The sequence below is a fragment of the Canis lupus genome, chromosome 24 (genome assembly GCF_011100685.1).
Source record: "Canis lupus familiaris isolate Mischka breed German Shepherd chromosome 24, alternate assembly UU_Cfam_GSD_1.0, whole genome shotgun sequence".
Classification (NCBI taxonomy): Eukaryota; Metazoa; Chordata; class Mammalia; order Carnivora; family Canidae; genus Canis; species Canis lupus.
In genome coordinates, this window is record NC_049245.1 from 2124091 (window position 1) to 2196179 (window position 72089).

The following is a 72089-nucleotide window of genomic DNA, read 5'->3' on the forward strand; positions in this document are numbered from 1 at the left end:
AGCCTGGGATAATTTTCTTTTGCTTTCAGAACATTAGAAATGTTCCGGAAAGGTCCTCATTGTTGCTCACTGTCTTTCGTTCTTGTAAGAATCAGCTTTCTGTTAGCATGATTTCTGCACAGTGCTTCTCTGCCCTGGTTCTTCCAGGCTGCCCTTGGAGTTTCCTGGGGCAGAGCCCTGAAAGTGTTCCTCCTTCATCTTCTCCTCCACCTCCTGCCCAGCCCCAGGGCAGTGAGTGCTAGTGAATAAACTGATGCAGGAATGTCATCTGAACAGTGTTTGTGCTGGCAAGTCAGGGACTAGAGTAGGTGAGGCGGACCTACACAGCCCTGCAGGCTGGACACAGACTTGCTCACCCTTACAACGCGTTCTCCAGATGCTTTCCTTTATTCAAAGGTAGCCACATTTAACAGGTGAGACACTCTCACCGGTGATATTTTTATGACTACAAAAATCACAAGTTTTATGTCCAGGGTCCCTGCCACTAGTGCACCTGAACCTGGAAGCAGTGAACAGCTCTTGTGTCCAGCTCTAGAAGACACTCTCTGGGTTTTTTTGACCCTCATCCCCTTGCAAACCAGAAGCCAGATTGCACCTTTGTACCCAGAAGCAATGTGTGGTTTAACTGAACAAATGTGCTGACCCCTGAAAACTGAAAACAGTGCTGATGCATTTCCATTGTGTCAGGTTCCCTCCTGTTAAGTGTGGAGGGGTGAGAAGGGGCACCTCCAGGACATGCAGTTTTCTAAGTAGAGAAATACCAATGACCCCAATGCCCTCTACTCCTACCCTAATCTTCTTTGGGGTGACATCATCTCAAAGGAAGCAAAGAGAACCTCAGCCACTAGGTGCTGAGAACATACAGATTATCAGACAATGTGATGGGGGGGGGGGGAGGACAGTTCATCCAGCTTTGCTTGGGTTCATTAACATGAAAATATAAAATAAAGGCTGTGGTCTCTTTGTCCATGCCCTAGGTCCCAGATCCCTCCCTTAGGGCTCGGGGGCTTCGAGAGGCCGACACCAGAGTCTCAGCTGCCATGGACTAAGGGTGGAGGAACCCAGTCTGGAGCTCTCCTGGAAGACCTACTGTAGGTCAGGGAAGCAGTAGGAATGAAGAGAAACCGATTTCCTGGCTGTAAAAGACACTCAAGAGAGAAGGGAGGTTAGGACCACAGGAAAAGGAGCACGGTGGCGCAGAAGGGAGAGGAGAAAGGGAAGCAACGAAGACGGGAGAAAAATTCAGAGGACAAAAGGAAGGCAGGGGAACATGAAGAAGGAAAGGAAAGCAGGTTAGGAAGGAAGGAGGACGTGAAGACAGGAAGGACGCTGGGGAGAGAGAGCAAGGGGAGAAGAAGGGAAGGTGCCGAACAACCCTGGGAGAGGTAGGAAAAACACTTGCGGCTGGCGGGGCGAGGGAGGCCACGTCGGAGCAAGGATCGGGACGAGGGTGAAACGGTCTAAAGCCAAAGGTCAGGAAAGCCTAAAAACCCTGGCCCGTAAGGGAAGTGTGGCCGCCGGGCCGGTGGGCGGGTGGCCTGGGGGCCGACGCGCTGGCCGAGCGGGCTGGCTCCGGGCACCTCCTCGGCTGTCCTGGGTCCCGCGCGCCGCTCCCTCGGCTCCCTCGGCCCCGTCGGCCGGTCCGCCGCTCGCTCCGGGCCCGGGCTGGCGCTCGCGCTCGCGCTCGGGGAAGCGCTGCCCCTAGGAGGTGGAGGCCGGGATGGGCAGTCCGTGTAAGCTGCTGAGGCCATCCGGGGCCTTGCCGCCGGGGCTGGACGGCTTCCGATCGGCCGCTGCGGGAGGAAGCACAGGGGTGTCGGGTCACTGGCTGGCGCGGCGCAGGGCGAGAGACCCGGAGGCCCCGACGTCCGCAAACGGGGTGACAGCGCGAGGACCTGGGCTGGACGCTCCGGGGGCTAAAGAAAGAAGCCGGGGCCGCTCGCCAAGGGCCCCACGCGCCCGCTAGCGCCCGCGCGTCCGGATCCCCGCAAGGGAGCCACCCGTGAGCACGGCCCTGGCGCTCTGGCCAAGGCCCCCTGACCGCAGCGCAGTGCGCTCGTCTTCGCCCCGCACCGTCTCAGCCAAGGAGTGCCGGGCGCCGGCCTGCCCTACCGACCCGTGCGCCCCCGGCGGGGAGGAGGGGGCAGGGAAGGAGGCAGGGAGCGGAGACCCCCGCGCCCCTCCCCGGACCGCCACCCAGTCTCCAGCCGCGCGCGGGCCCAGGGAGCTGCCGGCCCGTCAGGTCCACCGTCCCCCGCGGCTCGGGACGCTCGCGGTGGGCAGGGTTAACCGAGCGGGAGGCGGTCACCAAGCCGCCCCTGGTGGACGGCCCGCGGCGGCCCGGTTCCCTAAGGCACCGGAGGCGGCCCCGCTGTAAGTGGGTGGCCAACTTCGTTGTGCCCCGCGGCCCGGCAGTCCAGCTGCGTCCGCCCTGCGGGCACAGCACGCCCCGGGGCCTATCGCCTCCAGATTAAGTGACAGATCAGACGGCATCCTGCGCGTTGCGCTATTAGTTAGGGTTTTGGGAAGGGGCCCAAGATTTGCCTCCGGAAACCAGCAAAGTGACGCCACGAAGGCGCAACCTGTTTCTCCTCTCCCAGCCCCTGGCCGCTCAGCTCCTCCTGCAGGAAGTTCAAGTTGTTTATACCTAAAGGTGCCCATTTCAGCTTTCTTCTTTTCCCCTGCAACTCCTTCTTCAAAGGGGGTGCTCGAAGCGCTTCACTTTGGGATCAGGAGTAACTCTGGATTTTCTTGCCTTGCAGCTGCCCAGGCCAGGTGCAACTTGCGGTGGCTGCGGGGAGCCACGGGGGATACCCCTGGTTCAAAACCTCACACACACACACACACACACACACAACACACACACGGTTTCACAGGGGTTTTCAGGGCCAAGTGACCACTCTGCTCTACCCCACCTCTCAGCTCTCTTTCCTAAACACAGTCGTGGCGGCTCAACCAACAAAGTCTTCTGACCCTTGCTTTCCACCCTGTACTCACTTCAAGGTGAGGACCTGTTTAGAAAACATCACAGGAGAAGGTTTCTCAGCTATGGGCTGCTTGCCTTAGATGCCACGGAGAAAATGAACGAGTATAAAATAAACACCGCAGGGGGCAAGAGACAGATTCCACCCCACTCGACAGGGGAGACTCCTGCTGCTATGTTCTTAGCTCTGTCCATGGCAGACTCTCGCCATAGAACCTCTCCTCCCCTCCTTTCCCACCCGCAGGGCCCCGGGGAAGCATGAGTGGCTATGTCATGGGGGCTTCAGAGGCTTGAGCCCACATTAAGCCCCCTGCTAGCTCATTTCATCTTAGGGGGTGGGAGGGGAGACAAGGGAGGGTTTTCAAAATATTGAGACTGCGGTTGCAGGGTCACTGGGACCAAGGTTGGGGCGGATGGAGGTGGGGTCTAGGTAGGGGACTCCAGGCCAGGTCAAATGAAACCAAGAGGTGGTTGGATCTCTCAGGCCAACACACCTGCACCCTAATGCTCTCTGGCAAAGTCTGCTTTCAGGATCAATCCTTCAAGAACTAATCGCAAGCAGAGATGAGTGGACTGAAGCTTCAAGTTCAGTTTAGCTTCAAGTTCTAGATTTGATATTCGAATGATACTCGAATCCATAGTTTTTCCAAAGCCCCTCTGGGAAGGATTTTAGAACCATGAGGTTTTGATGGTTTCTGAAAACACAGTGTAATTGTAAATACCAGTTGTCTTGCGGGAACCTCTAGTGAGGCCTGTCACCTGTCCAGAGGTGGGAAAGAGGTGTGTGGAGACAGTCCTGTGCTGGCTACAAGAAATCAGAAATCCCATGGATACTGAGATTCCAAGAATATCAGGTACCTTCCAAAAGTAGATGAGGTGGAGCTTTCCTTTTCTCTCAGGCCCCAAGAATCAAAGTTTCCTTTCACAGATGGAAAACATAAATCATATTTTCTCATCTACAAGTTAGGTAGGGAGCCCAGCCTTGCTCCTCTTTACCAAGATAAAAATAATAAGCAGCAATGCAAAATTTGACATTTGATTCGGCTTCCCTCAGGGTAAGTTAATGTTCATTTGCACCTAGTTTGGAGGATGCACTGAAATAGATGGATGTGCAGATAGACAGGTAGATATAATAGCATATGTGTGTTGTGCATGTATGCACCAGATGATCAAAAGTATTTGCTTTTTTACTGAGCATTCATAATATTAAATTGCCTTCATTAGAAAATTTTTGTTACTGAAAAAAATTCAGTAAATGTTATTCCTACTATTCTAAAAAACTGAACAGCAATTAATGATAGTAAATGGGATTAGTTAGGGTGAGACAATTTAAGAAAAGATTAGAAAAAAATTAAAGGCAGTGATTCTTATTACTTTGTAATTTTTCAAAGACCAGTGGGTGGGGAGGGCTGGGGGAGGGGCAGGGGAGAGTCTTTAAAGTCCACTTTTCTGCCAGTGAGAAGGGTAAAACTCCATGACCCAAATAGGCATGTAATTCTCATGATTTTTATGTTCCTGTCCAAACACTAACACTTGTATGCCAGCTTGAGAAATCATTTATAGTGATGGACCTGATTTATTCGATGATCTTTTATCTAGATATTTCAAGAACTGTGAGAGTCAGGAAACGAGCATTAATTTTTTATAACTAAGGTAGCTAATTATTGCTGTGGATCTTGAAAATGGGTGGGACGTTTCATAACAGGAAGCAAGTATACAGGTAAAACCTGAATGTCAGAGCCATTAAATGGCCCTGTATTTCAGAAAGAAAGTATCTTCTAAAGAAAATCAACCATGAACAGATTCTCACCCCCTCAATTCGCTAGAGTTAGTTTAGAATTCTGAACTGTGTGTTTTCCCTTCGGATTGTTACCTACACGTCATATTTTGTTTCTAATGTAGAGTCTGAAATGTCTCCAGATGAAGTGGTGGGGTTAGCAAACAACCGCACTATTCTGGAGATAAAGAGCTTTCTGCAACCCCACACACACACACACCAGAGGGGGGTGGAAATCATTGCAATTTGTGGATATACTTTTCTAATTCAAATGACCTGCTTAGTTAAATGACTTGTGTAATGGAGAAAATTCCATTTCTAGTCCTAATTCAGCACATAACTTCTTTTAAGGAAGCAGGTAGATTCAAGGCCAAGAACAAGACCCTGAGCAAAAGCACTCACCATGAGACACCCCCTCCCACCACAGTCTGTCCTGAAATGTAAAGTTTTAAGGAGTTCTAATTCTGTTTTTTAAATTTATGCCCCAAGATGTTTATGCTCTAGAAAAAGTGAAGAGAAAAAAAAAATTCCCTCCACTTGACTGTTATTTACTGATGGCATCTTAATGGTTTCTCTCTCCCTGATCATGCTATTGCAGCTCACTGAAACTACATGGAAATAAAGTTTTTTGCCTGAATGTCACAAAGATGGAAGCCCCCGCCTGTCGCCTGACTAACCTCCATCTTGGCAGGTGTAAGGAAGATCAAGTGGTAAAAATCCTTTTGTAATCTAAAACATCCTTCTTCCCCATACTGCCCTCCAGGTTTGTGCTGTCTCCTTCACTGCTGGGGCTGGGACCCCACCCCTGCCCCAAGGTGACTTTTCCTCTTCTATAGAGTTGTGGAAGTTGCACATTTCTGGTGAGAAGAACCTACATGCGGGAAGGCTTGAAATTAGTGAATCCAGCCCTTGTTCGCCAATGAGGAAAATGAGATTCAAAAGCAGGTGAGCCTTTCCCAAGTTATAGGGGAAAAATAGAACCCTGAGGGCAATGTAGGAAGAGGCCCCTCACACTGTTGACCATCAATGAAATAAATACCTGAAGTCTGTTACTGGACTTATCAGGGAAGGAGAAGAGGAAGGAGAACTTCCTGCTCCATTTCCCACAGAAAGAAGGACCCCCAATCACACAGAGTTCAAAGGTCTAGATTGGGGATACATGGTTGAAATGCTCTCTCCATTCCCAAAGCATATGGTTAAGCAAATGAATCGAAGACCAGGGACAGGAAGGAAGGAAGGAAGGAAGGAAGGAAGGAAGGAAGGAAGGAAGGAAGGAAGGAAGGAAAGAGAGAAGGAGAGGAACAAAGGAGAAGAGAGAAAGGTACCCAGAAGAATCAGGTGTAGTCCACCACAGAAGGCAAAGCTCTGCAAGCTGAAGAAAGGTGGGCCTGGATGATGCTTCTGAGCCCTTCTGCAGATGGAGAAACTGAGACCCAGAAAGGAGCAATGACACGGTCAACGACACAAAACCAGGTTCAAAGCTGGAGCTCTGTTTGCCAAACTGACCCTCTTCCTTCTCTCTCAGTACAAGTCAGGAGGGACAGTCCTACCGCCTCTCTCAAGCTCTGCCTGCCTTTCTAAGAACAGGGCATACACCTGTTATAAATCAATCTGCTTCAAGAAGCTAAAGGCTTCGGAAGGATTTATGCCTGGGACCCACTCCAGCCCTCCAGCTCTCCCCTCTTTGTCCGTCTCTCTCTCTGCCACCTCGTCCCGCGCTTACCCTCCTTCCGCGCACCCTTCCTTACCCCGGGGCCATCCACCGACGCCCTCCGCACCCAGGCCCCTCACCTTCCCGGCTGGGATGCTTGAAGGTCATGGCTGCGGCCAGCTCCCCGCCGTGCACGGCGACGCCGGCCCCAGGGGGCGCGAGCGGGGGCGGCTGCGCGGGCGGCCACGGCGGGCCCGGGGCGAGGTAGCCGGCGGCCGGGGCGCTGTAGACGCCGTGCTGGTTGGAGGCCGGGTAGGCGCAGGCCGGCAGGAAGCCGCCCACCGCAGAGAGGCCCGAGGCGGCCTGGAGGGACGACAGGGACAGACCGTCAGCAGCAGGCAGTCCCGCCCTCCGCTCGGGCGCGCAATCTCTGAGCTAGGGAATCCCCGTGTCCCCCTGCGTCCGCTCAGCCGTCCCCCACTCGCGGCCTGGCCTCGGACTCTCGCAGTCAGGCCTCAGGCAAAGTGATTTCCAAGCAAACTGGTAGACACAATAGTAGAAGGCCAGGGGGGTCGCGGTGTTCCCAACCCGGATTCAGAAGAGGGGAGCCCTCTCCCTTCTGGGTTCTGGGTCCCAGCGTCTTCTTTTCTCTTACAAAATATCTTGGCAAAAAGCAAGGCAATTCCCTGGTCAGCCACAGCGTCCCCCAACTAGTGTGCTTGAGAAAAAGAGCAATAAATCTGTGGCGCTGACTCTGGCGGGCTGCGCGGCCAGACACCCCGGACTCGATCCCAGCCCCGGGGGGCGAGTCTTCCCTTCTCTTTCTCTCCCCGCACCCGCCAACCAACCCCCTGCGCCCCCGTTGAAGACACCTCCTTGCGCTGCCCCTCGGCCACTTACCTGAGTGTATTTAATATCGGCCTCCAGGGCCGGCTTCTCGAGCCCGTTCACGGCGGGCGCGGCCGGGAAGGCCGAGCGGTTCACGGCAGCCCAGTCTTCCATCTTGGGGGAGTAGGAGGCCCCTTCGCTCCCAGCCAGGGCCCCTGCGGGGACACGGGATGAATTAGGGGGCACCCCAGTCTGCGCGGGGCCCGCGCGCGGCCCCCCGGCCCACACGTTTCCACGCAAGCTGGTACCCGCGGGCCGCCGAGGGTCCTCCGGCACTCCTGAGGTGCCCAAAGGCTCTGAGAGCGACGGGAGGCAGAGGGGTGGCGGGTACCCGGTTTCACTTTCACTCCCAGCAGGGCAGAGGGAAGAAAGCTCCCCGCTCCTCCCAACCTCAGACCCGCTTCCCGCGAAACAGTAAGACTCTGGTGGCAGGTGACCTGTCGGGCCAGGGCTAGGCGCGCTCCGCCAAGCCGACTTTAACCTGTCTGGAGGCTGTGCCCGCAAAAGTCCAAGTTCAAATCCACCGCAGGCTCATGGGAATTACATGGGTTTCTCAGTCTCAACAAGCGTATGGAAGGCGATGCAGAACTGCCTCTGGATACAGCCCAAATCTCCCAAAAGAGGCAACAACCCAGAGACCCCCGTGTGTCCCAGGCACAGATCTGCTCCTGGAGCGTGTGTGTGCATGGGTAACCAAGAGAAGACTCCAGATTTGAGTGCAGACCTGATGAAGTCGCCTCCCAGTCAACTGATTGCACCTTGGGAAGCTCTGGCCCAGCACTAGCCACAGCTCTGGCTTGAATCACCCGGAGAAACAAAGCTGTACCCGGCATCTGCCTTGGAGGCGCACCTTACTGCCACTGGAGCTAAGCATTCAGTTTCCTTCCAGCCGGCCCTCCTCTCTCTTGAGATAAGGTGAGTTTTGCTTCTTACCCCCATCCTGAGTCTGCTCATCTAAGATCCTGCAATTCCCTGGCTGGTTGTTGGGAGCAGGGGACACTGTGAAGAGACTGGGGACTCCATCCCAACCCACGTAAGTTCCTTCCGAGCCTTAAATCAAGGCTACCCCAAACCTCCCTCCCTCTCCCTCCCCTGCCTCCCAGCCCTGTGAAGAAAGAGGAACTGACAGGTTATAACTGCAGGCAAAGGGCAAATCCTAGCGACTCCCCCCCCCCCCCCCCCCCAGGATGGCTGGGAGATCCCAGGTCCAGGAGCTGCAGGGCTGCTGGGCCTGCTGGAGATGTAGGCCGCGTTAGGACCTGCCAGACACCTCCCGTTTCCCTTTTACTCAAAAGACTCTTTGGGCCTGGAAGGAACAGAACCCTCTGGGGAATGCTGAGGGAACCCAGAAGATCAGGATCATAAGAAAAGGTCGCAGGATTGACTCTGTGGTTTGTTTGGCTTAGATCTGGTGATAGGGTTTTGCATACTTTTTGCAAGAATGAAAAAGCACAATTTCAGGCCTCCGATTTTGTGGTCAGCGATTGCTCTTCCATTTGGGAAATATTTTCCATATTTGTCATAAAATGTTCAAGATGTCAGAGGACTCCCACAGAAGGCCCAAGACCCTCAGTCTCCCTGCCCAGCCCTGAACCCTCCCTTTTGCCAAAACTGGTCCGAGGAAGATGTGACCCTCCACCCGCATGTCCACGCCCCCCCACCACCTCCAATCCCCATTTCTGCCCCTTCCAGGAACGCTACAGAGGGCCCCCCCCGGACTGACCTGTTTGCTCCATAAACGTCCGAATGCCCAGGATGTTGCTGACCGAATGCGCCGAGGGCCACGAACGGGGTATGCTGACGTGGCCTGCTGTGCCCGGGACCCCGTGGTGGCTGCCCATCTTGGTGCCCGTGGGCGACACAGGGCTGGGATAGGGGTACTGGTAGATGTGGTTGTAGGGCAGCGCGGGCTGCGGTGGCGGCTGCTTGCTCGCCTCGTAGGGCCCGGGCTGCGCCAGGCTGCCAATCTTATTGCGCAGGATTCGGCTGATGGAGCTCACGGAGGGCACGTTGTACTTGTCGCAGACGCCGTCGGCCAGCAGCCGGTCGCGGATCTCCCAGGCAAAAATGCCAGGGTCGCCCTGCTTGTAGTCCCGGATGTGCTTGACCACGTTGGGGGTCGTGACGCGGGGTTTGCTGCCTCCGATGGCTCCGGGCAGGATGGAGCCCGTCTCGTTGTAGCGCGCCAGGATCTTGCTCACGCAGCCGTGGGATACGCGAAGCTGCCGGCTGATGTCACAGGGTCGGATGCCCAGCTGCGCCAGCTCCACTATGCGCAAGCGGATGGCGTTGGGCAGGGGGCGGCCGTTGACGAACACGCCGCCCAGCTGGTTCACCTCGCCGTACGTCTGCTCTGCGGACGCGCCGGACGAGAGTAAACAGGCGGGGGAGAGAACACCGGCGGGTTAGCCAAGCAGGGTGGCCGCACCAGGCGCGCCTCCGGAGGAGCTCGCGGCGGGTCCTCAGCGTCCCGCAGGGCGAGCAGACGGACCGGGTCCGTGCGTGGGAGAGGGCGCCCGCCAAGGGGCTGCGGAGGGGGCGCCGCGCGCTTCAGCCCTGCGTGCCGGGCTCGACTTTGACGCGTCAACCGGTACATCCCCTCCGACATCCCCTGGGGCGACACGCCGACCTCCCCCCACCCAGCCCCAGATGGCTGGGGGCGTGCGGAGGACGCGACTAGTCCGGGGCCCGGGACCAGGAGGGAGGAAAGGGAGGCGCCGGGACCCAACCCGCCTCGTCTGCTCACCCGCGTCCCGCTTGCCGCCCGCCCCTTACCCATAGCGTGCGGGCCAGCCAGCTGCCTGGCGCCGAGGCGGCCGGGGCTGGGCCCGGCGCAGTCCGGGAGAGCTCGGGCGCCGCCGCCGCGGGAGAGGCATAGAGGGAGGGCGCGCGCGAGCCGAGAGCCGCGGCGGCCGGGCGGCGGGCTGGAAACTCGCGGTGCGCCGCCGCCGAGCGCGCAGCCGCCCTCCCCCGCCGCCGGGCGCTCCCAGGACCCTCTCCACGCCCGCGACCCCAGGCCTAGGGTGAACTTCATCCGATTAGGAGAAATTCGTCTGACCGGGAGGCTGCAGCGTGCGGAGATCAATTTGACGTGTCCTCCACGTCAATCTCGGCAGTCACGCCGGAGGCGCGCGAGTTGGCAGCTCATTGGTTCCCGTCACTGCATCCGGCGCCCCCCTCCCCGGCCTGAAACTCTACCCCCTCCTCTTGTCCTCCTCCCCCCTCGGCCTCCTCCGCAACCCATCCCCCCCCTACACACACACACACACACACACACACACACAAATCCTAACTAACCCCAGCGGGACCTGGGACCTTCCACTCTCCTGGCTCCCCTTGAAGCCCCTTATGCCTCCGGTTTTGAGAATGATGGGGTAGTCGCAACAAATTGATGAGGGTTTATTAGTGCTACTATTAGTACTAGTACTAGTTTTGCTTTTAGTTTTATTACTACTTGCACCAACATTACCGCTAAGATACCAGTGGGTAAAAGTTGATCATAGCAAGGTCATTAGTGTATAGCTGCCTCTACCGCCCCTCTCCCGACAGGGCATGGAGAGACTGGTGCCAGTAACCCAGCTGCGGTCATGGCTGTGTTGTGGTGAGTGTTCAGCGTGGTGCCTGGTGCTTGTCCGAGAGAGCTGTTTGGGGTTGAACAGACTCCTGAGTGTCTCATTTCCAGAGGACGCCCCAAACCAGATTTCAGGGAAATTTTTATAATACTTAACTGCCACCCACTCCATTGGGACAGTGGTGTGATTTCAGTGGTGTAAAAAGGGCACATTCTAGATTCTGTCTGTCTGCGGACACGTCCACCCACCGGAACTCATTTCTGATAGGTGGCACAGGACACCAGTCAGAAAGTAATTGTGGGCTGCTGCTCCCAGGAACAGAGATCCTTCATTCTCAGACCCCAGGTTTGTCCTGGTGGCCTGGCCTATGGGAGGTCACACACCACAGCTTCCACTCTAGGCCTAAAAGACAGTTCCTTTCCATCAGGCCAGAAAGCCCACATCCTTTTCCACCCGGGCGGCCTAGCCTCATCTTCCACCCAGCACCTGTGGCTTCCCGGGGTCTTGTTAAGTCAGGAATGGTCCTTTCCCCTTTATTTGTGTGAGGGTTGGCACAACCCTGAACTCTTTGGCCTTAGCATTGCCTGTCAACACTTGTCCATTTCTAATTGAGTCAACACCCGGTTCTGGACTTCCCAGCTTGTGTCGCCAACCATGATCGTCCCAGAGGGAGTCAGGCAGTGGGGTCCAAGAGACAGCAGGTGGAGGGAGAAAGCTCCCGATTTTGCACGGAACTGACAAAAGGAGGCTGAGATGTAGGAGTTCAGAGCTGGGGGTCAATCAGCACCAAGGGCATTGGCGGAACTAGCAGGAGCAGGAAGGGGGCACCTACGAGGGAGTGCTCAGTTCTCAGGATTCCCACCTCTCCTCCGGAGGCAAGAAGCTCCCCGGTCCTGCGTCCCCGAAGAGTCTAGAACTTGGGAGCCGGCGGAGAGCTGCATACTGCGGCCGCTCGCCGGCGCCGCTGCGGGAGCCGCTGCGGGAGCCACAGATGCACCCGACCAGCGCAGCCCGGGGAGTAGCGGCGATCTTCTTACCCTCCGCTACCGGACCAAAGAGCATCCAATCGCTCCTAATCGACCTGTGGAAATGTGTCCGAAAGGCCTGCGCCCTATACCCTGGCCTCTCCGGACAGAGAGTGAGGGGCTCGGCAGGGCTGGGGCAGGGGCCCAGGCAAGAGTCACCCTTGGAAAAAGAAAACCCAGGTTCTGAAGAGGTAAGGACTCTTCCCTCCGCTGCACGGAGAACATAGTGCAGTCTTGGGCTCTGGGAGCGTCGGGGAGGCCACCGGGACAGGGAAGAGGACAGCCAGCGCTCTAGCAAGAGGAGAGTGGGGTGGAACTATTTGGAAGAAGAAGCCTGTTTAAGACCGTCAGGGTCGGGTTACGGTCGGGAGTAGGGGAGGATGCGGTTTGGATTAAGGTGGGCACGCTTGAGCGCGGAGCTCTGCAAAGGCACGGAGCAGAGAACTGAGCACACACAGGACGTGGAGTGTTCAGAGGCTGCAGGAGTGGCATGCGCAGCACTTCTCCCCTTAGTTTTTCCTAGGTCCTTTGGAACCTGTTAGCCTCTGATCTAGATTTTCATCGCCTGAATTTCAAGTCGGGGGCTGGAGAACAAAAAGATGGGTTCCTAGACGTGGGAACCACAGCATCCATAACCCAGTGCACCCCCAAGACCAAGTGAAGCAGCTAAAGGCATTTTTTGTTTTTCTCCTGTAGGAGAGGAGTCGACGTGCACGCTCAAGGAAGAGCAAATAAAGTCAGAAGTGCCACAGTGAGAGCTGGTTCGCAATTGCCCTGTCAGGGGAACATCACTCCGCGTCTGCTAGTAGAGCGCTGGCGGCTGGCAAGGAGGTGCCCAGATGGGCAGCGCAGGAGAGCATCTTCTGTTCATTCCCCTGGGCTAAGGCCGTTGGGGCTGGGGAGGTGGTTGGAAGACTGGGCCCAGGAGTTCTTTATGGTGTCAGAGCCCGCCAGCCCTCACTTCACATCCCACATCTTCCTCCCACCCCACCCCACCCCACCCCACCCCACCCCACCCCTCCAGCACCCGGCTGCCGGTTGCGGGGACCACACTGCGCTAGCCGCAGCCTACTCACCGCCCGGCCCCCGAAAAAGCTTACAGTTTGTCGCCCCCTGTCGTCCTCCGGCCAGACTCTGCAGATTCCCCTGGCCGGCTGGGCTGGGGGCGAGACGGTCCAAAGGTGGGATTGTCGAAGGCAAGGAAGGAAAGGAAACGTCTCTTCTACTCCCTGGGATGCAGCTTGGTCCCCTATACGACCAAAGGGAGGGCGGCATGGTTGGCTCTGAACCCGCAGAGGTAAAAAAAAAAAAAAAATCTCAGTTCCATGTGTAAGCGGACTGGGTTTGGCTTGGTGGTTTTGAGCGCCCAGGGCGCACGCTGCAAGTGAAGGACGGTTCCCAGGGGCCCGGGAGCCGCCGAGCTAAAGGCGCGCGCCGGGACTTGTGACATGACGGGTCCAGCGAGCGCTGGACGCCCTGAGGGCTAAGGACGGACATGAGGGTCCCCGGGAACTGACCCACATTTCCCAAGGCAGAGAAAGGAGAGGCAGACTTCGGGCCAAAACCGTGAGTTAAAGATGAGGCAGGAAAAGAGTGCCTGCCTCCCCCGCTCCCCGCGGCGATGGGGGGTGGATTGGGCGCTGGCGGCGGTGGGAAGGGTCGTTCAGGGTCACCCCTGGAGTGGCGATCACACCTACTTTATGCATCCTGCGTCGTTTTAATTTTTGGTGGGACTATCTCAGGGAGCCGTTAGGATGCAAAGGAAACGTGCTGGTCGCTGTAGGCCGGGGTGTTCCCGGGAGCCGCGTATTTCATGGTCTTCGGGAGCCGATGAAAGCCCGACTCTGGTCCCGCGGGCTGGAGAAGCAGCCTCGAGGTCAGACGCGCCCCGGCTTGCTTGTCAAGTCTACCAGGGAGGACCCGAGGGCAGGAGACGCAGGCAGCTTCCCGGGAGGGCCAGCTCGGAGCCTGTGCCTGAGGACCCGCGCGGCTCGGGCAGCAGCCTCCCGCCCCGGGCGCAGAACCCGCGCGGGCTCCGCGCGAGCAGCCCCAGAATCCCGGTCTTCCTTCCTTCCGAAAGCCGTGCTTCGGCCTGCGGAGCAGCAGTGGCTCCAGCCTGGGTCCCGGTTCAGCCCCGTCCCAGAGTCTCTGCTGTGATTTTAAGAGCACTGTGCGATGCGTCGTGTGGTCAGAAATCGAAGTCAAACCGAATCTTAATTTTCCTTCTTCAAAAAAGTAGCGCAGGCTACTACGCCCTTTATGCCCCAAGTTATATGGTGCGCCCCCACACACACACACAGATTTGCAAATATCCCACGCATCACACTTTAAAAAATGCTAATGGTAAGAAATGGCCAGCTGCAAGGAGACACACGGGAGGAAGAGCTGACCCCAAGAGGGAATTGCAAACTCTCCTGGAACGCGTGAGCAGCAAACTAGCTCGCGGGAACCGGGAACGTGAGATAAAATAATGAAATGCCACCTGGAGTGGCCGCTGTGGTGGAGGGAGGGGAGGCAAGAGGGAGGAGGACTCGAGGCTATATCGGCCCCTTTGCGAGTGGTGCCCACGGAGTGCCGGGCTGCTGCGACCTCCTCGCCAAGGGGACTCACCGCGAAGGCGGGTGGGGGAGTCGCGCCCTGCACCTGCCGCTCCACTTTGGGACACACTCCACAAATCCAAATGAAGGTGCTGAAAATTTTAAAGAGCACCCAAGAACAAAAACCATCTTCAAACGGTTCAGAGGTTTGTTTGCACTTGGCCTGCTGGAGACCAAGATGGGCTTGAAGTCCTGTGACTAGCCTCCTATTTTATTTGCTATCCTGGAAATGTTTGTTATGGAAAACAGGTCAAGTTGGTAGTGGGGAGCGGGGTGGAGAGCCATGTCTGCCTACACTGGCTGCCGCTGGAAGAGGAGAGAAAGATAATTTTTGTCACTTTTCTACAATGAAAGAATAGAGTATTTTCCGTGTGAATAACAAAGCAGTCCCCGCATTGGATTCAAAGAGGTAGAAGAAAAAAATCAAAAAACATCTGCCCTAACTCTCCCACAAGAAACAAACACGGATAAATTGATTCTGGCAAATGAAGATCCAAGATACTTTCTATCCTGTGATGCAGGGATCTGACTACTGCATTTGTAGCATCCCTTTTGGAGTAGAAACATTTTAAATGTTGCATTTGGGTGATAAAAATAAAGTATAGGAAAACGGTGTCACTTGCAGAAAGGAACGGTTTCTTTGAACCTTTCTGCAGGAGCAGCGTCCTTGTCATTCTTGCATGTGTTCAAATAGGTGCCCAATCCATGGCTTCCTTTATTCTTAAATCTCCCTGATTTCCCTGGCAGTGATCATGTCAGATAAGCTTCAATTTCCCCTATAGAATGACTTATATACTATTTAATTAAATCTATTTCATTTTATTCCATCAACATAAAATCCTCACAGGGCTTCAGGCACAGGTCAAAATTCCACCTTTGCAGTGAGCTCTCAGAAATGTTTATGTGACAGTGCTTAAAGTCTAAACAGCAGCAATATTAAAGTGGAAATATTTGGGAAACTTAAAACGTCCATGGGGCATATCTCCTGCAGAGTCTGGGTGCTTGAAAAAAGAGAGATCCAGGAGTAGCCACATGGGGACAAAAGATAGAAGTGACAGTTTTGAAGGGAAACGACAGGGTGAAGGCATGCCTGCCTACAAGATGAGTCACGTAGACAGCAGTGGGCAAGGGTTTCCTGCTGCCCAGAGGATGCCCTGGTGAATCAGACATGCCCTGCTGCAACTATTGACACGTCTGAGGCATTCACACTGGCCAGCCTAATTGGAACCAGCCTGAAGTGAACTGCCCTTGAATGCTTTGGAAATTTCTCATCCTCTGAACGTAGAACCTGGATATGAATAAGGATGTGGAAACCGAAGGACTAGAGGAGAGCCTTTTTCTCGAATTAAAGGCAATGCCTAGCCAGTCCAGTTTACCTGGATTTGTCTGATTTCTTATTAAAGATGAGTCCTTGTCAGGCTTCATTGTGTGCATGTGCGTACACACACACACACACACACACACACACACACAGCCATAATTCAAGCGCTGGAAACTGGATAGTGAAGAGGTTTTGCAGAATGATTGTTGTGATAGTAAGCTGGGCACAGAGAGAACACAGAAACCTGCTGTCAAATGATTCTCAACTTGCCCTCAGGCAGATGGACAGTGAAGCAGGAATCCTGTGCCCATTTTTGGTTACCTATTTTTGCATGCTTAAGATTATCATTCATAGTTAGTTGTTACTGATTTTATTTTTCATATCCCCTGTAGTATTTAGAAACATTGCTATTTTGGAATAAAAGCTTTGTTCCCTGGTTGTGGGTTTGTCTGTAGAACAAGCTCAGAAGTCTTGAAGGCCTCTGGAACTGCGCATTCTCAAAGCAGGGTCTCTGGGATCGTTTAATATTTCATATGCATACTCTGATGTTATTTCTCCCCGAGACGCCACTTAAATAATTTTCCTTGTCAGAAATCAAGTGTCCTTTATGATGAGCTTTCTTTCAGGCACAAGTGGAATTTTTTGTAACTTTTACTGATCACTTGTAGCTAATTACTGCTTGATAACTCTTTTGTCTGATTGCGGCAATATCCCGATGCCTGCTGTGTATACATATATATAGTGCTATGTCCGCAGCTTGGTGATGGTTCTGATTTTCGCCCCTCCTCCCCTATGTATGGGCTGTGGAGTTTTATTGAAGACCCGTAATGCCTCCGGTTTTGATTTAGTGTTTTGGAGTTTGTGATCTCATTGCCCGGTATGGAAAATATTAGACAGGGTCTGCAGATTGTATGCAGGCAAAGACCCGCATCACCATCACGATCTGAGGGCTCCTCCCTAGTGCTGCAATAAGCCGACTGCACAGCCATCTAGAATCAATGTTTAGTTTTTATGCCTTTGAATAAAGACCACTTCAGCCAGTCCTGCTAATGCAAAAAGTGTTCTTGAAAACACCGCTTCTCCAAGTGCTTGCACATTACAATCACCAGGAGGTAGGGAGGTAGGGGGAGCTTTAAAACATTTGATGGCTGAGCCCTACCCCCAGGGATTCTGGTTCCTTGTTGGGGTGCAGCCTGGGCGCCAGAGTTTTGAAGAGCTGCTCAGGTGATTCTAATGTGCGGTAAAGTCTTGGAATCTCTGCCTTAGGGAAGGGACGATAGAATGTGATGCTTATTTTGCCACTGTTTTCTGGGATCACAACACATGAAAACACGTTTATTTTATTTATTTTTTTTAAGATTTTATTTATTCATGAGAGACACACACAGAGAGGCAGAGACATAGCAGAGGGAGAAGCAGGCTCCCTGCCTGGACCCCAATGAGGGGCTCGATCCCGGGGCTCCAAGATCACACCATGAGCGGAAGGCAGACGCTCAACGGCTGAGCCACCCAGGAGCCCCTGAAAATATGTTTAAATCCACATTTAAAACATCCTGTGCATTTTTACACGGTGTCACTCTGGCTGTCAGAAAGAGCTTGAAAGGAAACTGCTGCCTTCTCAGTCTGTTTGCTGTTCTAGGTTAGCTTCTGTCTTAACACAAGAACCCTGTCTCCCTGTCCCACACAGGTGATCACAGCCTCCTGGTTAAGCGTAAAGGGGGCCACCCTGGAGCGAGCGGTTGACAGCCATGCCATGCCTATTGAAGAAGATGGACTTTGGGAGAGTTGGCAATGAATAAAAAATGCGGGCCCAAAGGGAGTCAGAATGATTGCATTGTCCAAGGAGGTGGGGGTCCAGCTAGACTTTTGACGTCATCACCTAACACTGTATCCTAGACACCTAATAGCAGGGCAGGCAAAATCCTTAAGCTTCTAGTAGCATCTAAGAAACACTGAATCTGCGTTTCAAGGTTTTATGGTCATTGCTCTTATGGTTAGCATTATTTGATTGCCATGCACTTAGGGTAGGACAGCTTCTTTACAAAGGCTCTGGCCGTGTTGCCTTTTAGATCTCAGCAGTTCCTTTTCCCACAAGACTGCTGGCTTGGGATAACAATAGAATTGTCAATATGGTGAGGGGAGCGTAGAAAGAGGAGGAGGAGAGGAGGTAAGAGAAAGAAGGAAAAATACTTCAGGTATCCTCTCTAAAGTCTCAGAAACCAATTAAAAGAAAACTCCTTTTCATTTTTATTCACCTCGCCTTGGCGATAAATGTTCAGATTTAGCCTGCTTTATTTGACTTTATTTTTATTGTTTTATAAGCTTATGCATATTTCAAAATATAAACTACATTTCATTTTTAAACGAGTTCGAAGAAAATCTGAAAGTAAGTCCATTGCTGCAGGATCTAAATGTCCTTGACTTTTAAAGTGCAGGTTTTTTTTTTTTTTAATTTTTATTTATGATAGTCATAGAGAGAGAGAGAGAATGAGACAGAGACACAGGCAGAGGGAGAAGCAGGCTCCATGCACCGGGAGCCCGACGTGGGATTCGATCCCGGGTCTCCAGGATCGCGCCCTGGGCCAAAGGCAGGCGCCAAACCGCTGCGCCACCCAGGGATCCCAAAAGTGCAGGTTTTAAAGAGCCTTTTTGGCAATAAATTTTTGTTCCTAAGTCACCGATATGACTAAAAGAACAAGCCACACTAATTCTGGTGGGGCTTTTAGGTCTTGTTTATTTTTAAAAATCTTACAGGGGTGCCTCTTGAGATCTTAAAAATGTATATTTTACAAAGTATAGACCCTGTAAAAAATTATTTATATTCATCTACTTTAGTAAGATGACACTGTTTATACTGTTCTAAGATAATGTTGAAATCATTTAAAGGTACGTGAAAATGAATAATAATAGTAACAATGAAAACTGAAATGCCCTTCAAATGATCCTGCATTTCTCAGCCACAACCAGAAGCTTAAAGGTTACAGAATAGTAAAAAGGCAGTAACAGATGCTGAACACAGACAGCTACAGACCTGTAAGACCCTACAAACGGATATGCGGAGAAAATGAATTCTGACAGAGTTTCTAGCATTGAGACGTTGGCAAAGTGGATAACTGAATTAATAGCTGCCTGACTGGGAATTACTCAGCATTTGGAATATTGCCTCTTGACAGGCCAGCAGGCGAGAGATTTGCTCCCCTGTAATGGGGCAGCACCAGAGATGCCGTCCACCTCTCTTTTTGTAATAACACCTCTGTTTGAGCCAATACTCTGCTCGGTTTCATGTCTCTTTTGTAATTACGTTTCACAAAATACAACCCAGGTCATTTTGCGAGGAGCGGGTCTTTGCATGTGCAGGACATGTGTTCGTGTTTGCAATGTCAGGCAACTGATTTGGGCAGAACGAATCTGGCACTTTCATCTCTGTCTCTCTTTAAACTGAGGCATAGGTAACTCTGGAAGGGGGTGGTGAAATTGGCTGGGGCTTGGGGACCAGCAGAGCTCTAATTTGGATGAATAGCCTTAGGTGCAGTTTGATGGTGGTTTAATGGCACCGTAGGCTTGAGGTGCTTGTGTCAGTTGGGACTGTACTCACACTGCCCTTCATCACAGAGGGAATGGGGATGTAATTTGATGGCTCTCTGTTCTCACTGTGCTATGAGAGCTTTTATTTGTGTCTCTAATATTTGAGCTGATGGGAAGGTTGGGGTAATTTATTATCAAATGTGATTAGAGCTACTACTCATGGCAGGATCGTGTGTTTTTAATTGTGGAGTTGGCACAGAGAGTCTATACATCCTCTTTAAGCCTCACTATGTTTTGGATCAAAAAAGCGCATGCACTTCAAACTCAGGAACTATAACCTGGCTACAGAAAGCACAATATTGATGAGTCTGGGCCTCTTATTAGTCCTAAAGTCCCCCCTTGGAATCCAGGCTCTACCACTTACTGAGCCCTAACACCATTGAGTCTCTGTGGGCTCACCTACAAGAGAGGGTCACAGTGAGGATTAACTGCTCCAACCATGGAAAATCCTTCACCACAGGAGGTGGTTAATCAGTGGCCATTGTTCTCATTACATTATTTTTCCATATTTTTAAGAAACTAATACATTTTAATTTTTGTCTCTTTTATAGGACATCTGTTAGACATGCAGTGGGTGATTTGCTAATAGAAATATTTATAAATCAAGTTGTATTAAATTGTGTCTTCAGAGGAAAACAGCTTAAAGCATTTTCCTGAATTTCTATTTGTTTGCCACATTCTTCTGTGGTTCTGAGGGACTGCACAGGACTGGCTCAGGGCACTGAAGTGACACCCATCTGGGACACAGGGTCTACTGCCAAAGGAAGGCAAGTAGCTGAAGTGTTGAGTGGCAGCTGTAAAGTCTCCAGTTTGAGGAAAGTAAGGAAGAAGAAAATCAATAGATTGGCTAGAGTTTTCCAATAACTTTGGAGAACTGTGGTTTTTATTGGAGCCAGTTCATCTGGAAGTGTTGGGCCCTGTGCCGACAGGATCCGGGCCTGTTGTGGCTTTATCAGCTATAATGTCACTCTCTTCCTTTGTCCGAGATAAGAAGGTCTTTTATTTCTGTGTTTACTTTCTCACTCTTGTGTCCTGAGCGGAGGGTTTTCCCTTGCCTGTCTGTTCTTTATCCCAGAGGAAGCACTGGGGGCTCCCTCAGGGCCTAGGCCTAGTGGCTTGTAAACCAAATCCAAGAGTTTGGCGTGAACGGGGTTGTCTCCCCATGCAGGCCCCTGCTGTGAAGGCATGTCCCTGGCTGAAGGAGACTGAGATTTGAGTCCCTCACCTGCCCAAGATTATCACTTTTTCCCCAGAAATGCACATCTCTCTTGAGTTGCCCCACATTTTTAACTTTTCCCAATGCCCCAAAGTGCCTCAGATCCAAGATTTTGGCATCTTCCGTTCTTAAAAGTCAATACCCTTGAGATAATCAGGCTCCTTGTTATTTAGGCCTTATTCATGGATGCAAGTGCTTTAGTGTTCTGATGATGGCCTCTGTTTACTGTAGGATGGGCACTTTATGTACCATGGTGGGCACTATTGCATGTTGCCCAGATCCCTCACCCATTCTGCCCTCCAGCTCTGTTATAGTCACCCCTGCTGCTAGGAGTGGGCCCTCATCCCTCAGAGGTGTCAATCCACAAAACACTCCACAGTAAACCTCTTGCCACAAATCCCAGCTCAGTCTGCTTCTTGGGGAACCCAGTCCATGACGTATATTACCTCCTTTTCCAATCATGTGGATTTGTTCCAGAGATGAAGGGTGGAGGCCTGGAGTGAAAATCATTGCCACCAAATCATACAGAGATGGAAGCCAGGGTGGCTGACTTCCAGCTGCCCCACCATCTTCCTGCCCAACCGAGGGAACTGCTCGAAGCAGGTGGCAGTTCTCAGAGAAGGAAAATTATTTAGGAGGGAGGTGGGGAAGCTCTATCAGGACCATCCCAGATTAACATCAGGGCTCTTAGAATCTGAGTAGCAAGAGAAAGGCAGTAAGTATGGAGGCATGGGGGAGGGGACTCTGGGACAAAGGCAGTGATTTAAAAATGTGGTCTGGCTCTGTTTCCAATATATGTAAATTTCTGGAGTGGAAATACAGCAGAACTCCTAGGGACTCCACAAATTAGAATTGGAGAATATGAACTGTGTTGGTGGGCTGTACCAGCTCTAAAAAAATAGCTTCATTGAGCTAATTAATCAACCAGCTTCAATTACAAGGGAAACTTATATCTACTGAAAAATAAATGACTTTCAGACTCTTTAGAAGGGTTGCATTAATGGGTACTTCATTTGTGAAAATAGAAAATTCTTTCTATAATCAACACATGAATGGTGATTCAGGGCTTGGGATCAAGATGTAGTTTTTGCCTTATATAGACTTTATGCTTTGGTGACCTGTTTCTTAAACTTGGACATGCATCTCCAGCTGGTGCTTGGCCATGGGACAGAGGGAGCTTCCACTGGTGCTTGGCATGGGACAGAGGGAGCTTCCAGTCATGAGAAAGCACATCCTTCTGAAATGTCAATCTCACCCAATGATTTTGGAAAATAACATTATTTTTATATCAAAACAAGCAGGGCCCCTTTGTTTCTAGCAGCATTATTTATAATAGCCATACTATGGAAGCAGCCCAAGTGTCCATCAGCTGATGAATGGATAAAGAAGATGTGGTGTATATATACAAGGGAATATTACTCAGTCATAAAAAGGATGAAATCTTGCCATTTGCAATTACATGGGTGGAACTAGAGAGTATAAGGCTAAGCAAAATAAGTCAAAGAAAGACAAATACCATATGATTTCACTCATGTGTGGAATTTAAGTAGCAAAACAAATGAGCAAAGCAGGTGGGGGAGAGAAAGAGACACAAACCAAGAAACAGATTCTTAACTATGGAGAACAAACTGCTGGTTACCAGAGGGGTTGTGGTGGGGGATGGGGGAAATAGGTGATGGGGATTAAGGAGGGCACTAATGGTGATGAGCATCAGGTGATGTATAGAATTATTAAATCACTATATTGTACACCTGAAAGTAATATAACACTGAATGTTAACTATACTGGAATTAAAATTGAATATATATATATATATATAAAGCTTCCTTCCTTAAAAAAAAAAAAAACAAGCATGGATTCTTCATGGTATAGGATTCAAACTCTTTACCCATTTGAAGAATAAAATAGAAGATGTCACCCTGGAGCCTCTGGGTAGGCAGGGAGTTCCCCTTGGGCACCAGGAGGAAAATGGTGGTAGAAACCTTTGAGCCCCACTTGCAGGCAGAGTGACTAGTTCTGAGGTGGAAGAGGTCACGAATGGCCAGGGGCCACTGGGCGTTTGAGGAAGGAGTTAGCTTCTGAGATCAATCTTAAAGGGTGATTTTGAGTGGATTTTGGCAGATGGAGGCCCAGAGGGTGAAGGAAGAGCAGGAAGGGCCTTTCCATGAAAGCTAAGTGAGCAAAGTAAGCTTTCATGGGAAAGCAGGGGTGAAGAGTAACCAGTTTGGTTTGGGTGGAGAGTGGGGCTCCACTTGGAAATGAGTGGCAGGGGAAGCAGGACAGGGGATTGAGGCTGTGCAGTGGGGGCATTGGGAAATAAGTAAAGGGGCCCCAGGGAGGGAAAGCTGCTGAGCTGAGGCCCGAGTCCCAGGGGAAAGAGCACTGGCTTCAGAACTTAGACTCTGCATACTGAAGCTGACTCCTGGCTCTACCACTTTCCTCCTGTGGGCAAGGCAGCAAACCTACAGTTTTGCCATCTGGAAAATAGGATCACAATAGAACCCATTCCTTGAGGACATCAGGAGGTAATGAGATTAAGAAGATAAGGCATTTAGTAAAGTGCCAGCTGCATAGCAAATGCTCAATAGATGCTATAGTAACAATTACTGGTTATAATGTTATATAACACTTCTAGTGTGATATATACTGGCTAGGGTGGTTCTCAAGAAATCAAGGGGAAGCCAGGTGAACTGTGAGCTGGGAATGCCAGAGAGCAAAGTCACCCAGGCAGGCAGCAGTTCTGCTCATTGTAAAACAATCTTAGTTCCTCACTAAGGCAGAATTTCTGCAAGCCACAGCCTGCTGGCCTCCAATATGTTTATCCCAGAAAAACAGAACCTCATTTTAAAAACGCTTTTTAGTTGAGGTATGCTTTCACAACATTCTCTACCACCCTCACCCCTCCACCTCGAGTCCCACCTCAAAACACTCAGCAATGGGAGCAGCCATTGGAGAGCAAACTGGTGTTTGGATATAATCTGGAGGGTCCAGGGAGTAGAGGGAAGCAAAGGCATCATGTCTAGGGCCTCCCTGGAGATTGATGGGCCAGACCTATGGGTGGGACCACCTACACCTACCAGTACACAGATCTCTTCCCTGAGGAAGTTATAGACCTTTGAGACCATGGTCTACTTTACTCATTCTTTAAAATTTGATTTCAAGGACGACTGGGTGGGTCAGTGGTTGAACATCTACTTTCGGCTCAGGGTATGATCCCCGGGGTCCTGGGATCGAGTTCCCCATCGGGCTCCCCTTGGAGAGCCTGGTTCTCCCTCTCCCTGTGTCTCTGCCTCTCTCTGTGTTTTTCATGAACAATTTTGGGGGCTCAGTCAGTTAAGCAGCTACTCTTGATTTCAGCTCAGGTCATAATCTCAGGTCATGAGATCAAGCCTCGTGTGGAGCTCTGTGCGGAGCATGGAGCCTGCTTGAGATTCTCTTTCTCTTTCTCCCTCTGCCTCTCCTCCCATTCCCATCCATGCACGTGACCTCTGTCTCTAAATAAATAAATAAATAAATAAATAAATAAATAAATTTACATTTGATTTTATTTTTTGTCAATAGGTAAGACATTCATAGGACCCAAGTATCTAAAAGATATAAAGAGCTTCCCTTAGGGAAGCCTTGTTTTCACCCACATCTTGTCCTGTTCCCTCCCTGAAATGTACAGGAACACATTCTTATCATTTGCTTTTGTGTCCTTTTATGCAAATAAGAACACATAGTCTTTTCCCCCCTTTCTTCCACAAAAGACAGAGTGCAGGCACGTTGTTCTGCACTTAGCTGTTTTCACTTATCATGGATATCTTTCTATCTCAGCACATGAAGAGCCTGATGTTCTTTTCTTAAGAGCTGCATAGTGTTCCACTATCAGAGTACCAGAATTTATTCAGTGTTTGAATTATGTCCAATCTTTGGCTATCTTGTGGGTACACAGGTATGCATCTGTGGGATACATTCCAGAAGTGGAATTTCTGTGCCAAAGGATATATGCATTGTAATCTTGATAAATACTGCCAAATGGTCCTCCGTGGGGGTTGTGCTATATTGCACTCCCCAAAGCAGCTTTTCTCAGCCAATCTGTTATGAGATGGATGGTGTATTATTGCGGTTATAGTTTGCATTTCTCTTCATATGCACAAGATGGAACATCTTATCACATGTTGAAGGCATTTTGCAGTTCTTTTTTTGTGAAATGTCTTTGCTCATTTTTATATTGGGTTCTTGGCTCTTTTCTCGGTTTCTAGGAAATCCTAATATATTAGGGAGATTCACACTTTATCTGTAATATAAGATGCAGATTTTTTTTAAAGATTCCATTTATTTATTTGACAGAGAGTGAGAGAACACAGGCAGGGGGAACAGCAGGCCGAGGGAGAGGGAGGAGCAGGCTCCCCACTGAGCAAGGACCCAGACCTGGGGCTTGATTCCAGGACCTCAGGATCATGAACTGAGCTGAGGCAGATGCTTCACCAACTGAACCACCCAGGTGTCCCAAAGATGCAGATTTTTCCTCCAGTTTCTCACTTGTCTTTGAGTTTCCTTATGGTGATTTTTTTTAACATAGAGATTCTTGACTTTCAGGAATTAGATTACTCTTTTTTTTTTTTCCTTAATTGTAAGAACTCTGGTCACTATTAGGAAAGGTTTCCTCCCTCCGTGATACAAATCTCTCATGCGTCCATCTGGTACTTTCATGGCTCCATGTTTAACATTTAATCTGTGATCCATTGGCATTAACCTGAGTGTGTGGTGTGAGGTGTGGGTCTATCTTTCTCCAGCAGGCCACCTGGGAGAGGATCCACTCAGAAATGTCACTTTGAGCTGACAATGCACAATTCCTGGCCTGATGATGACTAAAGCTTCCTAACTTGTGCTCTTGGACTCTGACAATGTTATCCCATGCCATTCCTCACATGTTAGGTGATTGCCTGGTGCTTCCTTCTATTTTCTTTTTAAGATTTTATTTATTTATTCATGAGAGACACAGAGAGAGGCAGAGACATAGGCAGAGGGAGAAGCAGGCTCCCTGCGGGGAGCCCGATGCAGGACTTGATCCGAGGACCACAGGATCACGCCCTGAGCTAAAGGCAGATGCTCAACTACTGAGCCACCCAGGCGTCCCTATTATGTGCACCTCTATCTTCATCTTGCCTTGTGTCCCTATTTTTTGATACTAGGCTGTCAGCTCTACCTGAAACATGTTAGAGTTCAAAAGTTGTCTGTAGGCCTTTCATGAAAGGTGAAAAACTTTCTATAGACAAGATTGACAGCACCTGAACCCAACAATCAATCATATCACAAAAAGAGGAGCAACCAGACATTGTCTTCCTCAATATGTTGCTGTAGGAAGTCCTAGGCCCGAAGAGTGAACCTGAGTCTGATCAAAAGTCCAGATCAAATTACCAGCTTACAGGACATGAAAGATAAAGATTGTCATTGAATGCCCTCATGAGAATACAATTAGTCAAATCCAAAATGTAAGAAATTCTACACATTTGAGTGACCCAATTTATTCAACAAATAGCAAGTTTTAAAAAGAGAGAACATATAGGGCACTCAGCTGGCTCAGTTGGTAGAGCACGTGACTTTTAACTTCAGGATCGTGAATTCAAGCTCCATGTTGGGCATGGAGCCTACTTAAAATTAAAATAAAATATTAAAAAAAGAGTAGAACATAAAATAGATTTAAAAATTAAGATAAACAAAAGAGCCCAAAAAGATATATCAGCCAATGGAAAGAGCTGATCTTGACCAAATCCTGATTCAAAGAAAACAACTGCAAAAACCCGTTTATTGATCAATCATGAAAATGGGAACACTGACAAGATATTAAAAATATTAAAGTTACTATTAGTTATTTAGGTGTATAATGGTGTTTTTGTTTTTTAAAAATCTTCATCTCTCAGCTGTATATACTAAAACATTTACTGATAAAATGGCATCAGGGATTGGCTTTAATACAGTCCAACACACTTACTTGTACCCTAGTACATTTCTTACCCATGACTTCTAACTACATCAGGAGATGTTCAAAGTCAACAGGCAAGGCCTACATCCTTCCAGGGGGCCTCAAGCATTGAGTTTCCAGGAGGAATTTGCTGAACTTTCCCAGCACAGGGTCACATGAGCATAGGAGCATAGCTTAGTTTCAATATGTCCCTCAGTATGAGGGTTACCTCTAAGCAAGTTGGGTCATAACATGAATCTGATAAGATGCAGATAGTTCGGTGAGAGTTGACATTCTTAGTTTTTCTTTTTCTTTTTTAATAAAGATTTTATTTATTTATTTATTTATTATGAGAGACACGGAGAGAGGCAGAGACACAGGCAGAGGGAGAAGCAGGCTCCATGCCAGGTGCAGGGAGCCCGACATGGGACTCGATCCCGGGTCTTCAGGATCAGGCCCTGGGTTCAAGGCGGCGCTAAACCACTGAGTCACCGGGGCTGCCCAACATTCTTAGTTTTTCATTGAAGACATTGTCAAATCTATTTTTAATACCTAGTCTCCTTTCTCACCAGAGCTTGGGAAGTGGTAGCAAGAGCCACCAACCTCTTCCTAAGTGTCTGAGGCACCGGAAAATTAAAAAAAAAAAAATCTATGTGGTCAATTTCAAATGGTTCTTAAAACTTGTTTTATTCTCAAACATGGTTGAACTCAAATGGCTCTCCAAAGAATGGCCAGTCAATTTTTCTGCTCCTCCTTCTAAATGTCAGTTTCCTGCTCACCTATAATTTATCGATCTATAATTCCTGCTCATGTACAATATATAGATCTAAATTTTGAGGCTAAGTCTATACATGTAATATGAAGCATACTTTTCTAGTATTGATTTAATCATATCACCATGGGGATTACTAAAAACTTATCCATCAGTGTTCCCTGTATGATATCTCTGGGCAGGATTTTTCATAGACCCACTCCCCATTTGTCTTTCTTAAAGAACTGGTCTGCTTTGGGGCACCTGAGTGGCTGAGTCGGTTTGGTATCATGATCTCAGTGTTGTGAGATATAGCCCTGTATTGGGCTTTGTGCTGGGCATGGAGCCTACTTAAGAATCTTTCTGCCCTTCCGCCTCCAAAAGGAAATAAATGCTCCAGCAAATATATCCAATATAATTGTGATAGTTGAACATTAAAATTTGGGGAAAACAGGATGGGTTCTACAGTTCTGCATTGGAGAGAAAACAGGCCAGTTCTTTTTTATTTTTTTAAGATTTTATTTATTTATTTATTTGCTAGTGAGAGAGAGAGAGAAAGAGAGAGAGAAGTGGAAGGAGGAGCAGAGGGAGAAGTACAAGAAGACTCTACACTGAGCAAGGAGGCTGACCCAGGGCCTGATCCCACAACCCTGAGATCATGACCTGAGCCAAAATCAAGAGTTGGATGCTTAACTTACTGAGCCACCAGGAGCCCTCCTTTAAAAAAAAAAAAAAAAAAAAAAAAAAGCATGTTCTAGGTCCAATTTGAAGCTTAACTCATGACCTCAGATCAAGAATCTCATGGTCCACCAACTGAGCCAGCCAGGCATGCCTGGGGCATTTAGGTCATAAACCATTTGTGACCTTGTTATTTTATTGGTCTTGTTGATATGGAACCCTATTGTACACTACCATATTTTTATTTTTTTTAAAGATTTTATTTATTTATTCATGAGAGACACAGAGAGAAAGAGAGAGGCAGAGACACAGGCAGAGGGAGAAGCAGGCTCCATGCAGGGAACCTGACATGGGACTCGATCCTGGGTCTCCAGGATCACACCCTGGGTTGGAGGCGGTGCTAAACCACTGAGCCACCCTGGCTGCCCTTGTACACTACCATAAAATAAAATAAAACCAAGATGTTGAATTTTCAAAAAATCTTGATATGTGTAGTAGTGGCCAAACTCTACTGGGTATGATGGTGACAAAGTCAGATGTTGATGTGATGGAAGACAAAGATGAGTGATGGTCTGGTATCTGGGGGGAAGTCTTCCCTCTCTTGTTAATAGTCTTGTGTAAAACAACTATCTGTGAGTACATTTTTTTTCCTCTGAAATGGAACATCAGCCATCCCATTTCATGTGCATCCCTTATCTCGTGGCTCACAAATTTTTTATGGGTCATGGTGGACAGCCAAGAGAGCACCATGTTAGTCCTGACAAGCACAAGCAGATCCTGCCTACTGCTCCACAATGAAGGAAAGCAGCAACAATGGTGTGGTATGGAGCTCAGATATAGCAATGCCATTGTGCACCAGGCCTTCAGGTCAGCAACCCTCAGATTCCTTCCTGATGCTTCACTTCACGTGCACGGTAATTGTCCTGGGTCATCTCCACTCCCACACCAGAGCTGCCCTAGCCAAGAGCACCCTCTGAGAAAGAGCCACCAAGCTGGGTGTCCTGGGGTCAGTGGTACCCAATAAATGAAGAGTGCTCCTGTAAGCCTGCTTCGCAACAGTCCCAGGAACAGTGGGGGGTGGGGGGAGATGTTCTTTAATATTCCAGTTAGGAATACCCTGCATTGCGTTATACTGACAATTCAGGTCATGGAATTCAGGACTTGGAACTCTGAATTTCCTAAGAGTTGAAAAGCTTCCTAACATTGAAAAAGACTGACAAGAAATGAAAAAAATAAAAATATGAAGATGAGGTGCTTTTAAATTAAAAGGATGCTTAGAGAGAACATTCCTGCCTTTTCTATGTGCCTTTTCTATGCCAGACATTATTTTAAGCATTTGTACATATTATCTTATATGAGTCTCACAACAGCCTTTGGAGACTAAACTAATGTGGAGTTATTCCCATTGTACAGATGAGAACATTGAGACACGCAGAGGGCAATGTGCCCCTGGCCACACAAACCAGAAAGTGGCTGAGCCAGGATTTCAACATGGCATCTGCCTCCAGGGTGTGCATTTATTTGCCATGCTCTGCAGATGGAAATGTTGAGAGTGAGGAACACTCTCTTCTCAATCCAGGAGGCTTCAACCCTCCTCTGAGATTTTATTACAGAGTCCGCTCAGAATTTCCCAGGACTGATTTCTGGCCAGTAGGCCATCCATATCCTGAGTGTCTCCTGCGCAGCCCCACACCCACACCCCAATTTCCCCACCCCCCTCACCCTCCCTCTTCTCATCTGGAGATGTATTGACTGCTCACCAGTGCACCCAACAGGAGGTGGCTGGAGGGAAGCCAGGTGATGGTAGGCAATTGGGAAATTTGGCTAAACCTGGTTTCAAAACTATTTGGTAGAGAAGATGCTTGAAGTTGATTTATAAAGTGAAGACCTGGGATAATTTGAACATTTCCATTATACATCCATTACTTTCTAACTGGAGGTCTTGGGTCCCATGGACAACAGGTCCACAAACCCCTAAGATTGATTGGGAAACTGCGTCTGTATATTTTCTTTGGAGAGTATCTTTGGTTTTCATTATATTGTCAAAGAGCTTAACCTTAAAAGAATCTATAATCATTATTTTCTTTGTTATTCAAACTTGTGGATGAATGAAAGTATATTGTGAAATAGGCTTGGTGGCAAATAAAAAAATCCTTTGGGGTAGCACAGTAAGTTTTATTGTTTCTTACCAGGAGTCAACTTAGCCTTTTCAAAAACCCATTGAACTTGGAATCTGAAGACTATGGTTATCATGCCAGCTTAGCCATTGACCAGCCTGTGTCCCAAGGATAGTCTTGTACTTCTCAGTCTCAGCCAGCTTCTTTGTGAAGGAGCATAACAATATCTATCTGCCTTACCTACCAACCGTAGTGGTTCAGTTGTAGGTCTAAAAAATATGTATGCCTTGGGAAGTAATTTGACCCTATGAGTGTTCTGGAGTTGATACACAAAGCTGCCCTAAGCTTTGTAGAGTGATGAAGGACAAGAATTCATCCTGCCTCACTGAATACCCCATAGATCTTTCACTTCCATGAAAGGTGGGCATTGGAAAGACATTCACTTGTCCTTCCTTAGGTTGGAAGTTGGAAAACACTACTGTTTTCTCAGATTGCAAGGTGTCTGGACTCCCCAGTGACCCAAGAGCTGTGATATATGGCTGGCTGCAGAGAGAGGAAAGCCTCAATGCTGAGGGCATGACAGGGATTGTGAAAGGCTCGGTCTCCTTCATCTTCTGGAGTCATCCTGCTTGGCCATGGCTCAATCCCAAGTTATGATTCACACTGACTATGGAGGAGTAAGATGGAGTCACACTACCTGGGCTGGGCCTAACCTTGCCCAGAAATTATTAACCATACAAGGCCACTGCTTGCACACTCAGGCTTCCCTGGCAACAGCTGCAACCCTGAAATGAACTGCCCATGCTCATTCATTTCAATGGCCCAAAAGTCCAGTGATCAATCGAGTCCCTGTTGAAGAATCCCCTTTTAGACCTCATAATGCTTCAGGGTTCTCTATTTGAAAAAATATATATTCTTTGGTCTGGTGGCTTTGTATCACTAAGTCTAATGACTGTTTCTATTTAATTTTCAGATGCTTAATTACAGTGGAACTCTTCAACACCATTAAATTAAAACAAGCTACTAGCTCATTCTTGATTGTGGCCTGGCATACTTCCAAATGACGTTTACAGCAATATCAGATATTTAATTTATACCAAACATTTTGTTAACTTCAGAACAAAATGGGAAAATGCCTTCCACAAATCCAATTGTGAGTTAGGAACACTTCAACTGGGGAGAGGGTAGGTGCAGCGCATCCCATCTGCTAATGAGCTTTTAGCGTTTCAAGGAGACCAGAGTCCCTTTGCTTGTGGTATAATGATTTTCCAATTTGGTTTTCATAAGGACTGCTTATGTTACATTTTGTGAAAAGTAATGAAATTACTTATTTCTTGTAATCATGGTCTTATTTACATGGTCATGTGACCGAGCCTCTATTATTTGGACTTGGCAAATGAGCAGACATGCCACAAATCCCTGGCCTTTTGGTGTGGAAAGCAAGCTTTTTAGGTGCTACAAACCCCTGCCACACAGGTACGGTTGTATGAAGGAAGTTACAGCCAACATAAGGCCCCTGTAAGATAATATTCTTTGGGAATGGATGTTAGGAGTTAGTTTGTGTCTTTACAACATCAGTCATATGGGTATTGTTTGCATCTGACAGTTTTTCTTTTAAGATTAATGTGCTTATGAAAACCTTGTGCGTTACTCTACCAGGCAAGCTTGAAATCCATCAGCATTACCATCGGAATGACACAATGCTGGGGGAGCAAACCAAATGACAAACAGAATCTGGTTTTCAGAGGCCAGTGTGTGTTGAAGAGAAATGATCTGAAGCCAAATTTGGCCTCCTTCCATAAATTCCTCCTGCTGCACTGTTGGCACGGTCCACAGAGGGCGGGGGTGGGGGAGGGCAGATGAACATGGAAGGGGAGACAGCACCTCAGGGAGGGGCTGTCAGAAAGGAAGCATGATTGATTGAAAAACTTGGGCTTTATAGCAAACAATAATGATATGTAAAACTAGGTTGGGGAGAAAAACTTCATGAAAAATGGGACTTTTTCTGGATCATTAGGGAAAGTCATTTCTAACATCACCATTTCACATGCAATTGGTGATGTGCAGTTGAAATACGGGATGGGAAAGTTCAACATCTAGTTGATTTTGAGGAATAGGAACAGAAAGAGGGGACAGTGGCTCAAGGGAAAGAGGATTGCAAAGAACCTCCCTTTACATTCAGCAAAGGGACACATGAGCTCATGAGAAGATGATGGGTCTTTAGGCCACAAGGAAATCAAATCGATGGCCACCTTTAGAATCATAATGTCTGTGGAAGCAGGAGATGTGTCAGCCCCTTGCAGGGCTCAGGGAAAACAATCATATTAAGATGGAAAACGGATGCCAGGCCCAGCAGACAGAAAGGCAGGAGGTGCTGGCAAAGCCCCATCCCAGGCATGTGAGTTGACAGTCCACTAAACTGTGAAAGATGAGGAGATTCTCACCCACCCCTTCCCATCATGTTGACTACCATCTTTTTTGACTTCAGACAGTTTTGCTTCACCCCAGCTTGGCCAGATCCTGCTTTCTTGGCTCAGAAAGTGGGTGGCCACAAATGGAAGAGAGAAGAGAGCAGCCCTTCTGAGTTTCCTCATTCTGTAGGCTTTCTCAATCCCAAATCACTTCCAAATGCAGCAGCCCCAGTGGAGCGCCAGGAGACCTGCTGCCTGCAGCCACCGCACTTCAGAGATGTGATGAATCGGTGGAACCCTAAGGCAGCCGTTGCCGGCAGAGTGGGCCAAGAGGCTGTCACTGCTTGGGGGGAGTGAGAACACTGTGCAGCGGCGAGGCTGGGTTTTTGCACCATCCTGGCCCAGGCCAGCCCTCCCCAGCACACACAACTGGCTTGGGAGAAGCTACAGAAGACCAAGTGTCTGAATTGGATGGTAGATCCAAGAGTGAAGAAGTTGGAAGTGGCAGAAGGAGGAATCAGAGAGCAAATTTCATCAGCTGCCTGGGACATTCCTAGACATCAGCATCCAGGGAGCCCCCTCCCAGCTCCAGGCCCCTGAAAAGCATGTGTGTGAGCACCTTTCAGACTGACTACCCTAGAAGGGACTTCTCAACAGGCTGCATGCACATCTCCATAACTTTCAAGGAAAGCAGAGAGGCTCCATGCCCCTGGGCTGCAGCCCTCTCTCCGCTCCCCAGCTGTCTCATCTGCAAGACAGATGAGGGTCATCCTGTGTGCATTTGCTGGGTGGGCTACTTAGCATGTCCAGAGGGTTTTGAAAGCAGAAATTATTTTAATGCAAAAATGTCTTCACCTTGGCTTCTCATGTAACCGGAGCAGATTCCTCTAACTAGCTGCCCCCAACCCTCCACCCGACAATTTCCTTCCCATGGAGGTGGCTGTCTTCAAAGATGGTGTTATAGGGAGAGGCAATGGTCCAGAACTCAGAAAACCTCTGTCAGGTTCATTTTATTTTAATCTGCACGTTCTTAAAAAAAAAAAAAAATCTACATGTTCCTTGGGAGGGAGGCAGGCAGGCAAGGGGATATAGTGTTCCAGGATCCCTGTCACTCACCCCCAAGCTTTCCCTGAGCACATTATTAACAACCAGCACCTCTATCTTCATCTGTAAAATGGGACCAATGCAGCGCCCATGGAAGCAGAAGGATGGCTGCAAGAATTTACAGGTCACTGGGTTTATTTATTTATTTATTTATTTATTTATTTATTTATTTATATATTTTTTTTGTTTAAAGATTTTATTTATTTATTCATGAGAGACACACACAGAGAGAGAAGCAGGCTCCATGCAGGGAGCCCGATGTGGGACTCAATCCCAGGTCTCCAGGATCATGCCCTGGGCCAAAGGCAGGCGCTCAACCACTGAGCCACCCAGGTGTCCCAGGTCACTAGGCTTTAAAATCATCATCATAGACCTAGTCTACCAACAGAACATAGGATATTTTTTCCCACTTTTACTGAAGTATACTTGACACTTTAACTTATTGTGTAAATTAAGGTGTGTAACATGTTGACCTGATATATTTTTATGATACAAAATGATTACCACCTCCATCCCCAGAACATGGGATTTTTCAAAGAGTAAAGCTCAAACTCTGGAAAAATGGATAAGTCGAGGACATTGAAATGTCGTTAAATGGAGCATCTTTTTTCATGATGGTGATACGAATTTCTCTATTCCATTCTAGTGACTTAAAACTTTTGAGAATTCAGTATTTCTTTCATTCTCAACAAATAAATCTGTTTCCTGTTTTCACCCTGTAAAAAGGCACCATACATCAGTCTGTTCTTCTGTGGTGCTGTAGAGGGGTCTAGAGGGGACATTATTCTATACCACCACACCACTTCCCTTCCCTGTTTTTTTTTTTTAATTTCTTATTGGTGTTCAATTTACTAACATACAGAATAACCCCCAGTGCCCGTCACCCATTCACTCCCACCCCCCGCCCTCCTCCCCTTCTACCACCCCTAGTTCGTTTCCCAGAGTTAGCAGTCTTTACGTTCTGTCTCCCTTTCTGATATTTCCCACACATTTCTTCTCCCTTCCCTTATATTCCCTTTCACTATTATTTATATTCCCCAAATGAATGAGAACATATAATGTTTGTCCTTCTCCGACTGACTTACTTCACTCAGCATAATACCCTCCAGGTCCATCCACGTTGAGTCAAATGGTGGGTATTTGTCATTTCTAATAGCTGAGTAATATTCCATTGTATACACAGACCACATCTTCTTTATCCATTCATCTTTCGTTGGACACCGAGGCTCCTTCCACAGTTTGGCTATCGTGGCCATTGCTGCTAGAAACATCGGGGTGCAGGTGTCCCGGCGTTTCATTGCATCTGTATCTTTAGGGTAAATTCCCAACAGTGCAATTGCTGGGTCGTAGGGCAGGTCTATTTTTAACTCTTTGAGGACCCTCCACACAGTTTTCCAGAGTGGCTGCACCAGTTCACATTCCCACCAACAGTGTAAGAGGGTTCCCTTTTCTCTGCATCCTCTCCAACATTTGTTGTTTCCTGCCTTGTTAATTTGCCCCATTCTCACTGGTGTGAGGTGGTATCTCATTGTGGTTTTGATTTGTATTTCCCTGATGGCAAGTGATGCGGAGCATTTTCTCATGTGCGTGTTGGCCATGTCCATGTCTTCCTCTGTGAGATTTCTCTTCATGTCTTTTGCCCATTTCATGATTGGATTGTTTGTTTCTTTGGTGTTGAGTTTAATAAGTTCTTTATAGATCTTGGAAACTAGACCTTTATCTGATAGGTCATTTGCAAATATCTTCTCCCACTCTGTAGGTTGTCTTTTAGTTTTGTTGACTGTATCCTTTGCTGTGCAAAAGCTTCTTATCTTGATGAAGTCCCAATAGTTCATTTTTGCTTTTGTTTCTTTTGCCTTCGTGGATGTATCTTGCAAGAAGTTACTGTGGCCGAGTTCAAAAAGGGTGTTGCCTGTGTTCTCCTCTAGGATTTTGATGGAATCTTGTCTCACATTTAGATCTTTCATCCATTTTGAGTTTATCTTTGTGTATGGTGCAAGAGAGTGGTCTAGTTTCATTCTTCTGCATGTGGATGTCCAATTTTCCCAGCACCATTTATTGAAGAGACGGTCTTTCTTCCAATGGATAGTCTTTCCTCCTTTATCGAGTATTAGTTGACCATAAAGTTCAGGGTCCACTTCTGGGTTCTCTATTCTGTTCCACTGATCTATATGTCTGTTTTTGTGCCAGTACCACACTGTCTTGATTACCACAGCTTTGTAGTACAACCTGAAATCTGGCATTGTGATGCCCCCACCCTTCCCTGTTGAATGGTGCATTTTGGATCCATAACATTACCCACCCATTCTTCAGGCAGCCTTGGTGAATACTTAATGTAAGTGCCCGCTGAGCAGCTGGGATGAAGGCCAAGTCACAAAGTCAACTGAATGAAAGGGGGGTGGTCAGTGCACAAACATTGCCAGCAGGAGGGTAGATTGGTCCAGCCTTTGGAAGAGGAACTGGACAGAATGTCTGAAGGTTTGAAAATGGGCCTCCTCTTTGACTTAAGAGAGTCTCTTACACTGACTTTATACCATCCCCCAGAATCAGGTGCCCACTAGGTTAGCTACAAAAATGTCCATATAGCATACCCCCGGCAGTGAAAGAATGGCACCAACCCAAGTGTCCAATGATTGGAAATTGACCAAACTGTAATTTGTCCATTCAGTGGAATAATATGCAACCAATAAAAATGATATCCGAAAACTAATATGTGGCAAAGAAATGAGAACAGTGCTGGTTTGGGGGTGTGAGATAGGGGATGAACCAGGCGGGAGAGAACTTTATAGATTGGTAGTAACGCCCTACACCTTAGTAGGGGTTTATATTACACAGGCATATGCATTTGTCAAAAGTCCATGAATGGTTCACCTAAGATCTGTGCATTTCACTGCATGTAAATTTCCTTAAAGAACTATAAACAAATATCGACCTCTAGTTAATTACATGCATGCTGAGGTGTTTAGGTGAGAAGTGTACTGCCATCTTCAACTTACTTGAAATCTGTAAAATAAAAAGATTGATGGGTGGATAGAATGATGGATAAATATTTAACAATACAAATGCAGGAAAAAAGTTAATTATAGAATAAATGGTAGATACACAGGTCTTTACCATCTGTAAATTCTTTCCACCTTTCTGTGTACTTGATAACTTTTATTTAAAAACAGGGGTAAGAAGGCAGATAATGATATTCATAGTAAATTATTAAAATATGTTTGATTTAATTCTGCTTTTGGTGAAATGTTAAAGAAGTTATTTCTGAATGTTGGTTGTAGAAATGATTTGCTTAAAAAAAAGAAATAATTTGCTTCTCTTCACATTCTTTGACAATGTCTGTGTGTCAATTCCTAATCAGAAGTTGCTTCTTATAATCCCATTTCTCCTACTACTCAAAGTGAAAATTGAGGCCAGGGTTGCCAGAAAATGACTTGGACAGATTCCACACTGTGTGTCTCCTGAGGGCCGCTCAGGACTCTCACTGACAAAGGTCAAGGCCATGGATTTTGCCATCACAGCCACAAATAAATGCATCTTTTCCCCATGCAGTTTCTAAAGACTCAGAGGCATGTTGCTCACTTGTACATGTCATTTTCTTTGAAACCAAACTACAGGTGGCTTCGAAATACTCATCTGAGGTGACATGACAATACCCTTCACACTTGAATTCCGAACAGCTCCACGTTGTTACCAGTATGATTCCAGTTCTATTTCTCCTTGATTTTTCCAAGGGGAACGGAAAGCCATGTTCAATGTGGAGCACTGGGCAGGTCTAGAGCTACTAGACTAAATGTGCTTAGTGAAGCTCACACTAAGGAATGGTAAGGTTGTCATAGATCTCCTAAGATACAAGATGAATTTGCATATGGTGTAATTTTTTTATGAATACTGGAGAGGACATTAATAGTATTTTGTAGCCCGACACTTCTAAGAGGACTCTGAACATTCCTCTTCTTCTTTTGAATTACTGGTACAAATACCCTCTCATTTTAACTTTTAAAATGTTTTACCTGACATATCTAAGGAAAATTCTATCGTCTTGGTATATGTTTATGTGAGTTTAAAATGCATAGTCATGTAACCACAATCCTAACCAGGATGTACCTTCTTTTCTTTCAAGAAACATACATAAATATTGGAAGTCTCTGGCTATGGCAGTTCTTTCGGATATTGCTTTTCTGATCATTTTGTGCCTGGAGAAGTAGAAGCCAGGGATAGGGATGTTGTTGGAATGTCTTTGCTGAAAAACAATATTTGAAGTACTGTCTCGGGAATGATCATCATCTTCTTGAAACAACAAATAGATATCAGGGAAAATAAAATAAATAATAATATTACCCCAAAAAAGGTAGATATCAGGAAAGGAAGTTAATCAAGGTGTGGGGTGGGGAAAAACCTTTGTGAGCAAATGAGATTAACCCTGTAGCAAAACAAGTTCAAAATCAAAATGATGAGCACAGCTGGATGGTGCTGTATGTCAACACTGATGTTTGACTAAAGCATGAATGTTAAAGCCACACTCCTTGTGCTCCAATCTTTTTTTTCTTTTTCTTTTTTTTTAATTTTTATTTATTTATGATAGTCACAGAGAGAGAGAGAGGCGCAGAGACACAGGCAGAGGGAGAAGCAGGCTCCATGCACCAGGAGCCCGACGTGGGATTCGATCCCGGGTCTCCAGGATCGCGCCCTGGGCCAAAGGCAGGCGCCAAACCGCTGCGCCACCCAGGGATCCCTCTTTTTTTTCTTTTTACAGTTTTATTGACATACAATTTATATGACTCCCCCCCTAAAAAAAAACGCTGCATGTATTTAATGTATACAATTTGATGAGTTTGTCCAGTCAAATCTTGCTCTGCCACTTACTAGCTGTGTAACCTTGGGGAAAGCACTTAACCTCTCTGTGCCTAGGTGTTCTTATCTGTAAAAGGAGGGTAATAGCATGTAATATACATGTCTGGATTCAGTCACACTGAAAATAACATTGGAAAAGGTCAGGAGAGGGAAGATTGCATCTACTTCAGGCAGCTTTTCAATGGAAAAGTCTAACCAAAGAGAGGGCCAGTGAAGAAAATCCCAAAAGCTTTTGCTCCGAGGCAGACAGGAAGCCAGTTGGGCAGACATCCCCTTTAGGATGGTTAACAAACCACACATGCCCACTCACCTTGTGTAGAGACAGAGCTGGCAAGGCAAAGGCTTCATAATGTTAGGACATCTGGATTCCTACCTAGGGACACCTTTCCTCCCACTCTTCAACTGGAATGGGGAAGCGGAGGAGGGTGCCTCTCAGGCAGAAGCACTCTGGGCTGCCTAAAAATGCTGACTCTGAATGAAAGGCAGGTCCCTAACCGACACATTACATTCTTATTCAGGACTGCAGACTCCCTCACCAAAATTCCCCAGCTTAGGAGAGGAGGGGGAACTTGTGCTCATTGCTTATCACATTTCTCTGGATGCTGGAATCTCAAATCTCACTAGAGTTTCAAAGACAGTTCCAGGAAATTGTTCTCAGCATTGTGTTGTGGGGTTGCTATTGGGTTGGCCCAGTTCTGTCATTGCTCCCAGCCCAGGTCCCTCATTCCCATCCCACCCACCAGCCTTCTTCCCACAGCCCCCACCATGGACCACAAGACTCACATCCCACCAATCGCTCTGCTCAGGCAGTGGCCTGGGACTCCCTGCCCCACCTCATTCCTTCCCATGGTGCAATCCCATTCTCCTTCAAGTCTCTGCAGGCCCTGCATCCCCTAAATCCCTCTCCAAACTGAAGAATGATGTGGGGGAAGGCAAGTAAGGCGTTCAGCCCAGGACCTGGACCGGGAGGCCACCAGGGAGTGGTAGGGATGGGGGCACCCGGAGCCTGGACACAGCAAGGCAGACAGGCTGCCTCAGACAGGTTTTCAGTACTGTGTTTCTTTCTCCTAGGTATCTGGGTTAGAAGACTTTCTTATTGAGAAATTTCAGTTATTACTTCACCTAACTGTAGTCACATCAGACGAATATGTTCCTGCAGGGCTAGAGTAAGAGAGAGGTTATGACCTCGGAGGTGTGTGTGTGTGTCTGCTTTGAGTTCCTGGTTACCAAAGCCCATGTTTTTTTAAATAAGAAAACTGACCTCCCAATAAGTCAATCAGAAATTATCCACAATGCTAATGGGGAGGTGGGCAGGGGATGATAGATAATTTAGTGATGGGCATTGAGGAAGGCATATGATGTGATGAACACTGTTATAACCATCTGTTATACACAGATGAATTATTGAAAACTGCATCTGAAACTAATGATGTGCTAGATGTTGGCTAATTGAATTTAAATTTTAAAAAAAGTAATTATCCATAGTATGGCATTGTGGCATTTTTACTTTATTTGACAAATGCCTTCAAACTAAAGGCAGCATCTAAGCAATAATAGGCCCCCGTTAGGTAGAGTAGCTCAGGTTTTTCAATGCTCAGATGAAAACAGATTGGTCAAAAACAAAACAAAACAAAAAAAAAAGAAAACAGATTGGTCCAAATTCCCAATTACTAATTGGACATCTCGTCCCAGGTATCCTGTGGGATTGAGAACCCCCTATAAAGGATGATTGCATTACTGGTGTTCTGTTGTTTATTGCTGTGCAGCACTCACCCCACAACTTAGTGGTGTGAAACAATATCCATTGTGGATCGACTGATTCTCCTCAGGGATTCTGTGGGTCAGGAATTTAGGCAGGGCAAGAGGAAGGTGGCCTGTGCCTACCCTTCTACACCTAGGTCCTCAGCCAGGAGGATTCAAATGACTAGAATCTTCTGGAGGTGTAGTCCCTCCTGAGTTTGCTGCCCAGGCTGGGGTGACTTCAAGAACAAGGCAACTGGCCGGAAGGCCCAGGGAAGGCCTCTCCTTGTTGCTCGGGCTTCCTCACAACATGGCGGCCTCAGGAGGTCTGGACTTCATATACATGGCTCAAGACCCAAGTGTTCCAATGCACAGGTTGGAGGCTGCACAGCTTGTCAGGACCTCACCTCAAAAGTCCCATGCCAAAAAAAAAAAAAAAAAGGTCCCATGGCATCGCTTTCACACATTCTGTAGATTACAAGGAAGTCAGAAGCCCACCTAGGTTCCAGAGAAGAATACACAGACCTTACCTCTCCATGGAGGAGTTTAAAAATCTGTGGCTGGAAATAAATAGATAGATAGATAGATGATAGATGATAGATAGATAGATAGATAGATAGATAGATAGATAGATAGATAAAAATTTGTGGCTGGGCTCCTGGGTGGCTCAGTTTGTAAAGTGTCTGCCTTCGGCTCAGATCATGGTCCCAAGGTCCTGGAATTGAGCCCCAAGTCAGTCTCTCTGCTCAGTGGGGATCCTGCTTCTCCCTCTCCCTCTGCCCCTCCCCTGCTTGTGCTCTCTCTGTCTCTCTCTCAAATAAATAAATAAAAATCTTTAAAAAATAAAAAATAAAAATCTGACCATGTTTTACAACCACCATATCTGCCCTTGTGAAGTTTACAGTACACTAAATAGATACTAGTCTAAACATGAATGTGAATCCTTAAAATTATAGGAAGTGCTAAGCAGGAAAAGAACATATGGCAATCTCCTCTGCTACTGTGTTTGTGCTCCAGGTACACCCCATGCTATTATAATCACTTTCTATCTAAAAGAACCTCTATCAGTGAAATATTCGATAGAGTCCAAATTTGGACTCACCATTTCTTTCCTTGCCTCCTTCTCAAGATGTCATCTGGGATGGGGTAGTCAGACAGATCTCCCTCAACTCCTACCTAACATTATGTGGTGCGGCTAAGGGCATCACCAGCTGGTTTGGCTGAGGTATGGTTCATGGTGGCCCCCTCTGGGAGCCTTGCTGGTGTCCTCTGCCAGTGTCTGCTCCTGGGGAGCTCACGGTCTTCCCCTGACTCTCCCACAATCAGGTGGTCTGCCATTATTGGCTCAGCAATGCTGACTCTTGCTGGGACTGCCCCCTTCCCCTGCCCCGTTCCTTGCTCTCAATCTGTCTTCGGTCTGGTTACTTGCCCTATATTTCTCATTTACTGGCATTTTCCCCTTGCTAGGTATAAATTCCCTGGTCACACATCACTGTGACCATTTTAGAACACAGCTGCAGGGGTGCCTGGGTGGCTCAGTCAGTTAAGCAGCCAACTCTTTATTTCAGCTCAAGTCATGATCTCATGATCTCAGTCCTGCATCAGTCTCTGTGCTCAGTGGGGAGTCTGCTTAAAGATTTTTTTCCCTCTGTCCCCCCTCCCACTCACACACATGTGTGCATTCTCTCTTTCTCAAGTAAATATATAAATATATTTTTTAAAAGATCATAGCTGCAAATTCTTTGACAATTTCCAATGAGAAGCAGTCTCTCTATCCTTGTCCCTTGAATCTGGGCAGATTTATGGCTACTTGGATCACTCAATTATAGCTGAAGTGTGGTTTATGTGGTTCCTGAGGTCAGGTTATAAAAAATGATGAGAGCTTTTCATTGTCTTACTGGAATACTCACTGTTAAAAGCACAGATTGCCACGTTAGAAATTGGCTGCCTGGAGGCAGCCGTGTCAGGAGGAAGCCCACACCACATGGAGGAGTCACAGGCAAGTGCTCCAGGCAACAGCTCCCATCCTTCAGCTTTGCTTCCCAGGACTAGACATGAGAGCAGAGGTGTCTTGAGATGATTCCACACCTCTGAATTTTGAATCTTCTTAGTTGAGACCTCAGATGTCACAGAATAGGGACAAGTGATCACCTGGTTCCCTTTCTGAATTCCTGACCCACAGAATCCTTGAGCATAATAAAATGGTTGTTATTTTATATTACCAAGTTTTGGGGTAGTTTATAGGCAACAGCAGGTAACTGGAACAATCGCCACCCCCTTGGGCATATGAGGACTTGTGGTTTCTTCTGTGCCATGCAGAGGCCACGGGGGATTGGAAATGCACAGCCAGGGTCATCTATCTGGCCACCTCGCTTCCTGCTGCTGCACCATGCATTCTTGCACCTCTGCAGCCACCAAGCCACCCTGCGAAGGGATCTCTATCTGGCACTCAGAGTGGGAAAGGAAACAAGTCCTCTTGCCTTTAGTTTAATCTTTCAAAATATTCAACACATCCTTGGCAGGATTTTGTTCAGAAGTAGAAAACCAGAATATTGCACCTGCCTCCTCCCCTGCCCCCATGCTAATATGTGTATCAGGGATCCCTGGGTGGCTCAGCGGTTTTGCGCCTGCCTTTGGCCCAGGGCGCGATCCTGGAATCCCGGGATCGAGTGCCGCGTCGGGCTCCCGGCATGGAGCCTACTTCTCCCTCTGCCTGTGTCTCTGCCTCTCTCTCTCTCTCTCTGTGTGTGTCTATCATAAATAAATAAAAATAAATCTTTTTAAAAAATAATATGTGTATCATCCTTTACCTTATTTTTCTGTTGCATAGACTTCCCTCATATATGTCTTGCAATTGCCTCTCTAGCTCTAACTTACAGTGAAACTTCATGACGTTCCCCATGATATGCTGATGAAGCTAAAGAAATTTAGAAAATATTTGTGCCCCCTGCCCCTGCCGAAGCCTAACTTTCAGTATTAGAGTCGGGAACTAAACCATCTTCCCTGATCTGACAAAAGCTGGACATTGACTCTTTGTGCTGGCATTCTTGTAATGATCCTAACCCATCCTGATACAGAATTGGAAGGATATCACAAAGAGCAGAGCTGCTGATACATTCACAAAGACCACCCAATAACTGAAGTTACATTCTCAACATGGATAGGTACCCACACTGATAACTCTTCCTAGTAATAATCATAACACCACCTTACATTGTGAATCATACCATTCAAAATGTGACTTTTCCAGTAACCCTCTTGGGTTCCCTCCCTCCTCAGGAGCTTTGTACTATCACTTTGTTATCACTCAATAAACCTTGTTTGACTGCCTACTGCTCCGTCTGGTCTACATCTTCATTCTTCAAAGCCACGTGACCAAGGACTGCGGACACTGAAGGAGAAAAAGTCCTGTAACACTTATGGGGGCTCGTCTGGGATCTCCACCATTGTTGAGGACAACTAGCCATGAGTAGTGGGCAGCAACTCTCTCTCTCTCTCTCTCCTCATTTTGTTTGATGGAACAATGGGCACCCTTCAGCCATGTAAGAGTGATTAGCACAGATGCCATTCTCAAATATTGGGTGACAGGCTCTCTGGGCTCCTTTCCAACTGCTCCCCCAACAGAAGTTGGGAATGTCATTTTGGTAAGGACTCAGAACTCCTTTCAGGGCAGATCACTGGATGTGAAGGACCTAGAGAAAACCAAGAAGGGCCTGACCAAGGCCACCCTTTGGACATCCAAAGGCTCTTGGAAGGACCTGGTTCCTTACTTGCCCATCTGGGAATCAGAGACACCCTTCTACTACCCTTTCCTTGGCTGATTTCTGCCCTAGGAAAATTAATGGGAAACTGCATGATGGTCCCCTGGACATTCTTTTGTGAGTGGTTCAAGTGGCCTCTGAGGGATCTCACTCACAGTTCTCTGTTACAGTGAGGAACAGTCTCCTGTTTCTGACTCCTCCTATCCTGGGTATTACTAGGACACCACTCAGACTGGCTATACCACCTATGTGAAAGACTGGCCAAGCAGGGCAAAAGAATTAAGATCTAAGGGATTTTCAACTTTTCGGTTCCACCATCCGGGCTTATTCCAGGTGGATTTCTCCTCCCTGGGTGCTCCATCTTATCCCTCCACGTAGCTATGCCAGACAGAACAATTCTAAAAGATGATCAAGTGGTTGTACCAGACAGAACTATAGTCTAGTGTATCCATTGACTTCTTAGAGAGTCTTAAGGGTGAGGAAACTGGAATTGCTCTCTGAGGTAGAGCCAAGCCTGGGAAAGCGCGACTACTTCCAACCTCACAGAGAGGACAAGGGTTCTGGCTGTCAGTCACATGAGTAGCTAGGGCCGCATATCAAGAAAAGTGAGGAACTGAGGTGGGGGACACCTTTTCCTCTCTTCCCAAATCTGTGTGATCATCTATAAGAAACTGAGGTAAGGGATGCCTTTTCCTGTCTCCTTGTAGATGGGTAATTCCCTGACCAAGACCCTTACTCCTTTAGAGTCCATTCCTGGCACTATGGGCTAGAGGAAGGATATGAGACCCATAAATCTTTCAATTGCTTGGATGTCTTCCTGGTTTTAAGTGGGCGAAGGGAACTCATTTTCTTTTGCTCTGGGGCATGGCCATAATACAAGTTGGAGATGAGACGTGGCCATCCGAGGGACTTTGCCTTCTTGGTTTGGCTCATTTTCTTTTGATTTGATATCAGCAATGTAGGATTGATACCAGCCTCCTGGCTGCTCTCTTCTGGACCCTCTTCCCCTAGGGTGGGGAGCATACCACACCCACATCAAAAGTAGATAAGCAAATGGAGTCCGCAGGGGAATCTCCACCCCTGGCTCCATCCTTCTTAGGGTAAGATTAGGTCTCCTTACATGTCCTGCTCTATCCTGGAACTTCTGCCAGTCCTCGAGGGCTTTCTCATCTGCAAGAACAGGTAGCGCTCGAACAGAGACCAGAGGAGGTGCTGCTATAAGACCTGAGATGAGGAAGGACCTCACAGTTTTCCAAACTTGACTGGTAAAGCAGACTCTCACTGAAGCAGAAAAACGTGGGGTTCTGGTCACTGCTCACCTTAAGGATCCCACAACTTTCCTTTGTCAGAAAGGTTTTTGGGGCATAACAGGACAGTGTCACTCATGGATAGGAGGATATGGAGAAATAGCATGCCCACCCTATCCATTGATCAAGGACACCCAGATGGCTGGCACCCATCTATCAATGTGGAATTCAGAGTAAGAAAAAGCTTTTAAAGCCCTTGCAAAACTGAAAAAGACTCAGAAGTGATAAAGGCACTTGGGAAATCCTTTGGTTTGACCTCCCCTAGTCCCTTCAGTGATAACAGAGGAAGTTCCAAGGTTTTGGACCTTATCTATTACTTACACTGCACCTAAAGACCTCAGTCCTTGGAAAAGTGAAGTAACACAAGAAACAAGTCAAAATTGGGTGTCTCTACTCCCTATTTCCTTACTCCAAATTAGGAACACCCTCATGAAAAAGGGGTTGAGCCCCCTACAGGTCTTATATGGGAGACCCTTCCCCATAAATGTCCTACTGATAGACAAGGAAGTCTTTGATTTAATAAATCATTTCATCCCTCTTGCAAGGAGCTTCCCAACTGCCAGCCCCAAAATAACCAGCCTGTCCCATTTCACCCTTGAGGACCAAGTGCTTTTTAGAGGTTATCTGGGAAGGCCCACATACAATGATTTTAGCCACTCCAACAGCAGTCATAGTGCTTAAATTTGAAGCCTGGATCCACCATTCCAGAGTCAAACCCTGGTCCCCCATATGGCCTAACAATAAGGAACTGAAATACCTCTCTGTACCCAGAGAGGACCTCAAACTAGTCTTGAAGTCAAGACACAGGTAAGTCTTCATAAAAGTTCCCTTCCCTATATCCCATCAAAATCATAATCCTTATTGCATTCCTTTCACCCGCCTTCTCCTCACAGTATGTGGGGAGTTCAGTAAAACTTCCTCTCTCTTGCAAGGATCCCTGACTATACTCGATCTTACATTGTTTGGGCTTTGCCTCCTAAATGCCTTTAATCTACTTTATATCTTCCAGAATAAAGGTCATCAAACTCTAAATGGTGGTTCAGATGGAGCGTCACAGGATGGTCAAACCGGACATCTTCAGGGGACCCCTTGATAGGTCAGGACGGGAGGAACCCTGACGGCCACCCCAACCAACAGCCCTGACCAGCAGGACGCAGCTACAATCGGCTATCGCTCTTTTTCCCTAACAGCAGTTAGGGTTACCTCTTCAGAGTGGGGAATGATGAAGGACAGTTGGAAGGCAGGCCAGCAGGGACAAGGGGCCCTTTCCTAAGAAGAAACCACCCTCAAAAGGATTTTACAACACCCTGGAAGGAGCTGTCCAGCCTTTCCCATGTGATAGATAGACCACAAAAATCTGATTGGATGATAGGTGGAGGGAGGGTTAATGAGATTAAAACAGCCTGAGAACTTTACCTCGCATGTGGTTCCCCAGCCCATAGCTCCCCACCTTCGTAGGATGGGGACTTGGCCACCCGTTCCCTGCCCCCTGGCTCCTGCAACCCTCTGCTTAAGGCACTGACCTGGTCTCAACAGGCAGGAGGAACTGGAGCCTGGGCAAAGAGAGGTTAGGATGAGATGTGCCACTCTGTGGTGTCTCAGGGCAGGGCAAAGTGGCAGCCATCACACCCCAGGCTGGCAGCATCACGTGCATTGGATGTGTATGTTAGTAGGGCCTCTTGCCCACTGCTGATCCACCATGTCTCGGCATTGTGGTGGTTATAATCGCCTGGGGTCTACCTAGTAGCTCTGGGCTGGGCAGTGGACCAGCAGGAAGGAACATCAACTTCCCTGCTCCCAGTTAGGGTTCCCACATTTTTCTCTTGCACTGGGTGCTATAACTTGGTGCCAGCCCCACACACTCTTTGGTCTGTATCAGTTTGGAGGTTTGTCACAAGGACTCCATTACTAATAGTTGTTGAAATATTGACAAGTTTCTAATAAGCAACTTTTCTTCATAAACTAGAGCAGATTTGAGCTTGTGCAACTTGCTTGCTTTCCTTGAGGAAGAAGGAAAGGGATGGAGCCACAGCCTGCCTGTTGACCCAGGAGAGAACCTGTGGCACAAAATCTGGGAGGCACAGCTGGTGCTGAGGCTAGGGGGGGTGAGCAACGGTCTCTTCCAGCTGCAGCTGAGGTCAGAGGAGTGTTGGGGTGTATGGACTCCAATCCTTTTGGTGATTGGGGAAATATTTTCAGTGGAATGGAAGGAGAAACTAGATAGCAAGAGGCCAAAATGTTGTCAGAGTGAAGGCATATATGAAGCAGAAAGAATAAGAGAGAGCAAGAGTCAAGCAAAGATTTCTCTGAGATAGAGAAAACATAGACCCAGAACAGAGACAGCCACAGATAGGAAGGAGAGGATGTAGTAAACACCGTGACTTGAGTCTGGGTCAGAGAGTTGCCTGCCCCCATCCACACACTTGCCTTGGCTGCCCCATGTTCTGTGCCCCATGCCCAGTGGCCATTACCGTGGAAGTACAAAGCCTGGCCATCTATACCATCTTGGAACAACTGAGAAAGACTCTCCTATTGTGGAGCTAGCTCCCTGTCAGCTAGCGGAGGCCATCCTTGGACCTGAGTCAGGGCTCCATTCTTCCCTCTGCTCACTCCCATTTCCTTCCCTACCCTCCCACACACTTCAATCCCAAGGGCACTCCTGAATGAACATCTGGCATGCTACATTCCATCTCAGAGCCGGCTCCCTGAGAAACTCTCCTGCCCTGAGAAACCCTGCCCATATCTAGGCATGGATGGGAGGTCAACCTTCTAAGAAAGACCTAAGGTACAAGTAATGAGCCATTGGTCTCACTCAGCCCACTGACTCTGAACAGCAACCTTCCTAAGCTTTGCATTCCCAGATCTCCACTACTAGTTTGTCACCAGCCTTTGGGAACCCCTGGACCCATAATAGGGTCTCTCAACATCCCCAGGGTTGGTCATGCTGGCATACCTGGGTCACTTGAAAATGAAAGCTGTATGGAATCAACTGTGTGCAACTGAACTGCTCAAGTTTAGTGACACTGAAATTCCACCTTAAAACTGTGGCATTATCAAGAATAATGCCAATGTCAGGAAAAAGAAAAGAAGTATAAATAAATTCAGGCTATCTACATTTGAGTTATGTCCAGAACTCATACACCAGGCCTGAATGCTCTTGACTCACCAAATGATGGCACAAAGTCTGCTCAAGCCAGATACATATATATATTTGAGAAAGGGAGTGCAAATGAGAGAGAGAGAGACAGAGAAACAGAGAGAGACAGAGAGCACAAGTAGGAGGAGGGGCAGAGGGAGAGGGAGAAGCAGGCTCCCTGCTGAGTGGGGAGCCCAGTGCAGGGCTCCATTCCAGGACCCTGAGATCATGCTGTGAGCCAAAGGCAGATGTTTAACCAACAGAGCCCCCTAGGTGCCCCTCAAACCAGCTTTCTGATCATGTGGCCCACTGCTGATGGAGTTTTGGCACTCTGATATGCCCCGTTTCTCTGAGACTGAAGACCAAGGAGAGATGGTGAATTCTCCTTCATTTAGAGAAGGAGAATGCTTCCAAGTGACTTTTTGTTAAAATGCGTAAGCTTTCATCTGCTGGACACAAGTCATTCCCTAGGGTTTATCATCAACATGAGGAAGAAGAAGATATAAAAATGCAGGCCAAAACACAGAATAAGTCTACTTTTGTCTATTAGGTTTACTTATAAATTCATTAATTTCCAAAAATAAGACCTGTGAAGAGCTCTATAATCTATAAGAAAAAGACAAACTTCAGAGAGCAAAGTGTGATAGCACTTGAGATACACCTGAGAAATACAGCAAATGTGCAATGAAATGTTATAACTCACAATTAAAAACAATGGGACATCAATACTTTCTTAGAATACCACTGATTTACAAGTGAATGAGACCCAATGCTGCAGGTGGACGGTGAAGAGATCTTTTGTATAGTACAGTTGGGTATGTATTGCCTTTCTGAAAAGCAGCTTTGGTGGTATGTGTCAAGGCCATAGAAATGGATACAGGAAAGACAGACTTATCAATCTAAGGAAATGATAGAACCTGTAAAAACTTGATCATAGGGGGCAGCCCGGGTGGCACAGCGGTTTAGCGCTGCCTTCAGCCCAGTGTGTGATCCTGGAAACCTAGATCGAGTCCCACCACGTCAGGTTCCCTACATGGGGCCTGCTTCTCCTTCTGCCTGTGTCTCTGCCTCTCTCTCTCTCTCTCTCTCTCTCTCTGTGTGTGTCTCTCTCATGAATAAATAAAATCTTAAAAAAAACAAACTTGATCATTCACTGCAACACAGTCTACAGTGGTGAAAACTGAAGTCAAAGTGTGCAACATTATGGTATTGGTGATAATTCATGGTGTGTCTACAACAGAATATGATACAATCACACAAAAAGGATCCAGTATATTTAGGTGGTAAAATAATAATTATTAAAAGTTCACTCTTCAGAATCATACAGCCTGGCTTCTACTTCACTCACAAGCCCATGTGACCTTGGCAAGCTGGTTAACGTTTCTCTGCCTCAGTTCCCTTATCTGTAAGATGAAGACAATAATACCATCTTCATAGGGTTTGGGCAAGGAAACAATGAGACAATACTAGAAAATGCTTGGGCAGAGAATTTGACATAGACTATGTACCCAGCAAATGCCATGTAATAGTGTCACTGCCATTTATCAACATGGAAAGATGCTCACTATAGTTAAGTGATTGAAAAGGTCAACACTGGGGATCTGGGGGGCTCAGTTAGTTAAGCGTCTGACTTTAGCTCAGGTCATGATCCCGGGGTCCTGGGATAGAGCCTCATCAGGCCCCATGTCAGGCTCCCTGCTTGGCAGGGAGTCTTTTCCTCCTCCTCCTTCTACCCTTCCCCTCCCTACCCTCCTCTGGTGCTCTCACTCTCTCTCTCAAATAAATAAATAAATAATCTTTAAAAAAATAAAAGAAAAAGTAAATACTACCTCAATTCAACAGATTGAGAGCTTATGAAATAGAAATAAAAGGAAGAAGAGAAATGAAAATACACATGAATATTTTTTGATGTATTGTGTTTTTTTTTTCATTTAAATTCAGTTAGCCAACATAAAGTACATACTTTCAGATGCAGTGTGCAATGATTTATCAGTTGCCTAAAACATCCAGTGTTCACATCACATGCCCTCCTTAATGCCCATCCCCCCATTACTCCATCGCCCCAGCCCTCCAACAACCTTCAGTTTGTTTCCTAGAGTTAGGAATCTCTCGTGGTGTTTCTCCCTCTGATGACTTCCCCTTCAGTTTTCCCTCCCTTCCCCTATACGGCTCTGAGCTGTTTCTTATATTCCACCTATGAGTGAAACCATATGATAACTGTCTTTCTCCAATTGACTTACTTCACTCAGCGTAATACCCTCTAGTTCCATCCATGTTGATGTAAATGGTGGGTATTCATCCTTTCTGATGGCTGAGTAATATTCCATTGTATATACACCACATCTTCTTTATCTATTCATCTTTCGATGGACCCTGAGGCTCCTTCCAGTTTGGCTATTGAGGACCTTGCTGCTGTGAACATTGGGGTGCAGGTGCTCCTTCATTTTACTACATCTGTATCTTTGGGGTAAATCCCCAGTAGTGCAATTGCTGGGTCGTAGGGCAGGTCTATTTTTAACTCTTTGAGGAACCTCCATACAGTTTTCCAGAGTGGCTGCACCAGTTCACATTCCCACCAACAGTGCAAGAGGGCTCCCCCTTCTTCACATCCTCACCAACATTTGTTGTTTCCTATCTTGTTAATTTTAGTCATTCTTACTGGTATGAGGTGGTATCTCATTGAACACACATGAATCTTGCACTGCTATGAACCTCTTTGGAGAATACTGGTCATGTGGAACATTCTAGCACAAATATATCTTTTGCCTGTGTGATCTCAAATGAGGCTTTCTCATTTTCTCTGGAATAAATACTCACTTTCTTATTCTTTGCCTGTGTTGGGTTTCCTTGTGGTCAAGGGTAGCTTGCATATTCTTAGAGGAACCTGATGGTGAATCAGGTCAGATGTTTCTGGAAGAGGTGCCCTTTATAAACCAACATCTTATAAACATTCCCTTTATAAACAAACATCTTTGAGAAGCCCATGACTCCTGGCCACTGACCTGTGAACAGGTTAGAATACAGGCTATGCGAACAGTTCCATCCTCCATAGGGGTCATCAACCATCTAGAAATGACAGCTTGGAAAAGCAAAAAAGAACTTTGACCCAAAGAATAGCAGAGGAAACTCAAGATCTTCAAGGTTGCTAGCCTGCCTCATGGAGTAAACATCCAGGTCTGAATCAATGAAGTTAAATAGTCTCAGTCAACAAATAACAGAGAGGGTCTGGAGCAAACAGTTCATTTTTAAAGGAGTTCCACGCTTGTTGAGGCCATGTAACACTGTCTTGTAAAAGGGGTAGAGTTTCAATCCTAATTTTATCCTTTCTAGAGTTTTTTTTTATCATCACCCAAATCTATGCTTCAAACCCTGTCCCTCCTTCAGTGTCACTCACTTGGAGTATGGTACCGCCATTCATCCAATGCTCAGGCACACAGCCCAGGAGTTGTTCTTAATTCCTGTCTTCTCCTTTTCCCCCATGTCCATCCATGGACAATTCCAAGTGATCCTACCTTTTGAATCTGACCAAATATCCTGAATCTGACCACTTCTCATCACCTCCAAGGCTGCCGCCCTGGTCCAAGCCAACACCATCTCACACCTGGACCACAGCAACATTCCTCACTGTTCTTTCTAATACAGCAATTGGAGTTGGCTTTTTAAACTATAAATCACATCATTTCACCAAATTTAAAACCTGCCAGGGGCTTCCCATTGTACTTAGAATCACAGTCAACCCCGAGCATGGCCCCCAGGCTTTTGTGATCTGGTCCATACCTCCCTCCCTGACCCAGGTTCTCACCACACTTACTCTCCCTGTACACCTTGCCAAGTTCCCTCACTTCCTTGCATCCTGGCAACATTGGCCTACCTTCTTGCTGTCAGGGACAAACCAATTTTGCCCTTGCTCTTCCATCTGCTGAGAATGTTCTTCCCCCGTATTTTCACATGGCACATTTCACATCATTCCAATGTCACGTGCTCGAACACTCCAGCTAAAATCACTTCTAGTATTAGGTTATATTTAGCTGCATGTAACAGCTTAAATGCTACAGACCTTTGGTAACTCAATTAACAAGAAGACTGGAGGAGGGCAGTTCCAAGTTTGGTTTGGTAGCTCAGCCATGACTTCAAGAATCAGGATCTTTCCAACTCTCCGCTCTGCCATCCCAAAAAGATTGACTTTTTTTATTTTCCTAAATGTCAGTATATGGTCACAAGATGGGTGCCATAGCTCCAGTCTTCATGTCCTTTTACAAACATGCTCAAGTCAGAAAGCAAGGGTCATTCAAGGCAGAGGTTCCTCCTCAGACCACTTTTTTAATAAATGAAGGAAGAGAAAGCTTCCACAGAAGCCAACATACTAGATTTCCCCTTCACATCTCTTTGGCTGGATCTTAGTCAAAGACCTATATCCCTAAATCAATCACTAAAAAGGAAAATTAAATGTTTATGCTCGTCTTAAACTAATTATACTTCTTTCTCTGGGAAAAGGAGAGTTCACCTCCACTGAGCCATTTTGCCACCTAACAAAATTCAGTTGTATAAATTGAGAAATAAGAAGAGGAATGGATGTTGGTTAGGCAGCCTTTGGTGTCTGAACTCATGCTTAGCCCCCATTATTGTCTATCCCAGTCTTCTAACTTGTTTTAACTTATACCACTAATCACTACCTGAAATACATTCTGTATTTATCTGCTTGCTTGCTGTGGGTCCCCTCACTAAAATGGGACTTTGCCTTACCTACCATCGTTGTGTCCCCAGAACCCCAAATAGTACCCGGGACTCAATCTGTGTTCACTGAATGAAAGAATGAGAGTTCAGTGAATAAATGAGTAAAACTTAGGAATTTTTATTTAACTTGTTTAAGCCTCATTCTCCTCATTTTTGAAGGATTGAAGATGATTTCCCTATCTGGTGACAATGAAATGAAGTAATGCAGGCAAGAAAGTGCTTGATACATTGAGCTCTCAGTGTTATTCTGTAGCAACAACATCAGGCCAATACACGAAAAGTATAAGCGTACATATTAATTTAGATCCTTTTTCTGAATAAGAAATAAATAATACACTTACAAGAGTCAAGCATTTAAGAAATGTATGACTTAGAAAAGTGAAAGATATCCACCCTTGGGTGTATTTTTTCCTATTTTTTTCCCAAGAATACACTAGCATAATTTTTACGTAAATGGGGAATACTATGCATGCTGTTTTGTAAGTTCATTTTTGCATTAAATATTTTCCCACAATTATTAATGTAAATACATATCTTTCATATTCGATTATATTTGATATAAGATGGAGAACTATTTTTGCTGGAGACTCTGGTGGCCTGCCCAGAGTTCACCTTCTCTTAGATCATAGACATCTTAGAAGTCATGAGTGTCCACACTGTCGTGCTGTGGTCTCCCTGGTACACTGGATCAGAAGCTGTCCTTCATTGTTGCTTTCTCATTTTTTACTCTGTGATGCTGCTGTTGAGCATGTTCATTATTACACAGTCTTCCCTTTATGGAGACCCATGGGAGAAACAAAAAGAAAATTTAAATTTCCTATGATCACACACTGGAAATATTTATAAGAATTCTCCTCCAGCCCTTTTCCTATGCGAGTATAATTTGTTTTTAATCTTTTGGGGACCATCCTGGATATATAGTTTTATATCCTTGGCTTTCACTTAACATTAAATGATAAATGTTTTTCTAAGCTTTATTCAAACAAGATCACCAACTCTTTGAGCTGTAAGAAACTGCAGAAATTATTTCATTCTGGCCCATCATGCAAATTTTACAAGAAGGCACCTGAGGGCTGAGTTGTTTGAGTTTCTCCAAAATGTTTTAATATCTCAGTGATTTGCAGTCTGATTAAGCTCATGTAGAGCCAGGAAGGCTGGGCTATGCACTGCTTTGTGTACAAATCAACCAAAGGTGAGTGTCTTTATCCGACAGAAACAGGGCTGCCAGCAGAGCTCTCCTCACCCTTGGATGACTTCGCTGACAAGTATGTTATCTTACACACCTTTCTATCAACAGCCCTCCCTCAGGAGAGGTTCAAGACCTAGATAGGATCTGGACACCAAAGCAAACCTGTCAGACCAGTGTGGATCTCGAGAGAAGCTGCCTGTTCTGTGCCCTGCTTGGAGATCTAGGTGTTTTGTTGAGCTGGCATATTTGTACTGCAGAGGTGGGAGGGGAGAGAGCACAGCCAAGTGTGGGACTTAATCCCCAGTGAGACCAGCCCCGGATTGGGGCATCTATTTTTCTGCATGGAATGCCATTACTAGATACTACTTGGAAACAAGCCTGCCTGGTGCAATCTGAAAGAGTGTATGGTTAAAAACCAAGTCCACCGCTCTGTAGCCATGGGACCTGGAGCAAATCCCTCTCCGACCTTTAGTTCCCTCTTTTGTAAAGAGGACATCAATCATGCCCACTTGGTAGAATTGTAACACCCACAGTATGCATGTAGGAACTCAATAAATAGGAGCCGTTGTGAATAAACTTTCCTTTTCCCTCTGTGAAAAGTCTAAGACACATAGAAGCCCAGTAGATATTTATGGCATGAATAGGGAACCCAAGCAAATAAGGTCTTACAATTTGAAACCAAACAACGGAGTCTGCAGCAATAACAGTAATAACTCTACAGTTATTACTGCCTCACATGACTCTAGAAAAACTAGATGCCAGGTCTTTTGACATAGAGAATTTCAGATTCTCCCATTCTATCAAGATTTCCGTTCATTCTCCTCTAATTGTTTTTCTATTTAATTATCAAGATGATTGCTCTGACTTTATTCTCCACCTGGAAATGAAGATAAATACTCCTCTTTCAGGCACAGCCAGAAGTTGTGCTAAGTCTTTCCTTATAATACAGTACTATTGGTTAAGTTCTTTTCTTCATTACAGAGTAACAGTTCATTATAGACAATTTGGGAAGCAAAGTAGAACAGAGAAAAAATGGCCAGAGTGCCTCCACCAAAAGGCAACAGCCCTCGGCATGTTGGAGTTATTTCTGTGCACAATTTGTAATTCATTGTTACCCTGTGCAGTATCCAAATTTATTCCCAGTGTTTTTTTTGAACATGAGGAACTAGAGTTTTCCAAAATATTCCTCATTATTCAACCTGTTCCCAATGTTTCACAATTTTAAATAGTGCTGAAATTAATATAATCACTTGTAAAACACTTTTCTGCAGTTAGAAAAATTTTTCTTAGGCTACATTCCTAGAAGCGAATTGACTCTTTTAAAGAGTATGAACAGGGGATCCCTGGGTGGCGCAGCGGTTTAGCGCCTGCCTTTGGCCCAGGGCGCGATCCTGGAATCCCGGAATCCCGGGATCGAGTCTCACGTCTGGCTCCCAGCATGGAGCCTGCTTCTCCTTCCTCCTGTGTCTCTGCGCCTCTCTCTCTGTGTGTGTCTATTATAAATAAATAAATAAATAAATCTTCTTTCAAATAAATAAATATATAAATAAATAGTATGAACATTCTTTGGTACCCATTCAAAATGTATTCAGAAATTGTTCTGTAATCTTTCACCAGTCCTGGATATTCTCATAATAATTGGTAGGACAATTTAATTTGATTTTTTATTTTCAAAAAAATGTTTCTTTACCAATGGGGCTGAACTGTATAAAATATTTTTTAAATATCTCTGGTTTCTCTTTAGTGGGTTATCCTACTCTGTCCAGGAATTTTGGGATGTGGTATGATTATTTATTTATTTATTTATTTGAGAGAGAGAGAGTGGAGGGAGGCGCAGAGGAAGAGAATCTCAACCAGACTCCCCCTAAGTACAGAGCTCCACGTGGGGCTCAATATCATGACCCATGAAATCATGACCTGAGCTGAAGCCAAGAGTCAGATGTTCAACTGACTGAGCCTCCCAGGTACCCCCAGATGTGGTATGATTTTTTATTGTTATATGACACTAAAGTTTAAGGATTAACCTTTTATCAAACAGTGAGAGATTTTTCAATGTCTTTCTATTAGCATTTTCACTATTTTATATGTCTTTTTGGGAATTAAAGAGATCTTAATTTAAATTTAGACAACTTAATATTCTCTATGAATTCTTATTGGATATATCCATTCAAGAAATTATCCCATGCAGCAATTAGAGATCTCTGCCTCTTTTTTTTTCTAGATTTTTAAAAAGATTTTATTTATTAGAGAGAGAGAGCAAGGAAGAGCAAGGGACATAAGCAGAGGAGAAGCAGACTCTCCACTGAGCTGGGAATCTGGCAACAGGCTCAATCCCAGGACCCAGGATCATTTTTTTTAATAATAAATTTATTTTTTATTGGTGTTCAATTTACCAACATACAGAATAACACCCAGTGCTCATCCCGTCAAGTGCCCCCCTCAGTGCCTGTCACCCATTCACCCCCACCCCCCGCCCTCCTCCCCTTCCATCACCCCTGGTTCGTTTCCCAGAGTTAGGAGTCTTTATGTTCTGTCTCCCTTTCTGATATTTCCCACACATTTCTTCTCCCTTCCCTTATATTCCCTTTCACTATTATTTATATTCCCCAAATGAATGAGAACATACAATATTAGGACCCAGGATCATGATGCAAGCTGAAGGCACTTAACCAACTAAGGCACGTAGGCACTCCTTTTTCCTAGATTTTTAATCATTTACTTTTTTGCATGTGAAGGGTTTGTTTTTGCTTTTTGCTATTCTTACTTATGGTAAGAAACATAAAAATAAGATTTTCCATTTTAACTATGTTTTCGGTGAAAAATTCAATGACATTCATTATAGTTACAATATTATACAACCACTCCTGCTACCCTTTTCCAACACTTTCTCGTTACTGCCAACACAAACTCTGTACCCAGCAAACAATAATTCCTTATCCTGTCTTGCCCCCAGCCCCTGATAACCTTTAATCTACTTTTTGTCTCTAAGAATTTGCCTATTTTAGGTACTTCGTATCAATGGAGTCATTACAATATTTGTCCTTTTATTGTCTGGCTGATTTCACTTTGTTTTTTTTTTTAATTTTTTATTTATTTGTGATAGTCACAGAGAGAGAGAGAGAATGAGGGAGAAGCAGGCTCCATGCACCGGGAGCCTGACGTGGGACTCGATCCCGGGTCTCCAGGATCACGCCCTGGGCCAAAGGCAGGCGCCAAACCGCTGCGCCACCCAGGGATCCCTGATTTCACTTTGTATAACATTTTCAAGGTTCATTTTTCCTGTGGCAAGTGTCAGAACTTCATTCCTTTTTGTGGCTGAATAATATTCCATTATATGTACACACAACATTTTATTTATCTATTCGTCTTTTGATGGATATTTGGACGAATGGTTTGTTTCCATCTTTTGGCTATTGTGACTAATTCTGCAATGAATGTTGGTGTGTAAGTATCTATCTGTGCTCCTGTTTTTCATGTTGAGTATATTTCTGAAAGTGGAATTGTTGCTAGAACTGATACAGGAAGTCAGCAAAGTTGTAGGATATAAAATCAATGCGCAGAAGTCAGCTGCATTTCTATACACTAACAATAAAACAGAAGAAAGAGAAAGCAAGGAATCAATACCATTTACAATTGCATCAAGAACCATAAGATACCTAGGAATAAACCTAACCAAAGAGGTAAAGGATCTGTACTCTGAAAACTATAGAACACTTAGGAAAGAAATAGAGGAAGATGTAAATAGGAAAACATTACATGCTCACAGGTTGGAAGAACAAATGTTAAAATGTCTATGCTACCCAGAGCAATCTACATATTCAATGCAATCCCTATCAGAATACCATAAGCATGTTTCACAGAGCTGGAACAGTCATAAAATTTGTATGGAACCATAAAAGACCCTGAAGAGACGAAGGGATGCTGAAAAAGAAAACCAATGCTGGGGGCATCACAATGCCGGATTTCGAGTTGTCCTTCAAAGCTGTGATCATCAAGACAGTGTGGTACTGGCACAAAAACAGACACATAGATCAATGGAACATAATAGAGAACCCAGAAGTGGGCCCTCAACTCTATGGTCAACTAATCTTCGACAAAGCAGGAAAGAATATCCATTGGAGAAAAGACAGTCTTTTCAACAAATGGTGCTGGGAAAATTGGACAGGCACATGCAGAAGAATGAAACAGGTCATTCTCTTACACCATACACAAAGATACACTCAAAATGGATAAAAGATCTAAATGAGAAACAGGAATCCATCAAAATCCTAAAGAAGAACATAGGCAGCAACCTCTTTGATCTCAGGCACAGCAATTTCTTCCTAGACGTGTCTCCAGAGGCAAGGGGAACAAAAACAAAAATGAACTATTGGGACTTCATCAAGATAAAAAGCTTCCGCACAGCAAAGGAAACAGTCGACAAAATGAAAAGACAACCTACAGAATGGGAGAAGATATTTGCAAATGACATATCAGATAAAGGGCTAGTATCCAAGATCTATAAAGAACTTATCAAACTCAACACCCAAAAAACAAAATTTCCAGTCAAGAAATGGGCAAAAGACATGAAAAGACATTTTTCCAAAGAAGGATACAAATGGCCAACAGAGAGATGAAAAAATGCTCCACATTACTTGTCATCAAGGAAATACAATGCAAATGCTGGTCTCCAGTAAGAGACCACCTCATGTCTGTCAGAATGGCTGAAACTAACAAGTCAAGAAACAACAGATGTTGGTGAGGATACAGAGAGAAGGGAACCCTCTTACACTGCTGGTGGGAATGCAAACTGGTACAGCCACTTTGGAAAACAGTCTGGAGATTCCTCAAAAAGTTAAAGATAGAGCTACCATACAATCCAGCAATTACACTGCTAGATATGTATCCAAAGGCCACGAACATGTTTATTCAAAGGGGCGCATGAACCCCAATGTTCATAGCAGCCATGTTCACAATAGCTAAAGTATGGAAAGAGCCCAGAAGTCCTTCAACAGATGAATGGATAAAGAAAATGTGATATATATATATATATATATATATATATATATATATATATATACATGTATATAATGGAATATTAATCAGCCATCAAAAAATGAAATCCTGCCTTTTGCAATACATGGATGAAACTAGATTGTATTATGCTAAGCAAAATAAATCAGAGAAAGATAAATACCATATGATTTCACTTATGTGGAATTGTAAAAAGATTTTTATTTATTTATTCATGAGAGACACAGAGAGAGAGAGGCAGAGGCATAGGCAAAGAGAGAAGCAGATTCCCTGTTGGGGAGCCTGATTCCAGGACCCTGGAATCTCACCCTGAGCTGTAGGCAGATGCTCAACCGCTGAGCCACCCAGGCATCCCCACTCATTTGGAATTAAAAAACAAAACAGAGGATCATAGGAAAATGGAGGGAAAAATAAAACATGACAAAGTTAGAAAGGGAGACAAACCATAGAGAGTCTTTTTTTTAAGGCTTTATTTATTTATTCATGACACACACACACACAGAGAGAGAGAGAGAGAGAGAAGCAGAGTGAGAAGCAGACTCCATGCAGGAAGCCCGACATGGGACTTGATCCCAGAATCCCAGGTCTCCAGGATCAGGCCCTGGGCTGAAGGTGGCGCTAAACCACTGAGCCACGTGGGCTGCCCAAGAGACTCTTAATCATAGTAAACAAACAGGGCTGCTGGAGGGGAGGCGGTGGGGGATAACTGGGGGCTGAACATTAAAGAGGGCACAGCACTGAATGTTATATGCAATTGATTAACCACTAAATTCTACCTCTGAAACTAATAATGTTACCTAAATTGAATTTAAATAATTTATTTTAAAAAGAGTGGAATTGTAACTCTGTGGTTGGCTTTTTGAGGAACTCCTGAGCAGTTTCCCATAGCAGCTGCATAATTTTATATTCCTACCAGTTTAGAATGTAGAATGGTTCCAGTTTATCCACATCTGTGTCAACATTTGTTATTCCTCATTTGGCTTATAATCATCATCCTAGTAAGTCTGAAGCTGTATCTCTTTTGTTTTGATTTTGCATTCCCTAATGACTAGTGATGTTGAACATATTTTCACCTGCTTATTGACTATCTATGTATCTTCTTCAGGCAGATGTCTGTTCAAGTGCTTTGCCCTTTCTTGAATTGGGTTATTTGTTTTCTTGGTTGTTGAGTTTTAGAAGTTCTCTATTCTAGATATTAATCCCTTATCAGATATGTAATTTGGAAATATTTTCTCTTATTCTGTGGAATAACTTTTAATCTGTTGATGGTGTCCTTTGATGTACAAAAAATTAAATTTATTGCCTGTGCTTGTGCTGTCATATCTGAAAAATGCCTTCTCAAATCCAATGTTATAAAGCTTTTCTCCTATGTTTTCTCCTAAGAATTTTATAGTTTGAGTTCATATATTTAGGTCTATGGTCCATTTTGAGTTAATATTTTGATATGGTATGTTAAGGGTCCAACTTCACTCTTTTACATGTGCATATCCAGTTTCCCCAGAACCATTTGTTGAAAAGACTGTCCTTTCCTGTCAAGTGACACCATTATCCAAAATCATTTGACCATATATTTGAGAGTTTATTTCTGGGCTCTCCATTCTATTTTATTGATCTATATGTCTGTCCGTTGCCAATACCATCCTGTTTTGATTATTGTGATTTTGCAGTAAACTTTAAAATCAGGAAATGTGGGCAGCCCAGGTGGCTCAGTGGTTTAGCGCCGCCTTCAGCCCAGGGCCTGATCCTGGAGACCCGGGATCAAGTCCCGCATCGGGTTCCTGCTTCTCCCTCGGACTCTCTCTTTCTGTGTCTCTCATGAGTAAATAAATAAAATCTTTAAAAAAATAAAATAAAATAAATAAAATCAGGAAATGTGAAACATCCAATTTCCTCTTTTTAAAGCCTATTTCAGGGGCTCCTGAGGTTCCATAAGAATTTTAGAATGGATTTTTCTATTTCTGCAAAAAACAATCATTGGAATTTTGATAGGAAGTGCATTTTATTTGTAGATGGCTTTGAGTCATATTGACATTTTAATGATATCGAACCATGAACACACAGATGTTTTTCCATTTATTTCTGTCCTCTTTAATTTCTTTCAGCAATATTTTGTAGTTTTCAGTGTAGAAGGCTTCCACCTTCTTGATTCAGTTAATTCCCAAGTGTTTTATTCTTTTTGGTGCTATCGTAAATGAAAGTTTTCTATTAGTTTCATTTTTGGATCATTCATTGTTATTGCACAGAAACAGAACTGATTTTTGTGGTTTTTGTATCTTACAAGTTTGCTGAATTCATCAGTTCTAACCACTTTTTGGGGAATGTTTAGGATTTTATGCATACAAGATCATGTCACCAGTAAACAGGGATAATTTTACTTCTTCCTTTCTAATGTAGATAACTTTTTAATTCTTTTTCTTGCCCCATTGTTGTATTGAGAACTTGCAATACTGTATTGAATAAAAGTGGTGATAGAAGGCATCTTTGTCTTGTCCCTGATTTTAGAAGAAATGTTTCAGTCTTTCATCATTGAGGATAATGTTAGCTCTGAGTTTTCATATATACCTTTATTATGTGGAGGTATTTCCCTTGATTCCTAGTTTGCTGACTTTTTTTATCATAAGAAAGCGTTGACTTTTGCCAAATGCTTTTTCAATTGAGGTGATCATGTGGGGTTTTTTTTCTTTATTTGGTTACTGATGGATTGTTAGTGGATTGATCAATTTCATGTTAACCTATACTTGCATTCTAGTAATAAATCCCCCTAGGTCATATTTAATATGCTGCTGAATTCAGTTTGGATATTTTGTTGAAGATTTCTGCATTAATTCTCATAAGGAATATCAGTCTATAGTTTTCTTTCCCTGTAGTACCTTCGTCTGGCTTTGATCTCAGGGGAACGCTAGCATCATGGAATGAGTTAGCAAGTATTCCTTCCTTTTCGATTTTTTGGAAGGATTGATATTGGTTCTTTAAATGTTTAGTAGAACTCACCAATTAAGTCATGAAGACCAGAGATTTTCTTTCTCAGGAGATATTTAGTTACTGATTCAATCTCCTTAATAGTTACATATTTTCTTCATAATTTAGTCTTGGCAGTTTTTGTATTTCTAGGAATTCGTTCATTTCATCTAGGTTATCTGATCTGTAGGCATACAGTTAGGTATTCATACTATTCTCTTATAACCCACTTTATTTGATAGAATTAGTAGTGATGTCCCTGTTTTATTTCTAATTTTAGCAATTTGATTTTTCTCTCCTTTTTCCTTAGCCATTCTAGCTAAGGTTTGACAGTTTCGTTAATCTTTTCAAAGACCCAACTTTTGGTTTTGCAGATTTTTCTCTCTTTCTTTTCTCTATTTATCACTGCTCTAGTCTTTATTATTTCCTTCCTTCCGCTGGCTTTAGGTTTGATTTGTCTTTCTATTTCTACTTCCATAAGTTATGAAGTTAGGTTGTTGATTTGGGATCTTTCTTTTTTTTTAATTTTTTAATTATTTTTTTAAGTTGAAAGGTTTTCTTTTCTTTGAGTACAATTGACACACAATGTTAACATTAGTTTTGGGTATACCACGTAGTAATTTAATAAGTTTATACATTATGCTCTGCTCACCACTATCCTCTGTCCTGATACATCACTATTACAGTATCATTGATTGTATTTCTTAAGCTTTATCTTTTATTCTCCTGACTTATTAATTCTCCTGACTTAATAACTAGAAGCCAGTATCACCCATTCCCCTTCACTCTCTTTACCCATCCTCACTCCCCTCCTCCAAAGCAGGCATCATTTTTTTCCTTGTTCTGATGGGTCTGATTCAACTTTTTGTTTGTTCATTTATTTGGGATTTTTTTTTAGGTTCCCCTCCCTTTATGAGTGAAATCATAGGGCATTTTTCTTCATCAGACTGACTTATTTCACTTGGAATATTACCCTTTAGGTCCATCTATGTTGTCTCAAATAGCATAATCTCATCTTTTTGTGGCTATATAATATTCCACTATATATCTTTATCTATCCATCTATCTATCACATCTTATTTTTTATTTTAAGTCTTTGTTGTAATATACCACATCTTCTTTACCTGTTCATCTGGTATGAACACTTAGGTTGCTTCCATATCTTGGTTATTGTAAAAAATGCTACAATAAACATAGGGGGGCATACATCTTTTCAAATTAGTGTTTTCATTGGTGGGGGGGAATACCCAGTAGTGGAATTATTGGATCATATGGTATTTCTATTTTTAATTTTTTAAGGAACCTCCATATTGTCTTCCACAGTGGCTGCAACATTTTACATTCCCACCAATAGTGCAAGAGGGCTCCTTTTTCTCTACATCCTCATAAACACTTGTTATTTCTTGTAATTTTGATTTTAGTAATTCTGACCGGCGTGTAGTGATATTTCATTGTCAATTGTCAAAACTTGCATTTCCTTAATGATGAGTGATGAGCACCTGTTCATGTGTCTATTGGCCATCTGCATGTCTTCTTCAGAAATATGTCTATTCAGGTCTTCTGCTCTTTTTTAATCATATCTTTTGGTGTTGAGCTGTAAAGTTCTTTATATATTTTGGATAATAACTCTTTATTAGCTTTTTTATTTTTTTTAAGATTTTATTTATTTGAGAGAGAGCATAAGCAGGGGGAGGGATAGAGAGAGAAGAAGAAGCAAGCTCCCTGCTAAGCAGGGAACCCAATGTGGGGCTCGATCCCAGGACCCCAAGATCATGACCTGAGGTGAATAGCAGATGCTTAACTGACTGAACCACCCAGGTGCCCCTATCAGTTCTTTTTATTATTTTTTTTAAATTTATTTATGATAGTCACAGAGAGAGAGAGAGAGGCAGAGACACAGGCAGAGGGAGAAGCAGGCTCCATGCACCGAGAGCCCGACATGGGATTCGATCCCGGGTCTCCAGAATCGTGCCCTGGGCCAAAGGCAGGCGCTAAACCGCTGCGCCACCCAGGGATCCCTCAGTACTTTTTAATGTAAGTGTTTACAACTATAAAATTCCCTCTTAGCATAGCTTGCTGCATCTCATAGGCTTTGGTATGTTGTGTTTTCTTTTTCACTTATCTCAAGTTATTTTCTAAATTTCCTTGTGATTTCTTCTTTGACCTATTGGTTGTTTATAAGTGTGTTATTTAATTTTCATAAATTTGTGAATTTTCTAGTTTTCCTTCTGTTGATTTCTAACTTCACCCCATTGTGATCAGAGAAGATATGATATATATTTATCTCTTAAAATCTATTGAGACTTGATCTGTGGACTGACATATGTCCTATCCTGGAGAATATTCCACATGCACATAAGAAGAATGTGTATTCTGTTTTGGAATGGAGTGTTCTCTATATGTCTGTTAAATCCAGTTTCTTTATTGTATTGGTCAATCTTCTGTTTCCTTAATTATTTTCTGTTATTTTTAATCAATTATTAAAAGTGAAGTACTGGGGGCACCTGGGTGGCTCAGTGGTTGAACATCTGCTTTTGGCTCAGATCATGATCCCGGGGTCCTGGGATCGAGTTCTGCATCGGGCTCCCTACAGGAACCCTGCTTCTCCTTCTGCCTATGTCTTTGCCTCTCTCTGTGTCTCTCGTTAATAAGTAAAATCTTAAAAAAAAGAGTGGAGTATTGAAATCTTTGACTCTATTTCTTCAATTCTGTCAGTTTTGCTTCATATATTTTGAGGACCTGTTATTAGATGCATAAAGTTTACAATTGTTCATGCCAGATTTCAGGTTGTACTACAAAGTCGTGGTCATCAAGACAATGTGGTACTGGCACAAGAACAGACACATAGATCAATGGAACAGAATAGAGAATCCAGAAGTGGACCCTCAACTTTATGGTCAACTAATATTCGACAAAGGAGGAAAGACTATCCACTGGAAAAAAGTCTTTTCAATAAATGGTGCTGGGAAAATTGGACAACCACATGCAGAAGAATGAAACTAGACCACTCTCTTGCACCATACACAAAGATAAACTCAAAATGGATGAAAGATCTAAATGTGAGACAAGAATTCACAAAATCCTAGAGGAGAACACAGGCAACACCCTTTTTGAACTTGGCCACAGTAACTTCTTGCAAGATACATCCACGAAGCAAGAGAAACAAAAGCAAAAATGAACTATTGGGACTTCATCAAGATAAGAAGCTTTTGCACAGCAAAGGATACAGTTAACAAAACTAAAAGACAACCTACAGAATGGGAGAAGATACTTGCAAATGACCTATCAGATAAAGGGCTAGTATCCAAGATCTATAAAGAACTTGTTAAACTCAACAGCAAAGAAACAAACAACCCAATCATGAAATGGGCAAAAGACATGAACAGAAATCTCACAGAGGAAGACATAGACATGGCCAACAAGCACATGAGAAAATGCTCCGCATCACTTGCCATCAGGGAAATACAAATCAAAACCACAATGAGATACCACCTCACACCAGTGAAAATGGGGAAAATTAACAAGGCAGGAAACCACAAATGTTGGAGAGGATGTGGAGAAAGGGGAACCCTCCTGCACTGTTGGTGGGAATGTGAACTGGTGCAGCCACTCTGGAAAATTGTGTGGAGGTTTCTCAAAGAGTTCAAAATAGATCTGCCCTACGACCCAGCAATTGCACTGTTGGGGATTTACCCCAAAGATAGAGATGCAGTGAAATGCCAGGACACCTGCACCCTGATGTTTATAGCAGCAATGTCCACAATAGCCAAACTGTGAAAGGAGCTTCAGTGTCCATCGAAAGATGAATGGATAAAGAAGAAGTGGTCTGTGTATACAATGGAATATTACTCAGCCATTAGAAACGACAAATACCCACCATTTGCTTCGACGTGGATGGAACTGGAGGGTATTATGCTGAGTGAAATAAGTCAATCAGAAAAGGACAAACATTATATGGTCTCATTCATTTGGGGAATATAAAAAATAGTAACAGGGAACAAAGGGGAAAGGAGAAAAAATGAGTGGGAAATATCAGAAAGGGAGACAGAACATGAGAGACTCCTAACTCTGGGAAACGAACTAGGGGTGGGGGAAGAGGAGGTGGGCGGGGGATGGGGGTGACTGGATGACCAGCACTGAGGGGGGCACTTGATGCGATTAGCACTGGGTGTTATTCTATATGTTGGCAAATTGAATACCAATAAAAAATAATTTTTTTAAAAAAAGTTTACAATTGTTCTATCTTATTTCTGTATTGAAACTTTCATTGGGAGCCTGAGTAGCTAAATGAAAGTCAAAGGTTGGGCATCTGACTTCAGCTCAGGGCGTGATCCTGGGGTCCTGGGATCGAGTTCTGCATTGGGCTCCCTGCATGGAGCCTGCTTCTCCCTCTGCCTGTGTCTCTGCCTCTCTCTCTCTCTCTCTGTCTATCATGAATAAATAAATAAAATCTTTTTTTAAAAAGAAACTTTTATTAATATATAATGTCCATCTTTGTCTCTTGTAAACTTTTTTGTTTTGTTTTTAAAGATTTAGTTAATTTTTTGTTGTGAAACATTTTAGTTACCCTCTCATTTCCTTTTGTCTATATCCTATCGCTGTTTTTTTGTAGTAACAATGGAGAGTATAACATCTTAACATCTTAAACATCTAACATCTTAAAGTTCTAATATTCTAATTTAAATTTATACCAGCTGCAATTAATTGTATACAAAAATTCTGCTCGCCTCTACTTCTGTCCCCACTTCCTTTCTTCTATTGATGTCACAAAATTATACTTTACACATGGTATGTCCCCAAAAATAGATTAATAATTGAGTTTTACCCATTAGGCTCTGAAATCATGTAGAAAACAAAAAGCAGAGCTACAAACCAAATGTACAATAATTCTAGCTTTTGTAATTGCCCACATATTTACCTTTGCTGGATATGTTTATTTCTTCATATGGCTTTGAGTTACTTATTTCATATCCTTTCATTTCAACCTGAAAGAGTCTTGTTATCATTTGTTGTGGAGCATATCTAGTGGTGGAGGCCTCCACCAGCTATTGCTTATCTGAGAATATGTCAGTTTCTTCATCCTTTTTAAAGGACAGTTTTGTTGAATATAGGACTGGTTCATCTTTTTTTTTTTTCTTTCAGCCTTTTAATATATCAACCCACTGCCCTCTGATGAGATATCTGCTGATGATATCATTGAGGATCCTTTCTGTATGGTGAGTCACTTCTGCTTCTTTTAAGATTCTTTCGTTGTCTTTGGCATTTGACAGTTTAATTACTTCTTGGTATGGGTCTCTTAGTTTGTCCTACTTGGAGTTTGTGAAATTTTTGGATGTTTATATTTATATGTTTCATCAAATGTGGAACGTTTCCAGTGTTCACTCTCTGCCCCTTCTCTTTCTCTTCTCCTTCTGGAGTTCTCACAGTGTATATGTTTATCTGCTTGATGGTGTCTCATGGGTCCCTTAGGCTCTGTTCACTTTCTTCACTTTTTTTCTTTCTGTTTCTCAAACTCAAAAATTTCAATTTACCTATCTTCTAGTTCACTGATTCTTTCTCTTGCTTGCTCAAATCTAACTACTAAACTCTAATAAATTTTTTTGTTTCTATTTATGTAGTTTTTGACCTCAAGAATTCCATTTTGTGCTTTTTATCTCTTCATTGATATTCTTATTTTGTACATATATCATTTTCTCGACTTTGTCTGACTTCCTCTGGATTTGGGCATCTTTAAGATAGTGTTACTGGTAGAAGAGTCTGTGTTGTGTGAATGATTTACATGAGCATCTGCACTCAAATGAAGACAGCCAGAAGGAAGGTAGCAAGCACAAAACAGTTTATTAAGAACACACTACACTTTCACAATGGGAAAGGAGGCAAGCACAGAAGTGGCATTTGCCCTGAGGCTACCAGGATCTTTTTATATAAGCAGGGTCGTGGGTCACTGATGGGATGCAACAGTGGTGGCCTGCCTATGTCTGCACCTCCATAATCAGAAGCAGTGATCAGGAGTGCCTGGGTGGCTCAGTCAGTTAAGCATCTGCCTTTGGCTTGAGTGATGGTCCTGGAGTCCTGGGATCAAGCCTCATGTCTGGCTTCCTGCTCAGTGGGGAGCTTGCCTTTCCCTCTCCCTCTGCCACTCCCCCTGCTTGTTCTTTCTCTCTCTGTCTCTCTCTCTGTAAAATAAATAAACAATTAAAAAAAACACACAACAGTGATCAGTGGTCAAAACACAGATCCCTGGTATTTGGAGGGCAAAGTCCTTCATACCTCCCAAAAACTATAAGCAAGCTGCCCCAGAAATAAGTGCATGGCTTTCTGCCATGGCACGAGATGAGCAGCCACCAGTAAGAGTTGAACTTGACTAAAATTAGGCAAGATTTACCATCCAAGCCTTCCCGTGGAAGCTGCAAGCCTTCAGATAGATTCCAGAATTCCAAAATAGTTACCTGACAGTTTCTGCCAGCACGGTTGTTGTCTACAGGGACAGATTCCTCATGCATCCTGCTCTGTCATCCTCCCTGATGTCACTCAATAGTGTCTTTTGATGCACAAAAGGTTTTCATTTTGCTGGAGTCTAATATTTCTATTTTTTCTTTTATTGGCTATCATTTTTTTAAGAAAACCCAAATACAAGATCATATACTTTCCTCTTATGTGTTCTAAGAATCTTATAGTTTGGCTCTTAAATTCTGGCCTTTAATTCATTTTGAATTAATTTTTTTTTTTTAAAGATTTATTTATTTATTTATTCAGAGAGAGCGAAAGAGAGGCGGAGACACAGGCAGAGAGAGAAGCAGGCTGTACGCAGGGAGCCCGACGTGGGACCCGATCCGGGGCCTCCAGGATCACACCCCGGGCTGCAGGCGGCGCTAAGCCGCTGCGCCACCGGGGCTGCCTGAATTAATTTTTGTATATGATGTTATTAAGGGTCCAACTTCATTCTTTTGCATGTGGATATCTAGTTTCCCCAGCATTGTTCATTAAATATATTGTCTTTTTCCCATTGAATGGTCTTGGCCTCCTTGTCATGTGAAGACTCATTTCCAGGCTTTCCATTCTATTCTATTGGTCTATATGTCTGTCCTTATGTCAGTACCACACTGTTTCAACTCCTATAGTTTTGTAATGCTTAACATCAAGAAATGTGATTCCTCCAGCTTTGTTCTTCTCTTTCAAGATTGTTTTGACTCCTCTGGATCCTTTGGAATACCGCACAAATTTTAGGACGAGTTTTTCCATTTCTGCAAAAATGCCATCGGGACTTTGATAGAAGTTGTATTGAATCTGCAGATCACTTTGAATAGTATTGATATCTAAACAATTTTAACCTTCCAATCCACAAATATAAGATTTTTTTCCTAATTATTTAGGTCTTCCTTAATTTCTTTTATCAATTTTTGGTTAATTGCCATCACACTGGAAGAGGATGAGGTTAGGCAAGGCAAATGGGCTCTGAAGACTCATTTGTTAAAGGTATAGCTCTAAAAAGGTAATGCAGCTAGTCCACTCATTCTTTCATTCACTCATTCATTCACTCAGCAAGCATTTATGGAGCACTTTTTTTTGCATCAAACAGTGTTGGGAATACGATAATGAACAAAAGATGATATTCTGTAATGAAACATTTGCTGAAGACTTCTTATATGCTTGGCCCCATCTGAGCACCAGGGAAACAGAAACATGTCAGAGTCAGCCTTCAAAGAGTTCAATTAGTAGGTCAAACATACAAACCAATAATATAATTGTGTTATGTAAGTGCCTATATGGGAGATACAGAGGTCCCAACTCTATCATATATATGTTGAGCTTGGAGACAGTAGGAATCAGAGAAGAATTAACAGAAGTGATGCTTGTGCTAGGTGTAAATAGGAATTTGCATGGGACAACATGGCACAGGGGTGTGGGATGGGCTGCAGAGTATATTCTCTGGAGAGGAAGTAATATACATAAAAGAGCTGAAGCATGGACTCATGAAAAATGGGTGTGTGTGTTGTAGCAAAGGAAGTACAATTGGGATGAGTGGCAGGGTTGACCAGGTAGCAGCAAAGGCTTCTCATGCCATGCTAAGGAGTTGGTACGTTCTCTGACAGACAATGGAGGGCCACTAAGGGATGTATAACAGTGACATGTTCAGTTTCTTTTTTGAAAGATAATTATAACTCCAGGATAAAGCAGTTTGGAGAGGTGACATAAAGGCATCAGAGACCAGACCACTGGCATAACCTAGAAAAGGAACAATGTGGGCCTGGACTCAATGTGAGAATGGGGCGGAGAATGGATGTTCGAGTCACTTAGAAAGTGACTGATCACCTCCAGCAGATATAATAAAGAGAGAAGAAACAATGATGCCTTGAAGTACACTGGCCCAGCTTCTACCTCCCTAGAAACCTAGATATGACCATAGTGAACCCTAGAAAAACAATTGCAGTGGGAGTAAGCAGAGCATCCCACAAAAAAAGCTAATTACTCCTGTTCTTCCAGTAACCCAAGTGGAAGCCCTATTACCAGGGGCCTGTGGGGTAGGCAGGTCTTAGAAGGCAATAATGCATCCCTGGGGCCTGTTAGATCAAAGAGGTCTCCTTATTGCTTTCCTTCTCACAACATCCCTTGTCACCCCACCTCTCATTGTATGTTCAAGAGACAAGAGCCATTTCCTTCCTACTCTTTCTTCCCTGGCCGGCTGACAGGGAGACTTCAACAGTCATGCACACGAAGCCGAAATTTAAGTCAGCACAGCGCTTGCCCAAGCTCCTCCAGAACGCCTGTCCTTGCATGCTCAGAGTAGACTAGGAGCTGTTTGCTTTGGCTATCACACATACAAAAATGCTGATGGAATAAAATGCGACACCACCACATAACAGGTTCAATGCGAGCAGTTTTGAGGTTAGTATAACACTGGCTTGGAGAAGATGAAGAGAAAGAAAAAAAAAAACTGATGTTACAGTTTTAGAGGAAAGTGCAGTATTTGGGTATTTTTATATATCTGACATTCATATGGTCACAGCAGAGTGGTATTTAGGAAAGAAAAAGCCACACGTACAGAAATAAAATACGTCCGTATGTTTGAGAGTGTTGCTTGATGCAAACAGGTCAGAGTGACTTTGTCATGTGATGTCATCTGGGTGAAAATTACATTGATATTTTATATGTACTATTTTTTCTTGTCTTGTCCATTCTTATGTATCTCAAGAAAATGATGACTATTATACAATTTGGAATCTTACTGATACTATAACCTGACCCATATATTTTCTTAAAAGTTCTGTTGTGACATACACACTAAAACTTGTTTACCTGCATTACTGTATTTTATCCATTTAAGTGACTCTTGATTGGCTTTGCATAAGCTGAGCTATTAACAAGTTGAATTTTTAAAAGATAGCATATGTTGTGTGATCCAAACAACCAGTCTATTGGTGGATAAACCTGTCAGAATTTATAAAAATTTTAGATTTTATAGGTTCTTTTAAAAAAGATATGTGTTTTTTATTTGCACTTCCCCTGAAGGTAGGCTAATAAAAAGGTATGGTTGAGCAGGGAGCCTCAGGGAGCCCTGACAGGTACCAAGAAATGACACTTTCCTGGCCCTGGCACTGTGCCAAATATGTTACATTATTTCATCCAGTCTCCTCAATGGGCAGGCACTGCTATTATTACCCGTGCATAGGTGAGGAAACTGAAACACAGAGAATTTAATTTATACAAGGTCACACATCTAAGAAGTGGGGAGCTAGATCCAACCTCAGCATTGAGAAGCTGGAGTTCTATGAGAGA

At 44.9% G+C, this 72089-nt stretch overlaps 1 protein-coding gene across 1 annotated transcript; it reads right to left on the reverse strand.

Annotated features, from left to right (window-relative positions):
* Positions 1-368: 368 nt before the first annotated feature.
* Positions 369-10333, reverse strand: PAX1 (paired box 1). The gene is made up of 5 exons (XM_038571356.1): positions 10075-10333; positions 9023-9652; positions 7312-7454; positions 6552-6774; positions 369-1793 (listed from the first exon to the last, which is right to left on the reverse strand). The coding sequence occupies exons 1-5, from the start codon at positions 10331-10333 to the stop codon at positions 1702-1704; spliced, it is 1347 nt and encodes a 448-aa protein (XP_038427284.1). The 3' UTR covers positions 369-1701.
* Between the last annotated feature and the right edge of the window lie 61756 nt (positions 10334-72089).

Excerpts from the sequence above, each read along its gene's own strand:
- PAX1 (XM_038571356.1), bottom strand. The coding sequence starts at position 10,333 with ATGAAGTTCACCCTAGGCCTGGGGTCGCGGGCGTGGAGAGGGTCCTGG. Across the intron at positions 9,653-10,074 it reads GGCTGGCCCGCACGCTATGG|AGCAGACGTACGGCGAGGTG; the intron begins GTAAGGGGCGGG and ends GCGCGTCCGCAG. Across the intron at positions 7,455-9,022 it reads GACGTTTATGGAGCAAACAG|GGGCCCTGGCTGGGAGCGAA; the intron begins GTCAGTCCGGGG and ends GTGTCCCCGCAG.